The sequence below is a fragment of the Netta rufina genome (assembly GCF_964035555.1).
Source record: "Netta rufina genome assembly, chromosome: Z".
NCBI lineage: Eukaryota > Metazoa > Chordata > Aves > Anseriformes > Anatidae > Netta > Netta rufina.
In genome coordinates, this window is record NC_140126.1 from 53,194,967 (window position 1) to 53,260,072 (window position 65,106).

The following is a 65,106-nucleotide window of genomic DNA, read 5'->3' on the forward strand; positions in this document are numbered from 1 at the left end:
TCCTTCACTCAGAAGGTTGTGAGGCACAGGAACAGATTGCCCAGAGAGGTTGTGAACGCTCCATCCCTGGAGGCATTCAAGACCAGGCTAGATGGGGTCCTGAGCAACCTGATCTAGCGGGTGGCATCCCCTGCCTATGGCAGGGGGATGGGAACTAGATGATCTTTGAGGTCCCTTTCTACCTGAGTCATTCTATTATTCTATGATAATTCAGAAGATGGTAATCCTAGTTCTGTTTGTTAAATGACTTAATGGACACCTTTATTCTTCAATGTGTTCTGACAGTTTACTCTTTTTCAGTGTCAAAGATGAGTATCTCAGTCCCATCTCTCTAGAATGAAAACGTATCTGAATGATTTTGTCATATACTTAGGTGCCTGGTGTAGCCATAAGTATTTCCTTTAAAAAGAAAAAATGCTTATTTAAGTATTTTAAAGGACCCCATTTATAGCAAACTTGCCTGAATGCGAGGACAGTTGCAAATTGTAGGGACAAAAACCAAAAGAATTGGGAGGAATTTGTCCTCAAGCAGTGCAAATCTTGGTAACATAGTCTGTGGTGTTTGGAAGGGGGATAGGGAGAGGTGTATTGTTTTGTTTTGCTTTTTTTAACCACTAGGACTGATCTCATGATTTCCTGGTATATGGTTTTGAAGGGGGAAGACATGTAGCAGTAGTACTAAGCATGTTATTGGTCCTGCCTTAGTGCAGCATAGCTGACACAAAGATAGAACAATTTCCATATACGTAACAGGACCTCACTGCTCTGTTAGCCTGAGCAGATCCTGGTTCCTTAGTCATTAAAAAAAAAAAAAAAACAGTGAAAATACATCACCATTTCTTTTCAAATTGTTTCAGGAAGTTTATGCTGAATAAAGCTTGTAATCTGGTGCATGATTCAGCCATGCAATCTATTACCTAAGCATATGAAGAAGTTACTGAAGCTCTGCTACTATTTTAGAAAGTAGGTCTATACTCACAGCTGTGAGCTGCCAACCATAATATCTGTAACCTATAGACTTTTAACCCGAGTAATGCAATAATTACTTTTTAGATGGCAGTGGGATCTTTAAAATCCATAAAATATGATTATTGGTGCCATGTTCTAAGAAGTTATATGTTACTGGATATACATTATATATATAGCCACTATATACTCTTAAAATGTGATATGTACTGTTTCTGCAAAGAAGTTTATAGAGGAGTTCAGTAAAATTCTAAGTAGAAGCACAGTAATAAGTGTGTATTGAGACAGTCTAAATGGACTGTTTGGAGCAGAGCCAGCATCCTCCACTGCTGTCCTTCAGAGTTAGCTTCATTATGGCATTTCTGGTTTACTGCCATGATACAGAACACAAAGCAATTTACAGATCCATTCATTTGCTCAATTATATGTGGAATCTAGCTTCACTAGAGATTCTCCTATGTTTTAAACTAATGCTTCAGAATGTTATGATTAGGAGCTTAAAAATTTACTCAGCATGGTCATAAATCCAGCCCACCATAGACATCTGCATATCAAAAAAAAAAAAAAAAAAAAAAGCTTCAGTAGGTCAGTATTAACATTTCTCCCAACACACACTTTTTTATTTTAATTAAAAAGTCTTTGCATCATTTCAAGTTGACAAATGAAACCACTAACAAAAGGTTGTTTAGACTCTGCTTAAGTACTCGTATTTACTTAGCACAAGACGTTTCAGCACCAATTAATCTCAAGGGCAATTCAGAGTTTTTAATTCAGTGATTTATATGATCCCTTGATATAACTGACATGTCAGCTTGCTAGGTTTTGCAGCACTTTCAAGAGAGTCACTACCCATTAATGTAAGTTCAGTATCATCTTTATATATGTATTATTATTTCAGTAGGAATTATTTTAACAGACACTGTTGGTTGTGAAGCTCAGCACTTTTACTTCTTTGAAGCCCTCCAGAAGATCATATTAGAAGAGAGAAGCAGGACCACTGGTCTCCTGTTGAGGGGGAGGGAAGGGGAAGCTACCTACCTCTTAACATAAAAATAACATTCGTAGATCTTCATTATTCATCTACATTTTAGTACATTCATAGAGATAACCTTGCATCTCCCATCTAGCTAGACATTACACACTTCTGCTGCTGTTTGCAGCTAAACACAGAATTGCAATGTATCTGTAAACTCTGTTTCTGTAAAGTTATTGCACTTGCAAGTATACAAACCATACATCTTTTTTTTTTTTTTTTTACAATTAATTTATCTCTGTGTATTTAAGTTTTCAGCTTATTCAAATAGACATAGTTATTCTGTAGCATCATTCCTCAAAAATTTCTCCAGAAAATATATTTATTTCAGTATATAAACTATTCACAAGCCATTAGCTGTAAATGTTAATTCTTTATCAGTTTTGACTGAACATGAAAATCTCATAATAAGACTTTACTTATTAGAGAGATCCAAAAGCAAGTGTGGCACAGCTTTTCCTCCCACAACAGATATGCAACGGCTGCTGCTACTGTTAAATGAAGAGTGGAAGTTCAGGTTCTTTTGACATTCTAATCTTTTACTAAATGAAATTTACTAAAAATTTAGTTGCAATTATTTAAGAATTAATGAGGGAATTTTGTCTCCATGCACACTTTGAGCTAATATCACATTAATATTGCTGGAGATATTCCTGGATTACTAATGGCTAATGAGCATGTAAGGCCTCTTAAACTCTCATGCCAAAGTACACTCTCGTGACAAAAAAAAAAAAAAAAAAAAAAGAGAGAGAGAGAAATGCTGTTATTTGCCCTCTAAATTTCAGCACACTTCACATTTGTGTGGGACTACTCTCAAAGTAACAAATTTTCTCTAAAATGTACATTTTTCCCAGTGAATAGACACTAGCTACAAATTCCAGTTTTACAATTGCAAAGGGAACAAACAAAAATCCCAAAGACAAAAAGGGTAGTCTAGTCCAATTAATGCAAACTTTTTAAAATAGCATCTGAAACCCACTTTAAATTAAAAAATCATTTTTCGGATATTAGCACCTCAGGTAACAGCCTGGATCTTCCCAGAACACCAACACATCAGAGGAAAATGGCCAGACTTTTATCAGATTTTTGTTTAATTATAATTTAATTATATTATAATAGTACAAGGTACATCTTGACATAGCACGTAAGTCAGAGGCCAGGGGCACCCTGCTCCATTTGCACCTTCCAAGTCATAAATAAAGAAGCAATAACACTCCAAAACTCTCAGTTTGCCCTGATATCAGGGTATCCTGTTTCGTAATATCCTGTTCCATCTAGCGGCTGAAATTCTCAAAATCATCAAATCATCACAGAGACAACGTATACAGACAAAAGCTGATTGCCAAGATGCAGTTATATATATATATTAACATACGTACTCTCATATATTCACCTAGTCCGCAACAACCCCAAGCAGAGCTACAGGCTGGGAGATGAGTGGTTGGAAAGCTGACTGTCAGAGAAGGACCTGGGAGTGATGGTTGATAGTCGGCTGAATATGAGCCAGCAGTGTGCTCAGGTGGCCAAGAAGGCCAACAGCATCCTGGCTTGTATAAGAAGCAGTGTGACCAGCAGGTGTACGGAAGTGATTGTCCCCCTGTACACAGTTCTGGTGAGGCCGCACCTCGAGTACTTTGTTCAGTTTTGGGCCCCTTGCTACAAGAAGGACATCGAGGTGCTTGAGAGAGTCCAGAGAAAGGCAACCAAGCTGGTGAGGGGTCTGGAGAACAAGTCCTACAAGGAGCGGCTGAGGGAGCTGTGCTTATTCAGCCTGGAGAAAAGAACTGGGACCTCCCCCGATAGCCAGGACTGTTGATAAATGATGGTAAGCGGCTTGGCCAGCTCCTCTGCCAGTTCTCTCAGTACCCTCAGGTGGATCCCATCCGGCCCAATCAACTTGTGCACATCCAAGTGCCGTACCAGGTCACCAAACAGTTCTTCGTGGATAGTGAGGGCCACATCCTGTTCCCCATTCCCTTCCACGAGCTCAGGGTACTGGGTATCCAGAGAACAACCGGTATTGGCACTAAAGACTGAGGCGAAGAAGGCATTAAGCATCTCCACCTTTTCCTCATCTCTTGTAACTAAGTTTCCCCTCGCATCCAGTAAAGGATGGAGATTCTCCTTAGTCCTCCTTTTTGTGTTGATGTATTTATAAAAACATTTTTTGTTATCTTTAATGGCAGTAGGCAGAATGAGCTCCAGATGAGCTTTGGCCTTTCTAATTTTGTCCCTGCACAGCCTCACTACATCCTTATAGTCCTTCCTAGTGGCCTGTCCACTTTTCCAAAGATTATAAACCCTCTTTTTTCTCCTAAGCTCAAGCCACAATTCTCTGTTCAGCCAGGCTGGTCTTCTTCCCCGCCAGCTTGTCTTTGGGCACATGGAGACAGACCATTCCTGCGCCCCTAAGATTTCCCTCTTAAAGAGCGCCCAGCCTTCCTGGACTCCTCTGCCCTTCAGAACCGCCTCCCAAAGGACTCTACCAACCAGTGTCCTCAGCAGCACAAAGTTAGCCCTCCGGAAGTCCAATACAGCGGTTTTACTGGTCCCCTTCCTGGCCTCACCAAGAATAGAGAACTCCACCATTTTGTGGTCACTCTGCTCAAGACAGCTCCCGACAATCACATCCTCCACCAGTTCTTCTCTGTTTGTGAAGAGAAGGTCTAGTGGGGCACCACCCCTGGTAGACTCACTAACCAGCTGCGTCAGGAAGCTATCTTCCGTGCTCTCCAGAAACCTCCTAGACTGCTTTCTTTGGGCTGTGTTGTGCTTCCAGGATATGTCAGGGAAGTTGAAGTCCCCCACGAGTACAAGCGCTGAAGATTTCGCAACTTCTGTCAGCTGCCTGTAGAACTCCTTATCCGTCTCCTCATCCTGGTTCGGTGGTCTATAACAGACCCTGACCAAGACACTAGCCTTGTTGTCCCTGCCGATCCTAACCCAAAGGGACTCGACCTTGTCATTCCCAGCCTCAAGTTCTACAACATCGAAAGACTCTCTAATATAGAGAGCCACACCACCACCCCTTCTGTGCTGCCTATCCCTTCTGAAGAGCTTATAGACAGTCACTGCAGCACGCCAGTCATGAGACTGGTCCCACCACATCTCCGTGATGGCAACCAAGTCATAGCCTGCCTGCCGCACGATGGCTTCCAGCTCCTCCTGTTTGTTACCCATGCTGTGTGCATTGGTGTAGATGCACTTCAGCTGGGCCATTGCCTTATCCCCTGACCTTGCTATTGTTCCCCCTGGCACAGCTCCAACGATCCTTGCTTCAGCCCCATCCCCCTTCTTACCTAGTTTAAAGCCCTCTCAATGAGACCTGTCAGCTCCTGGCCCAGGATCCTTTTTCCCCTAAAAGATAGGGACCCGTATGCAGCCATCAGGCCGGGTGCCGAGTAAAGTGCCCCATGGACCTTGTCGCTCTCTACCTTAAAGGAGGCTGTAGCAAGGTGGGGGTTGGTCTGTTCTCCCATGTACCTGGTGACAGGACGAGGGGGAATGGGCTTAAGTTGCGCCAGGGGAGTTTTAGGTTGGATCTGAGCAAGAACTTCTTTACTGAGAGGGTTGTTAGGCATTGGAATGGGCTGCCCAGGGAAGTGGTTGAGTCACCATCCCTGGAGGTCTTTAAAAGACGTTTAGATGTAGAGCTTAGTGATATGGTTTAGTGGAGGACTTGTTAGTGTTAGGTCAGAGGTTGGACTCGATGATCTAGAGGTCTCTTCCAACCTAGAAATTCTGTGATTCTGTGATTCTGTGATATACACACAGAAAAGGTGAAAATTATCAAATATTAGGAACTTTGTATGAAGAAGTAACATTCTGCATTATTAACTTTTCCCTAAAATATTATTTATTGCTTCTCATACAACATACCCTGTGTTCTTGCTGCACTCCATTCTCAGCATCAGGCCGGTGAAAAAATATTCAATTCCAGTGTGTTAATCACAATCACAAACCTCCCTACCAAAATAAATAAATAAATAAATAAATAAATTGTTTTTATTTCACTATTTTATTGCCAAATCTTGGAAATCATTCCACAAAATACCACTGATAGTAACGTGCATATGTTGGGAGGTTTGAGTTTCAAAGTGCTCAGCACTGTACAAAACACTTCTATTAACTTCATGGACAAAATATAAAAAGACAAGCTTCAAGCACATATTCACAATGTATTTGAACTTTTATTGCAGAAAATGAAAAAATATAGGTCAGCACAACCCAGGGTATCACAACCTGAGCTTACATTGAGTAGACAACTGATGTATTTCACAGAAGTATTTTTGTCAGTATCATTTTAGTGTGTATTTAGTAAATTTCACTATACATGTCCAAATTAGGCACTATCTCTGTTGAATAAACTACACTGTTTTACTTCGTTAAAGTGGTTTTTGAGAAGTAACTGTCCTTCCTGGGTTTTGCATTGTGGTTTTACAGTATTATTTCCAGGAGTGATGTATATTCAACAAAACACATGAAACTAGTCAAGTTTTTAAACTGTGCAAAATATTAAATGTAATATAAACATAACAGATAAAAGTAATTCTAAGCAACTAACATTAAAACCAGATTTGAACAAAAACACAAACAATAACTAATTTTAGATGCTTCTTCTAAAGGTCTGCTGTCCTTCATGGATGTGCCTTCTTTCAGCCATATTTTGGTTAACAGCACAACTAATTATGACATTCCACAGAAAAATCAAGTTCCTATTTGGCTTTTTCTAGATTTTGCTTTGCTACTTGAACACTAGGTAGGCCAGGCATAATGTGTTCAAATTCAACCCCAAATAGCAAAGTATTTCTTCACAAGCTAGATGCTTTCAAAGCAGCTGTAAAGCAGAAGACCAGACTGAACAGTTCTATAATGTGAAGCAACTGTGTTCCATTTGATATATGTTATAGTAAAAGAAAAGTAATTAGTTTCACCTTACCCCCTTACCAGTGAAAACATAAGAGTTTTTAAAACTTCCATTCTTACATCTTTACACATCAAGCTAAGCATAGATCTTCCACTACAATATCATCTTTTGCCATATTTGGGTTGTCAAAGACCACTAGCTTGTTGGGTTCCCTATGAAAATGAAGTCAGAAGAATGCCAGGGACAACATTTTAAAAATTAATATGGAAAATCTGAAATAAGTTTGTAATTTCTAGGGCCAGTATATAGAAATGTTAATTATATTAGAAGTACTCATTCAAGTGGAAAGATTCCAAAGTAGATTCAATAACAACTCTAAGACTTAGGACTTTTCTGATGTTAGGTGCATTAATTAAGTTCAGATAATACAAAAATTTCATAATCATTCATCTAGAACTTATTTGTATGTTGAACGTAAAGTTGAATGTAAAGAAAAATAAAAAATAAAAAATAAATGTTTTCATATACGTAAAGTTTGTATATCCCAGAGATATCATAGATGCTGTACAATCTGAATAAGCAACAATCACACTACTTAAATTATGACAGTTACTTATAATCACCATCCTTGTGCCCATGGTATCCCCAAGCATAATGTGAAAGATAGAAGTAGTTTTTACACAATGTTTCTTCCTTGATTAAAAAGAATGGATTCCAAGCTTCTCTCAATAAAATAAAATAAAATAAAATAAAATAAAATAAAATAAAATAAAATAAAATAAAATAAAATAAAATAAAATAAAATAAAATAAAATAAAATAAAATAAAATAAAAAATTTTTGAGTACTGAGTCCTTTTAAATTAGAAAAAAACTCCTTTTGTTACTTTCTTTGTTGATATTTTAATGGTATCAAATGTAAAGGTAAGTCTGGGCAATGACACACACAAAACATTTTAAGGAAAAAAACACAAACATTTCAGAAGACATTAAAATACATTCAGCTTGTAATAGCAAAATTCTTAACACTAGGCACTTACTAAGAAATAATCTCCTCTGGAGTTAATGGTCCTACATGCAGTTGAGGACCATTAACTCCTCCCAGCTGGTCATTAAATGGCAAAAGAACAAGAATTCGATTGTGATTAAGAATCATTCATTTAGTTCTTTGGGTATTAAGACACCTACTTCACACTGATACATTAAAATGCATGGAATTTAGCTTTTCTGTTTCTTCAGTTAACATAGAGCTGAAAGAAGATAAATCACCATCCACAAAGAATCATTGTAATTAGGCTGTCAATGTTTGCAGTTCACTAAAATAAATTTCCTGCATGATATATCCAGAACACATGTACCTTGTCTGAATATCCAACCAGGAACTATCACAGGGGATTAAAGGAGAGTTAAAACATTATTTCTAAAGGTTAAGTTCAGATCATTTACTAAGGAAAAATGGGCAGGCTGCATAGAGACTACCTCCCACTGAATTGAGAGAGACATGATTTCTCTAGCAAATTGGGGGGAGGGAGGGGTTGGAATTTATCACATCCATATTATTTACCACATCATGAAGATGTGACTTCAGATCATTGCTTTGAAAGGACTTCCAGAGGTCTTCTAGTACAACGTTCCATTCCAAATGCTCATTCAAATGCTAGACCAATTTGCTCAAAGCCTAGTTCAGTCACGTTTTGAAAATCTTCAAGGATTCAGATCCTCTCCAGGAAATCTGCTCAGAGTCATTGCATCACTGCAAAGCTCTTTTTATATCTTATTATGTATCTTTCAGTTGCCCCCTTATAGAATAACAACATAAAAGCCACTTTCATCTGCTTCTATTCCTGTTTTGGTAGAAGGCTTTTTAAAAGTAAATGAACTGTCATGCTAAATAAGACTAGGAAATTTTAAATGATAGTTGAACAAGCTTGAATCTTTATTCAGTGATATAAAGCATGCTTTTGCTTAATGCTTCACCAGGCTTCCCATCCTCCATGGCAGGGTGAATATTTTTCCACCACTGTGTAATGAGCTTACTCTAATTCTCCCAAATTGGTACCCTTAGAAGGAGATTGTCCCTTCAGCATCCTCCTCAGTCAACCCCACCACCACTATCTTTGCTTGTCCCTGCAATGACCTCTTCTTTTTGTCAGCATAACATTTTGCTCAAAAAATCAAATCACAGAAGTGGACATTTAAAAAATGCTTGCGTAGGGGATAGGTTAAATTCTGGGCAATGTGACAACGCAAGCACAAAAGGTGCTGTAACCTGAGTGGGGATGTCTCCGTGCTATTTCAGTAAAATAAACGTAATATCATATCATGTTTTAAAACTATCATGTAGATTTACTTTTAATATGACAACGACCACTTCTAAATATTTTCATTATTTCCAAGGAGCACTTGGAAAGAGATACTAGGCTGTATTTCTGAGATTTTAGTCATTCTCTGCACCATAAAATAAATAGATAGATAGATAGATAGATAGATAGATAGATAGATAGATAGATAAAATCAGGCTGATTTTCAACAGGAATAGACCAAAAGCTAGTACAAGTACTGAAGTTTAAGGTGTCTGTGCAAAGAGGTCCTTATTCTTTCAGTCCTGAAGGGCAGAGGGATCCAGGAAGTCTGGATGATCCTCCAGAAGAAAACCTTAAAGGCACAGGAACAGGCTGTCGCCATGTGCCACAAGTTAAGTTGGTGGGGAAGAAGACCAGCATGGCTGAACAGGGAAATTTTGCTGAGTCTCTGGGAGAAAACAAGAGTTTGTGTCCAGTGGAAGAAGGAACAAACCACTCAGGGAGGGTACAAGGAAGTTGCCAGCATATGCAGAGAAAATCAGGACGGCTAAAGCACAGCGTGAGGTCAACCTGGCCAGTATAATAAAGGATAATAAAAATGTTTTTATAAATTTATTAATTTCAAGAGGAGGGACAAGGAGAATCTCTATCCTTTACTGGACACGGGGGGGAACATGACTACTGAGAATAAGGAAAAGGCTGAGGTTCTGAATGCCTTCTTTACATCTGTCTTTAATAGTCAGCCCACTTGTCCTTGGAGTACTCAGCCCCCCAATCTGGTAGTCTGGGACAGGCAGCAGAAGAAACCCCCCAGAGTTCAGGTGGAAACAGTTAGAGACCTGCTGCTCCACCAGGACTGTCACAAGTACATGGGGCCAGATGGGATCTACCCAAGGGTGCTGAGGGAGTCTGTGGATGTGATTGCTGGACTGTTTTCCATCATCTATCAGCAGTCATGATTATCTGGAGAGATCCCAAATGACTGGAGACTTGCTAACGTGATGCCCATCTATAAGCAGGGTCGTAAGGAGGACCTGGGGAACTACAGGCCTGTCAGCCTGACCTCAGTGCCAAGAAAGGTGATGGAACAGGTCATCTCGAATGTAATCATGTAGCATATGCGGGACAATGGAGGGATCAGGCCCAGTCAGCATGGGTTCATGAAAGGCAAGTCCTGCCTGACCAACCACCTCCTTCTGTGACCAAGTAACCTGACTGCTGGATGAGGGAAAGGCTGTTGATGTAGTCAACCTAGACTTCAGCAAGGCCTTTGACACAGTCTCACACAGCAGTCTCCTGGAGAAGCTGGCAGCCCAAGCTTGGACAGGTACGCTCTTTGCTGGGTTAAAAACTGGCTGGGTCTGGAGACTGGTCACCAATAGTGTTCCTCAGGGGTCAGTGTTGGGGCCGATCCTCTTTAATATCTTTATTGATGATTTGGATGAGGGTATTGAGTGCACGCTCAGTAAGTCTGCAGATGACACCAAGTTGAGGGGAAATGTTGGCCTGACAGAGGGTAGGAAGGTCCTTCAGAGGGCCCTGGACAGGATGGGTCAATGGACCAAGGCCAATGGGACGAGGTTTAACATGGCTAAGAGCTGGGTCCTGCACTTTGGCCACAACAACCCCATGCAGCACTACATGTATGTGGGAGAAAGGCTGTAAAGCTGTGCAGAGGAAATGATCTGGGGGTTCTGAATGATGCTCACCTGAGCATGAGCCCTCAGTGTGCCTGTCTGGCCAAGAAGGTCAATGGCATCCTGGCTTGTATCAAGAATAGTGTAGCCAGAAGGACCAGGGAGATGATCATCCCCTTGTACTCTGCTCTGGTGAGGCCAAACCTCAAGTACTGTGTTCATTTTTGGGCCCCTCAATACAAGAAGGACATTGAGGCCCTGGAGCATGTCCAGAGAAAGGCAATGAAGCTGGTGAAGGGCCTGGAGCACAAGCCTTATGAGGAGCTGTGAGAGAGCTGGGGTTATTTAGTCTGGACAAGAGGAGGCCCGGGGGAAACCTTACTGCTCTCTACAACTACCTGAAAGGAAGGTGTGTGGAGCTGGGGGTTGGCCTCTTCTCACAGATAACTAGTGATAGGATTAGAGGGAGTGCCCTCAAGTTGCACCAGGAGAGGTTTAGGTTGGAAATTAGGAGACATTTCTTCTCAGAAAGAGTAGTCGGGTATTGAAATGGGTTGCCCAGGGAGGTGGTGGAGTCACTGTCCCTGGGGGTGTTCAAGGAAAGGTTGGATGTGGTGCTTAGGGACATGGTTTAGTGGGTAATATTGGTGGCAGAGTGATGGCTGGACCAGATGATCTTGGAGGTCTTTTCCAACCTTAATGATTCTGTGATTCTATGATTCTATATACAGTCTCCAAACCACTTTGTTGTGTTTACAATTCTGATCAAATGATTTTGAAAAAAAAATAACTCTATCACTTGCACATGGTGCAAGTTTCTTTCCTGCCCTCTGAGAAAGAACTGTTTATTTCAATGTCCAAATCTAGCTTACAGTAATATATGCTGCCAATGTCTTAGAGCCAAAACGACTGGAGAAAAGAAAGATATTTAATTTGCAAAATCCATCAACAGGATTGGCAGTGAAATTCTGACTCCAGACTGTTTATATTAGTGATGATATAGGAAGTGGAATGAACACAGCTTGAATTTCACATAAATCACTGGGCATGCTGTGTGGGCTCTTAGGAAAATCTTGCTTTCTTATTAACTGAGTTCATCTGATCTGGAAGCTTCAACAGAAAATAAATAAAGAGCACCAAGATGTAGTTTTCACAGAAACATTTATCCAACCATGCTTTACATGACTGTTTTACAGACAAGTTGTTTCTTCTTTTCATAGTATGTTCTGTTGTATGTTATTGTATATATAGTATTTTCTCTTAAACATAAAGATGTTTCTCCATTTATGGAACAATACGGGGGGTGGGAGGGGTGGGGAGAGAGAAGGAAGCTTTCACCAGATATAGGATAGGATATTTAGCCTTTCCTGTTCAGCATATTCCCTTTTGTACCGCACTATTTACTAGTTGCTACTGAGAGACTGGAGGTAACATGACCATAGATAAATAAATTATCTGCTCAGTGTAAGATGAGACAATCTTGTTAATATGTTGCTGGGCTTGAGCTACAGTCTTTTCTTTCAGCAGGTCTTATTAGCTCAAGTTTAGCACCAAATAAAATAAAGCCACATGTCTTTTTGTCAAATTAGAACAGGAGCAGGACTAGTTCCCAGCTGTTTGCAACATTCCATGACAATATTTTCATTAAAGCCTTCATTAGAACAATTAGCTGGAAAGTAGAATATATGCATTCCAGCTCCAATTAGCACAGAAATATAATTAGTTGAAATACAATTATTAAGACAAACCTACATGCTCATCTTCAAGCACATGGAGAAGTTTGTAAAACAGAAGCTGAGGAATCTATACGACAATTATAGCTATTATGGCAATAGAGAAAGAACTCCCACATTTTTATTGCTTCTCCTAAATTCACTAGGAAGTATTTCCTTCAATAAATCTAGTTGTTGGTGCAACATGCACAACAACTAGAAAGCAGGACAATTAAGCATGACCCAGTAAAAAGACAGACTGATGGATGCTCCCAGTGATGTTGAAAGTCTGTGCAGTATTTGCTCAAATGGAGATAGAGATAGTGGGGAAGCTGCTCTGAGGAATGAAGGAAGGAATCCCAAATCTGAAACCACACATCTCCTCTCTAACCTCACCTTGTATTGTGGGAGCACAGCGTGATTTACTGAAGAATGCAGATACTAAGTACTGGTCTACATTCAAAGGTAAAAAATAACCCTCAGTTTCAGGTACTTGTGGCTTAAATCAACAACAAATTAAGTTAGACATTAATGAGCCTGGTTAGAAAGATCACATTATAAAAAAGACCGTACATAGCATATTTCTCTAACACAGTTCTGCAATCACACTGTTTCACAATAAAGCCCAACACCAAAGAGAAATATACTTCCATCGGACCCAGAGGTCATTCAATTATCTAATGATTACATTTGCAGTACAGTCTGCTCCTGAAGATAAAATCTGAGGATTATGAAAGAAATAAGAGGGAGGAACCGAGTAAGAAAACAAAAACAAAACCAAAAACAAACAAAAAAGAAAAACGCTATGCATATAAATGGTAAATTGGCTCATCTAGCTTTTTGTGAGCATGGCACCAGCTACAGATTTGTACTTGTCACCTAACAGCCTGTTATTATCACCTCAGCAATCATTTTAATGGGATACAACTCTGAAAACAGAAAGGTGTACTACCCTCTAAAACCCTACCCTGTTTGTTGCCTGTCACCAGCAGATTTATTTGCACTTTTAGCATACAATTCTAGTGCACAAAATCACATTTTTCAAGAGCTTTAATTCAAGAGACTATGTTTTCTATCTGTTGTCCCAAGACCTCTTATAGGCTAATTAGGTTCCTGTTATTCTGAAAGTTTTAATATTTCCTCTATAAGTAAATTCTACATTATGTAAAAAATATGTTAGGGGAAAAAAAAAAAAAAAAAGTATAGCATACAAGTTGTAATTGTTAGATTTCCAAACTGACAGGCCCTTGAAAAATTCAGCCTCACAGCTTCCACTGCTAGTGCAGCAACCCAAACCTTCTAAATGCCAGTGAAACATGTGGCACTGGTGTGTGTCACCTTCCACAGCTTGTAAGGAGCCATTCAGGCCCTATATCCACACTATGCCCAACAGAGGCTCACCTCTATGCTGGGTCAGTGGGCACAGGTACTGCATGGAGCAGGCATCTGTCCTGCTTTTTGGTGCTGAGTGAATGAACCTTTATGATAACATTTTATCAAGGGCAAGGAAGAAGAAGGGCAGAAAACATTTCTAACATGCTGACACTGACACTGCATGTTTCAGATTTAGTCCATTTTAGTTTGGGGAAAAACAAAACAAAACAAAACAAAAAACTAAGCTTGTGAGAAGCTTTACAGGGCTAGAATACTCCATGAAAAATAGCAGGCAAATTTAAACCCAAGATTCTGAGGCTAATGCTCTAGAAGGGAAAAGGTATTTTGTTAGGCACATAATTCTTTCAGAAAAAGGCTCTGCAACAGGGTTGAAATGAAAGTCATAAAAAAAAATCATCATCATCATCCCTTTCCCTCTGCAGAGAGAACAATAAGATTTAATGGTTACTGGTGTATTGCTCTGCATCAGATGCTGACAGTTACAATTTTACTTTCATTTTAATTTTCTGCTACCAATATGCTGATTTCAGCAAGTGAAGTTGCTGCTTGAAGAAGTAAACTCCCATTAGGATCATAATTTTAAGAGACCAGCAACTGCTTATACTTGTATTGTTAGATTATGTAGCCACTACAGTGTAGTTAATAATTTAGAAGCACTTGGGGAAGGGAGGGAAGGAGTCCCCAGTGCCCAATTTTATCACAATTACTCTTACTCTCCTAATATCCTTTTTGAAAAGAAATTACTCACCCAAAAAGAACAAGACATTGGTCCCTGTGAGAACAACAAATAAACACTTTAAATACCAGATAGAAGAATCAGAGAAGGCTTTGCTTTTTAATGAAAATTGAAGTTTAGGATCCTCTGAGGATGTCTGCTTTGAAGAATGCTGTTCACCTAAAGATACCTGAAGCAGCATAAAAGCTGAAACATTGGATAAATTAGCCCATGCACAGCTTCTACCTTGAGTATTTAAAATGAAGCTCAGGTACCTCTAAATTTTACTGCAGTTAGACATATAGATGATCAATTTAGGTATCTCATTTAATTGGCCTGATTTTTCGAACTGATGAGGACTCAAGACTTCCAGCAGAGCTTCCCTTGGGCATTCTAAAGGATGTCAACAATGAAACACTTGACTCTTTCTAACAAGGCTCACATTAAAATATATACTATGCTGGCCTGCTAAATAATATTCTCTTACCAGCTGCAAGTGATGTTATGCAATATGCTGAAACAACATTACTGTTCAGGCAAATACTAATAAACCTGATCAGCATATCTTTGCAATGTGTTGTCCTTGCTTTACTTCTTCACATCAAAAAGTAATGAATGCTACCCATTGCTAATTCCATACTGAATGTGATGGATATTGTCATGTGCAAATCAAATTTAAAAATGGAAATGAAAGGAAAATATTTTGTCTGCCATAGACAATGTGAAGAAGTTACAAGATAAAATTAGAAACTATCACTTTCTGCTTTATTCATTGAAATATGTTAGTGAAGGACAAAGAGATATATAATGAATGCATCAATCAATCCATGCAAACTGCTACTGGGTTCGCAGAAATACCAATCAAAGTAACCCTGAAGTTTTGCAAAGAACACAGTCTTAAAATGAGACACTTAAAATGAGCCCATTCACTGTGAGTCTAAAAAGATTTTGGACTTTTTACACAGAACACGTAGTGACAGTATTGAGCCCTATAGGTAAGCTGTATGATTTCAAAAACACAGTATTTGTGTGTATATATATATATATATGTAATTTATATATAATTTATATATATATATAAATATATATAGTGTGTGTACAAATATATACACACAAAACTATACAATCCAACAAATGGAATAATTCAACTAACTATATCACCACTGTCAGTCTGGTTTATTATTCCTCAGAAAGATGCAAACTTCATCATTGTGCTCATACCAACTTTAGTACAACTGTTTATATACACACAGGGTATCAGGTTCATGTTGATCCTATTTCAGGATCAAATGTCACCAAAAGACAATGAACAAAACACAAAGTTCCGCCAAACACTAAAACTGAAGACTAAGTTCCAAAAAGCACATTAATATGCAATATACATATTTAATATATATTAAAAAGATACTGCATAGTATGTCCACTCTACTGATTGCACATTTTTTTCCAGAATTATGCCTCTATTTCTTCCTGAGAATTGACTACATGGTATAATAATTTTCATTAATAATTTTCATTAACCAACAGCATATAATAATGTGTTTCTGCTGAATAGGAAATACTATTGGTACAAAGCTAGTTGAATATAAAAACACCTAAATAAAATGTGTGTGAGTTTATTACCTCTGTATTCAATTGTATCATCTTAGGAATGTACCTCCTGATCTGCTCGCATTCTGTTTTTGAATAAAATCTATTTTCAGGGCTGCTAGGTACTCTAAGTAATAATGTGCTAAAACTTACCTATAAACTTCTGACTTGCCATTATTTTTATATCATTTTTATGCCAGACCATTGACACAAGCATCCCTTACTTCTAACTCTTAGGACAGATGTTCTACCATATCAACTTCTATCCAGCCCACACCAATTTTCATCATGTTTTATTATAAACAAACTGTTGATCTATAGCTTAAGGGACTTGGAATGGTATATATCAAATCATCCCGTTACATGATAAACTTTCTTGCCCAGCAGTGTTATAGCCATAAACATTTAAAGGAGTGATCACAGCACATGCTCATTATTATTTTTGAGCTTTACAGATATTTTAGGCAGAATTCCCCATCCCCGAAGTAATTTTGTTTCTTAATTAAAAGCAAGAAGGACAAAAACAGACTTTATTTCTCAAGTAAATTACGAAGTCTTCAGCAGCAGCTATATTACCTGCTGCAGTAAAGAGAGAGAGAGAGAGAATAAGAGAAAGAGGGAGAAAAAAGAAAGACTGAAGAGGAGCGGGAAGTAAGGAGGGAAGGAGGAAGGCAGGAAGGAAAGAAGGAAGGAAGGAGAAAACCAACCACACAACTGCATAGTAAAGAATACAAAGGAATGCAAAGTTCAATCGAGTTAGTAAATAGAACATTATTTAATAACATTGTGCATTCCACATATCTGTATCGTTGGAAAAGCAGCCATTATAGAAATTCTTTGAAAACAGCCTGATTCTGAATTGATTTACAAAAACCTTAAAATTACTTTAAATCTAGTACGTCTTTAGCACAGCACACAAAACTGTAAAAGTTTAAAGGGAAAAAAAATATTAATTATTACTATCTACTAATGTTTGGCTAAATTATTGCCCATCATACCTTTTCAGTCTCCTGTTACTTTATTGTTGAATTCTGTTTTTTTTTTTACACAATTGTTTGCTTTATACATGTAATCTCAACTTTTTTGTTTGTTTGTTTGTTTAATTATTATTTTATTCTTCACTTTGCATGCTTTGAAGTGAGCCAAAGTAACAAGATGATACATAACACAGGAAAACTATTGCATTAGCCAATATCCCTCTAGTCATTTTGAGAACTGTTCACTGGCAGCTGTGGAAAGCACTTAAAGCATGTGTGTTGGGTCTGTCAGAGCTGGAGTCACCTTTTCCCTGCAGCAGCCCACACAGTGCTGTACTCTGCACTCGTAGCTGGAACAGCACTGATATCACTCCAGTGTTGTGTCTATTGCTGTGTAGTGCTAGCACAGCACCAGGACTCCTTCCAAGCCCCCCAGAGCCAGCAGGCTGGGGGTGGGCAAGTGATGGGGAGGGGACATTGCCGGGGCAGCTGACCTAAACCAACCAAAGGGATATTCCATAACACCTGATGTCACACTCAGCAATAAAAGGGGGGGCTCTCGTGGGGGAGGGGGCAGTTCCTCCTGAACAACCACTACACGTTTGAGGCCCTGCTTCCCAGGACATGGCCGAACACCGCTTGTTGATGGGAAGTAGAGGATAATTTTTTTCTCTCTCTCTGTGCTTCCGCACAGACTGATTGTTTCTTTTGTTTCTTTTTTCCTCCCCATTCCCTTTCCCTTTAATTAAACCTTTCTCATCTCAAACCTCCAGTTCTCTGTGTTGTATTTTCTCCCCCTTCCTCTTTGAGGAGAGGGGGAGTGAGAGAGCGGCTGTGGTGGAGCTCGGTTGCCCACCTGAGTAAAACCACCACAGCATGGGAGACCAAATAACAATATTCAAAAAAACCTCCTGACTATCTTCTTAGACTGACTGGAACAGGACATTAAATCCTCTTTCATGCCTTGACCCCTGACTCTTGCTATTATACAGGAGGAAAACTTCATTAGGTGAGTAATTTTTAAACTTAACAAAGCTGAGGCACTTGGTAGCTTTTTCACCTTCATACATGTAGCCTCAAATTTCTGAAAAATGAAGAAAAGGTAAGCAGAATACTTGTTTAATCATTCATGGGCTTCAGTAGTCAAAAACTTCCAGCACACATCAGTTTATTAGCACAGGAGGCAAGACAGTTTTTTCTCGATATAGCAGTAAAAAAAAAAAAAATCTAACTCCAAAAGATTCAGAAGCAGACTTCCCATATCAGTTCAAGTATTCAGGAAAACAAAAATGCCTCAAAAGGTCATAATAAATCCTACTGACAGATGCAGGAAGATCTATAAATTGCTTATTTTCCACACCAGCATTGTTTTCAATTTCATCTCTTCCAGTAGTTCTTGCTAAAAGACTCATTTACACCGGAACTGAATTAATAACATCTAATTGTTTTTGCAATTGTTTTAATAGCTTCGTCTCTTTCCTTTGGGCTTCATGATTTAAATGATAGCATATGTTTGTCTAAAGGCGTGAGCATGATGAGAAAACTGTTTCAGGGTAGATGTCACTGTCTCAGAAGCTCACAGAATTATTTTTATCTTTTTCCTTAAAAACATTTATGCATCTGCTCTCTTTGAAATCTACAAATACTTTTAGGGAGCTGCAGACACAACTGAAGTTAAGGATTTCCACACAGATTGATAGGATCAAAATATCGGTAAAAATCTTTTCCACCTATTCCACAGAACAGGGTGTGGGGAAGACAGTTCAACAGTAAGTGGTAAATAATGACAAAACTGGTGCCTGTGTGAAGACAAAGAGTTGTCTGCATTAAACAAAGTGAATTTTAAATTTGTCTAATCTTGAAGATTTTTAAATATAATAATAGGTGCCCAATTACTCTCAGTAAAGTTTAAAGTTTAAAGTTTAAACTAGAAAACTTCATTCTGCCCTCCAGATCTTAGGGAAACATTTTGAAAGAATAAAGTTGTATTTTAAAGTGTTCTTTAATTCTTTTTCTGGGGGGAAAAAAAAAAAAAGTCAGAGTAAGACAAGAGCAGAGAGGTCACACAAGAAAATAAACAAAAATGGTATGAAGCTGAAGCTGAAAGGAAAACAAACAGAAATGAACAGCAGAAATATTAAAAACAAGCCGGTTTTGTTATGGGCTTGTCATACACCTGCAGCACCACTCCCAGAACTGCCCCACTGGGCACCTACGAGCAGCAATCACTCCTTCAGATCTATATGTAACTGTCTGGCTGACCTCTAGCTTTTAGAAAAGATAGATGGCTGAGTTGCAACTTTCTTTAGTGGATGGCAGCCAGCAATCAGTTCTGATGCTGTCTGATGAACATTTCTAGAAGTTTCACATATTTGTGTCTTCTGTTTCTGTTAAATTTGGTACAGATTCATTCACATCCACAAAAATTCCCAAGAAAGACATGGAGGCAATCTTAAAGAAGTAGGGAACTGACAGAATAGGTCAAATTTTTCTTGTTTTTTTAGCAGATCAATCTTAGAAGAATTCTTATTGCAGTGTTTTTTTTTTTGTTTGTTTGTTTTTTTGTTTTGTTTTGTTTTGTTTTGTTTTGCTTTGCTTTTTCTTAATGATAGGACAACCAAAGAAAAGAGGCATGCTCAGGAGAAAGTCATGAAAAAGCAAACCCAGTTAACTGAAAAGAAAATATCAGCACATTACCTGGTAAACAAAATCCACAAAAATTAGATTAGCATATGTACATGAAAAACATAGCCTTAGAGTTTTTACAGCATTAGAAAGTTAAATTTAATTTCATATACTGCATCTTACTTCTTCTACCTATCCTACCATATATCATAATATGCCCACAGTATCAGGTTGTTTTTTTCTGCAGTTTGTTTCCAGGAGGCTATGCTCCTATGCAATCAACTACTGTACATCCTTCTGCTCCTTTGAGTACAAATTACTGATTTACAAAGCATTTCAAATGAAGGTCGTTCACTTTGACTAGAACAAAATATAACAGGAATGTAATCTTCTTCATCTCCTGTATGAATTTCCTTCCATGTGTCTCATTTTCAGCCCTCATTACTTTTGTCTCATTTCATATCTCCAATTATAGCTGTTTTTGTGTGTTTATTTGCCAATATATTGCTGGAACTGCTTCAGTTCACTTATTGTAGGTAATTACCTTGGTGTTTTGGAGCCTTCATTATCTCTAGTCTGACAGTTTGCCATTCAAAGGAATGACAACAGATGCCTGAGAAGCAGGAAGCACAAAGGTGGGGATGTGGATTTGCATTAATTGGTGGTCTTTTCCCAATCTACAAAGCCAAAGCCTTCATTCAGCTGCCTAAAACAAAAGAATTGAAACATCTTTAGAAGGTGATTAGGTAGGAGAAAAACCTCATGAAAAGCATTTCTCTCTGCCCAGTCTGCACTTCTGTCATTGCTCAGTCATATCTTACTAGGTTTATAGGTTATCAAATACTTTCAATGTAGTTACACCAACTTCTGCTAAGTATAACAAATACTAAACTGTTGTCATGTAATTTGTCTAAATACCTTGATACTCATTAAGTAAATAGCAAAACCTTCACTTTTCTTCAAACCAACTGCTGCTGCTTTATGGTTCTGTTTTTATTTCCAAACAAGTTAAATTTCTCATCATTTTAATCCTTCAAATAAAATATCATAGTAAAATGGGGGTGGGAAGGGGTGAAAACATGCCTCCAGGTAGCCTAGCCATTGTTAGGAATTCTTGAATAATTTTGAGGGAATAACAATCTCCATGATCAGCCTGGATTTTATTTTCCTGGTTTATATTTCACCTCTTCTCAAGGTGAGGTTTCGAGTCATACTAAGAACACACATGTTCAATATGAAAGCTGATTAATAATAATCAGAAAAGCTTTATGTGATTCCCTGGACTTCCATTTACTAAGGTATTCAGGGGCTGTGGAGGTGTAATTGTCTAACCAGTTATCAACACTCATATTACAGATTTGAAATGCATACACTGCATGGAGCTGAAGGAAGCTCTAATTTGTAAGAGTCTTAAGTAAAGCAGCAGACTCACTCTTTCTGTGTATATATGCTATGGGGGATGCACACATATAATGTATTTCAGCTTTTTTCATCTTTACTACTGAGATACAAAATTCATTGTCTCTCTCTGTATTTTTGCAAAGCTTCTCCAAACTAAAACTGATCCTTGTTGCCTGAGGATACTTTGTCTTTGGGGAAAAAGACATAAAAGAACCCATATAAAAATACAGTTGCATAGAGTGCTACACAAATGTGTCAGGGAAAAAAAAAATCATAAACAAGCATATTCATATATTTACCACAACAAGAAATCCACACAAGAAATCACACAGACAAAAGAGAGCAGCCATGCTTCCATTAGCAGAATATTTCTGCAAAAGCTGCATATTTTCTTCCCTGCACTCCAAAAATGACTTTTGTTAACAGAAACAGAGCCATCTACTGGCAAAAAAATAATAAATAAATAAATAAATAAATAAATAAATAAACAAAAGGAGGGGAAGTTAAAAATTTTGTTTTCCTTCTATAACAAAAGATAATAGAAGTATTTCACATACATTCATTCCAAAACTGAAATACTACTCAATCCACAACCCTTTTGAAGACTTTCAGAGCTGAAAGATATATTTTCAGTAATTTTTCAGTAAAATTCAGTAATTTTCTTAAATACATTTACACCTGATCTAATTTTAACATGTTTTAGACCAGGAAGCACTATAACGCCAGCTCTTACCAACTCAGTAGTGGTCAACAACTAAACATCAGGTATGTAAAAATATCTAGCAAGCTGCACCATTCCTAAGCTTCCCATCTTTCAGTCCATGAATTACGGAGAAACACTAGGGTGTACTCTGCTTACATCTTGCCATTCCAGGTCATCTTTTTTAAGTATATATAGTCATGTGCAAAGAGACACTGCAAGCAAGGTGAGTATACAAATGAATTTATACATTCAGTTTTAAGTAATGTTACCTACGATGGTCACATGCAAAATAAAATTCAGATTTTCCCCTTTCTCGGTGTTAATGAAGCTGGGAGGAATGTCACGTGTCACTGCAATGAACTTCAGAGTTAAGCTATACATACTTTCTGTAGAAGTACTCAAATACAAAGAATTAACTTAGCTTAACAGAGTTCCAGCTTCAGCTCTCCAAATACAGCTTGAAATTCTCTTATCATAGTCCTTCCTTTGCAGAACAGTCTTGATTTTCAGATAAAAGGAAACATAAGAGCTAAGTTTGAATCAGAGGTTTAGCCTCAAGCTACTGTCACTCCCTGGTAAATCTCGTGGGAAAATAAAAAAAATAAAAAAGGAAGCAGCAACATTTAAATTTTAAAGGTAAGACAATCTATAGCTAAGTAATTTGCAGTACTGGCAGTCCCAGTGTTGTTTTTTTGTTTTGTTTTGTTTTGGTTTGGTTTGGTTTGTTTGTTTGTTTTTCAGTTTATTCAACCATACAGCATGTCACAAAATCTCACTGTCTTCTATGATATTTCAGAGAATGGATCAGTAGGACATGCTGTAAACCTGCCCTTTTTAGCCAAAATAGAGAATGAATATATCAATTTTCTAGAGTTTTGGATGCTCTTGATTTCTCACCTCTTGAGCAGAAAAGCTGTTGATGCTGAGGAAAGTGGGGGAAAAGAAAAAAAAAAAAAAAAAAAAGGCATGTTTGTTAATGTATGGAAATGCAAAAGTGACTCTTGAGGAACAAACCGTCTGCTAGAGGTAATGGCAAAACACAAAAATAAAGGTCAAAAAAATGTTAAAATGTTTCAGTTAAACATTAATTTTTAAAAGAACAAAGATCCTGATACACTAAGGTCAACAAATGACTCTTGTATAGCTGCTTTCCATCTTAAGAGCTTCACAGAACCACAGAATCACAGAATGGCCGAGGCTGGAAGGGACATCTGAAGATCATCCAGTCCAACACCCCTGCAGAGCAGGATCACCTAGAGCACTTTGTGCAGGATGGCATCCAGGCAGGTTTTGAATATCCCCACAGAAGGAGACTTCACAACTTATGTGGGCAACCTGTTCCAGTGCTCTGTCACCCTCACAGTAAAGCAGTGCCCCCTCATATTCAGCTGGAACCTCCTGTGCTTCAGTTTTTGCCCACTGCCTCTCGTCCTGTCACTGGGCACAACTGAAAAGAGAGTGGCTCCACCCCCTCAATACACTCCCCTCGGGTATTTACATGTATACACATTGATGAGTTCTCCCCTCAGTCTTCCCTTTTCCAAGCTAAACAGGCCCAGCTCTCTCAGCTTGTACTCATACAACAGGTGTTCCAGTCCTCTAATCATATTAGTAGCCCTCCTCTGCACTTGATTTAGTAGTTCCATGTCCCTCTTGTACTGGGTAGCCCAGAACTGGACACAGTACTCCAGGTGTGGCTTCACCAGGGCTGAGTAGTTCATCACCATTTCCAAGTAAAAAAGAAAGGAAGAAAGCTTTAAATAAACATTTTTAGTTGGGAGTATCTATCACTAGGGCTACTTCACTGTAGCCTTAGTATACTCAGGGAGAGAACAAGATTTGCAGATAGCAGAAATAGTTTTAAGATCAGTTCACATACCTTGAACATTAAAATTTGTTTTCAGGAACACAAGGCCTTTTCTCAAGTGAGAAACAGCTAAATTTGACTTCAAAGATAAATACCTTGAGAATAACTCTCAGGAGTCTTTTCTGACACATGTTCCTGGCAAGATCATGGAGCAGATCCTTCTGGAAACTACGTGAAGGCACATAAGGAGGTGACTGGTGACAGCCAACATAGCTTCACTAAGGGCACATCATGACTGACAAATATGGTGGCCTTCTATGGTGGGGTTACAGCATTGGAGAATAGGGGAAGAGCAATTGACATCATCTACCTGGACTTGTACAAAGCATTTGACCCTGTCCTGCAAAACATCTTTGTCTCTAAATTGGAGAAATATGGATTTGACAGATGGACCATTTAGTGGGTAAGCAATTGGCTGGGTAGCTACACGCAGACAGCTGCAGTTGACGGCTCAATGTCCAGGCTGAGACCAGTGGTAAGTGGTGCTCCTCAGGGGTCAGTACTGGGATCGGTGCTGTTTAATACCTTTGTCAGTGACATGGCAGTGGGATCTGGTGCACCATCAGCAAGCTGACAAATGACACCAAGCTCTGTGGTGAGGGTGACACTCAGAGGGAGCTGGACAGGCTTGAGGCACATGTGAATCTCATGAATTTCAGCAAGGCCAAGTGAACTTGAATAGCTGAATACATGTGTTTATGATCAAAAAAAAAAAAAAAAAAAAAAAAAGTGTCCTAACGCTGCCCTTAAATCTGCCATAACGTGTGTGGGTATCGCTTAATGTTAAGAAATCATTTGCTAAGAAATATTCATCTCACCTTTTTCAGTTACAAAGAACATTGCTGTTGTTATAGTAAAGAAGGTGTAATCCTGGAAGATACAAATACTCTTCTGAATTCAGAGGTAGGTTGTCAGCTAGGTAAATGCACATTTGAAGTCAATACTCAAAAATTATACTTGTTTGTTTGTTTGTTTTTTCATTCTTCGTATTCTGCAAGTACTTGTTTAACCTATTGGTGGAGCTCTATCCTGCAAACCATACAAGCAGCACATTAAAATCTAAAAAGAAACAAAACACCTTGAAATTTACTATTACTTTAGAACTTTAGATATCAAAAAGTTACAGCAAAAACAAAACTAGCTAATGTGAGTAAGTAAACTATACTTCAAAAACGTTTTAGAAACTTATAAAATAAAATACTAGCCAAGAAAGCAACAGAAATTTACCAAGCTGAGGCTCCAGTAGGACTCTGGAGACCTTATTTGAGCTGGAAATGCAAGGCAATATACTCAGTTAAAAGCTTCCTTCTGCTTCAGAGATTAAGACATTTTATCATCTACAGTGTCGGATTGCATTTATTTGCACTAGGAATAGTTTTTAAAAATAGTCATGCTAGTTAGAATATGCAACATTCAAAAACTTTTAAATCATCTTTATTTTGGATAATACTCAGGATTGTACAAGCACATTAAATAGGAGTTCACAGAGCATATATAAATCACAGAAGACTGTCAACTGTTGTTTGAAATGTTTTGTTGATCAGGAGTGTTAGCATGAATGGAAATATTACAACCTAGCAATATACACACACCGAGTGTTAGATTCTGAACATAGTTTAATTTGATGTACATGTACAAGCTGATATATACATATGCTAGAAAACAAAACAAAACAACAACAACAACAACAAAAAAAAAAAAAAAAAAAAAAAAAAAAAAAAACAACTGTGCAATAACAAGTAGGTCTTCCCTTGCTAGAATCCATACAGAAGTTAAAGAACTAACACATCATATACAATGGGGAACAAAGACCACAATAACTATTTCAGAAAATCACTGAAGCAAGTAAGTTGCAAGGGGCCTCGTGAGATCATCTAGTCCAACTCCCCTGACTGAGAAAGGTCAGCTAGCATAGGTTATCCAGGATCAGGTCAAACTGGGTTCTAAATACCTCCATGAATGGAGACTTCACAACATCTGAGCACCCTGTTCCAGTGTTTCACTGCCCTCCTAGTAAAAAAAAAAAAAAAAAAATGCTCCTGTGTGGGCTCCTTTCCACAAGCTGCAGCTCCAGCCCAGGGCCTGCTCCTGCAGGGGCTCTCCATGGGCCGCAGCCTCCTCCAGGCCACATCCACCTGCTCCACCAGGGGCTCCTCCACCCATGGGTGGGGCTGCAGCGTGGAGATCTGCTCCATGTGGGACCCATGGGCTGCAGGGGGACAGCCTGCTCAACCAGGAGCCTCCCCACAGGCCACAGGGGAATTGCTGCTGCCTGCCTGAAGCACCTCCTGCTGCACTGACCTGGGGGACTAGAGGACTATTTCTCATTCCTCTCTCCCAGCTGCTATTGTACAGTGTTTTTTTATTTTTTTTTCATTTGTTTGTTTTTGTTTTTTTTTTTTTTCCCCTTTGTTAAATCTGCTCTCACAGAGGCCCAAACAACACCCCTTTTTGACTTGGCTCTGGGCAGTGGCAGGTCCCTTTGGAGCCAGCTGAAACTGGCCCTCATTTAACATGGAGCAGCTGCTGGAATCTTCTCAGAGAGTTCAACCCTGCAGCCTCCTGTTACCAAAATCCTGTCATGTAATCCCTCTACAGTTCCAGTGGAACTTCATGTGTTTGTGACCATTTCTTCTTGTCCGGTCAGTTGGGCACTACTGAGATAAGTTCAGCTTCCTTCTTTTCATTCTTGCCATCAGATAGATATTTACATGTTGGTAAGATCCCCCTGAGCGTTCTCTTCTCCATGCCAAGAGCAGCCCCAGCTCTCTCAGCCTGCCTATATGAAAGATGCTACAGATCTTTAGCCATCTTTGTAGCCCTGCAGCACACTTGTTGCAGCAATTGTGCAACTTTCCTGGGCTGAGGAACCCACAACTAAAGAGCACTGCAGCCTCACCAGTGTTGAGCAGATTTTAAAATGCTAGCAGTGCTCTGCCTAGTGGAGCCTATGACCTTTTTTTTTTTCTGAAAGTACATACTGCTGCCTCTTCATCACCTTTCCTACCATAGGCTTTCACTGCAGAGCTGTTTTCCAGGTGGTCGGCCTGTATTGTATGTACAAGTATACATACACTTGAAACTGTTCCTCCCTCAGTGCAGGATTTTACCTTCCCTTCATTTAACTTAATGTTTCTGTATATTCATTTCTCCAGCTTGTCATAATACCTCTGGATGGCCCTTCATACTTCTGTAGTATCTGTGATGTTGCTGAGAGTACACTCTAATCCCATTATCTGGGACAGTTTTTTCAATCCCAACACCAATCCAATCAACACCAATCCAATCAACACCATCTAAATACCAAGACAGACCTTGTCAGCTCATCTGTGACATTTACCTCTATTTAGTAAAACCTTTAACATGCTATCTGCCACTTTGTCTATTTATTTGGAGAGAGAATTGAATGTTTTTATAATGCAAGGTAAATGAGTAAAATGAGTAAATCTACCCAGCTCTATGCATTTTATCTCCCTTCTATCTATTGTGTTGGTCTTCCTAACTAGCCCATGTTATCTTTAGCAAGTCAAAAGTTAAATTCTAAGTTGCAACAGCCTTTAACCTTAACTGTAACTTTACACCACAGCAATACTTCCTTCCTTATCCACCCAAATAGCCACCCCAATAGGGACTAAGAGCAACTAAGAGCGTTAATAACTTCCTCAGAAGAGGAAGGTCCTGTTGCTCTGCCTGAAAAATTTTGTAATACACCCAAACATGATAACCAGTATAAACTAAACTATGATCTCACGTCTCAAGTCAGACCAAGAGAAGAAAGTTTGCCAGCTTAGCTACCATACTACACATCTTTACTACTAAGTGATTTCCTATACCTCACATGGAGAAACTCAGCAGGAAAACAAATTCAAAGTTTTAGGCCATATTCCCAAACTTTGAAGATCACTAGATCTTTCAAGGGAAGTTAGCCACCTCACTGTAAGTCCATTCATAAGGCAGCTGTGTTATCAGGAGTTTTTCAACAAGAGAAAGCCTAACTTCAATTGTTTTGAATTGTCTTCCACCACTTTTCTCCTCTGTCTTAAAAACATGAAGTCTTGTGCTTTAGGGTTGTATAGTCTTCTTCTGCTCAAACCTCCTCTCCCCCTCTCCCTTTGAACAGCTCTGTCTGAATAACTCTGCAGGATTCTCTTGAGCTGTCTACTTACATCTGCCTAATTTAAGCACTACATTTGGAGACTCAAATGAAATGACTCATTTGTTACAAAACTTCATTCTAGTACTTGTTTGAAGTTTTGATAGTCAATAAGAAGTTATGTAAACACAGAAGATGGGTACACATCACTACATAAAACTGGCATGCACTACCAGTGTACAAGATAATTGGTTTACATTAACTAAAACAAGTGCAGAGAATATCTTGCTTATTAAAACAACCCAGTCAATATTGAATGATATTTCAGTAGAAGGCAATGCAGTTCAATACCCAGTAAGAGTGGCTAAGTCACATCTGTCATGTGAAACAGAAACAGCTTCAGTACACAAGTCAACAGGATAATTAAAGCCATGTTTTATTGCTTCTAATGTTGGTATGCTTATTTGTTTTCCAGCTTTTTGTTTCTTTGACTCCTAGGCTTCTTAACTCACTCACATACAAATGACACAGCATACAGAGAAGTTTAAGAAAATAGGTTTTATTTTCAAAATTTATAGAAAAAGTGTTGACATTCCCTAAAGAAAGAAGCTTGACAGCAACTTTCTGTATATATTATATATTTCAAATAGAAACTAATGCATTTAAGTTAACAAACACTATGCTGTCAAATGCAGCTACCTATAACTATTTACAGTTTTCTACAAATACTAAGAAGTGAATTAATGCCATTAGGATAACATGTAAAAATATTTAAAACATGTCCATACTTGCAAACTCCCAAGTGTATCTACAGTCAGAATCCATACTTGAAGTAAAGGCCCAGGCAATGTGCACATATAAATAATCCCCATTTTAAACATTGACAGTTCCCTTTAACATACTAAGTTCCACATTTGCTCCCACTAGAGTTCCTCCCTTAGGTATTACTGTATAGGCAGGGAAAATGTGACTCACAGTCAGTCCCATTCAGCTCATTTTTGCCATTTTTTATTGGAATATTCTACTTTGTTTCACTTCAACATTCAAAATTAAACTAGAAACATATGGACTTTTTTGGATATACAGAATGTAATACTAAATATCACATTCAGCAAATTAAAGAATGTGATACACATTCATAAATAGTTTAAAGTTCAAGAATTAAATATTATCTTTTATATTTTATGTTGTACAAGAACTTTGGTATAAGTGTCTTAACAGTGCTTACTCTTATTGGCTTCTTTTGAAACTCCCTGATTTGCTCACAATTTATGTGCATATAGCAGTCACCATTTCTGAATCCTTTTGTGACAGGGCTGGACTTGTTTGTGGAGGCTTATACAAAAGTACTGCCATGATCACAAAGATGATTGTGATGATTTTGCAAGCAGCACCTGAATGCAAAGAACAGAAGAGTCCTTCAGTGTTGAGACAAAACCATTTCACCTATTCATAAAGTTTCACACTGCAAGATTTCAACTGCATTTTTAATTGATACTACAAATTTCAATGTGTTTTAGATGAGCAAAGGGCAGGTATAGTCAGCATTTCAACTGACTTTAGACCTCTCATCTGCCTGTTGGTTCTTGCTTGCAGCAGTTGCTATTGCCATTACTTCAGTTCTATATTTCTTCACCCCATTCTAGCCTAAAGTGCAAGTCTTCCTTATTTCTTGCTTCACTGGTCTTTGTTGCATCAGTATTCTATTTTCCTCAAGCTAGAACTGCCCATGTACAACAGGCCTGGTAAGTATTCTTCCTCAGCTATCTTAAGAAGTTATTCATTTCAATTTCAATAACATTTCATAAGTTATTCATATTCAACACCAGTGGTGCTGACTGGTGTTTTGACCAACTATGGGTGGGATTACATTCTATCACTGAAATATGCCTGAGAGATACTGAAACCTGAAGTTGAGACTTTTTATTTTTTAGTTTAAAGATTAGATGCTAGTAGTTCAGTTTACACACTTTAAGTGCCTCAATTACCAGAAGATATGACAACTGCATTTATCACGATTGTACACTTAGCCTGTATTCCCTCCCCCAGACATAAACTTGAAAGGAGCAGCTTGTTAGACAAGTTGGGAAAAAAATTCTCTACTGTTCAGAGATATTTTCATATTGTTAATTGAATAAAAAGAAGTTAAATATGACAAGAGTGAGTTCCTCTTATACCTTAATTTGTAAACAGACCAAAATAGTTAAGACTGAAATGTGTGCACTAAAAGCCCTTAAATTCAGTAAAGTGTGACAATAAAAAAAAAAAAAAGGACTTGAAAAGTAAAACAATTCTGTATTATGGTTAAATTTTTGTATAGGCTTCCCCCAATATTTTGCTTTTTCTGTTTAGGAAAAACAAAAGTTTGTTGCTGATGCTTTTTTCTTTAAAGACCACTACTAGGACAACAAAAGCTGAATGTTGTTTTAAAACAATTCCTTCTAGCAGTCAAGGTCAGCATATTATCCTGTACATGTATTTAATATAAAGAAGTCACTTACTTATGCCCATCAGCAGATATGCCATTCTTTCATTGTCATACACCCAACAGGCTCCTTTAGTTTTACATTCATCAATATCCCACAGAGTACAGCTGTTATCTATTGCAACACCAAACAAAATTGGTCCAGGGATAGTGCCTAAGAAAACAGGGTAACATGTTGAAATGTTTGGAATGATCTTACCCAATCTTAATGCATAGTGTGAAATGTCAAGCTGGTGGGGAAGATAAAGTGGGAGAGCCACACGCTAAAGGTACATGTAAGTAAGCCCCATGACTTCAGTTAAAATACTTGTATTAGTTACATAGCAAACACCTCTTCAACTGACCTCAGTGAATAAGTAGGATGCACAGAATTTGTTATATATACAGCTCAAAGCAATTTTCAAAGACTTCGCTTTTCATAATTTTCATTGGAAAAATGTAATTAGAATTAGGGGATAGAACAGGTAATTACTGAAGTAGGATTTTAACTGAAGGAAAAGAAAGTCCCTTTGTGTAACACACTAACTTGTTCCAAGTGCAGAGGAACAAAACAATATATAATCAAACACATTAATATAACATTTTCCCATTACTCTGATGTAGCCAAGCTTCTAGGAAAAAATTAATGTAGAATGAATATCATTTAATATTATTCCTGCTTAGAATTCACTATATTTGTGTTATTTTTATCACAACAATGCTTTATAAATCACAAGTGGTTTGCATCCAGTTTTATTATACACTTGAGGTACATCACTGCATGTCTACCTAACCTGCTCAAGGACTAAGCTGTTCTTGAGGAAACATGCAGTTATGTCATCACTACAAATCCTCTCTCTAGGGTCCCTGCATGATCCATTAAGTCTATAGCATAAATATCAGTAGTAATGTTGTTAGGTGCTGCCTTCTTTAACTACAGTCGCTGCAGGCAGTTCAAGTTCTTAGTAAAATTTCCATCAACCTTTAGAGTGTGCTTCCTTTTGGAGAAAGTGACAGAAGGTGCCTTTTGCTGAAAGAATGACACTTACTGACATTTTGTTCTTACATATATATATATATATATATATAAAATAACAAGAAAGGCTAAAATGAACAAGCATACCTATTTAAAACAAATTTGAATTCTGATAGCATTTGCCTTCTAATAAGTGCATTTTCTAAGCCAACAAAAGGCTGCTACACACCCCTCTGAAAGCTTCTTAATACATCATGTTGAAGTCTAGAAAAATGTCAAAAGGAGATTGAGAAACAGGAGTTTCAAGTCATACCTAGTAGTCGTAGAAATACTGACTGTACTCCAAGAGCAAATGAACGCTGTTTATCTGGCACACATCTGTAAACAAGATGCAATTTAATACAGAAAACAAGTTTTAACTGTTTCATTTCAGCTATATTCCTCAGTGAATATCTTTTAGCTTAATATATTCTTTTACCAGGGTTTTTAGAAATCCTGTGTGCAGAACAAATAACTAAAGGACTTCAAGAGATTCTTTGACCAATGAATATTATATATATAAATATAAAAGCGATTCCTACAAAAGGTTAAAGGAACTGAAATTAAACTAGCTTAACAAAACAAACTAATCAAAAATCTAGCTTACTAACAGCACCCTGATACACTGTTGAACATCTTTTCAATAGAACAACCAAGGATTTGAGGATTTAAGGCCCGTGCCAGAGAGTTAATCCTGAGCTACTGTACCTGAAGAAGCAATACATAATTGAGTCTAGGCTACAGCACAACACCCTTATAACATTTACATAGGCCAGAAGTGATTAATTATAAGGTTGGGTGACTATCTTATAGAAGTCAATATCATTTCTAATATAAAACTAGTAGATTTTACCTCCTACCCATTTCTTTCAGATATTTCCTTAGCAGCAAACATTTTATCCTGGTAATGTCTTAAAGAAACTACACAAAGATTAACACAACTTGATCTACATCTTTTATACAACTTCTTTTATACAACTAAGCTTCTGCAGCATTTTGTTTACTCAGAGTGTAGGATGTATATTGAAGTACTTCATCTAAAATGAGCAGTTAGCACCTGCCACTGTTAGGATTCCCTTACCATAAAGGCAAACACAGGTAAGAGAATGAGCGGTCTTACATAGTGTGGATGTTTAGTTCTAGCACTTGAATATGTCAGAAACACCTAGATTTACACTTCAGCGCATACAGAATAAGCTTGCTGAAGAGATAGAATATGCTATAGTCATTTAACTCACATTTAGCTATTTAAATTTTTTCAAAATTTAAACTGCTTTACAGTCCTCTCATCAGAAACTGTTTCATTGTTTCAGTTTATATAAAGATTCCAAATTACTAATGTTACTGCTTAGAATTAACAGAATAAAATTGTCAGCTCAATTCTGAAGATCATGTAAAATTTCTGTAGCCAGACTAACAGGATAAATTCTTAAGCTCAGGTTTACACCAACCCTAAACAGGAGATTACTACAAAGTACAGTTGCAGAATATCATTCCTCATCCCACCCCAAAACTTGACAAGAAAATAACAGCTTCCCCTCACCCAAGCATCATGTGACGAGTATACATGTCTATTCATCATGAATATTTTCTCTCCACAAATATTGGAGGTGTAAGTCACATTTCAACATAAAGTGAAACAGCTCCACTTCCACTAAAAAAGTGTATCTAGCTTTCAAGCATATGAATGTTAGAGTGTTAGGGATCTGAAAAGCAGCCAAGCCAGCAGTTAAACACATACATGCTGTCAGGTTTTATATTAGTGACTGTCATTGAATCCCCCTATTACAACATTAATGATAGGTAGTCTACAGTTCCTGTCAGAGTACAATTTTACACATCAGAACCCAATTAGAGAGTCAATTTAGAATTAAGTACCTATTGACTTTTATTAAGTTATTGGTAAAATTTGAAAAACTGGAACTACATACACACGGTAGTTGAATACTTTCTTCATCCAAGCATGTGGCACATTTACTGTGTTCTTTTCAACAAAGCAGCCAAAAGTGTGGTCTCATGAAAATGGGAGCTTTTAACTTTTGCTAAAAGTTGGAAAACGTTATTTTTATGGATTCAAACAGTATCTGCTAAGCAAATGTAACTATAGAGATAGGAAACAATGACATGATTATACTCTGCTTCAAATACTGCCTGCTTTATCCACAAAATACTACAACAGGAAATTCCCTTGCACATTGGTTTGAATCTGTACTCAAAAATGAAATGATTTAGATTTCACTGATCAGAGTTTTCACTAAAATGCTTTTTTCCTGAGCCCAAAAACTTACCTGAGAATGGCCACAGTTGTTGGAGTAACAGCCATAAATGTAAAAACAACAGCAAAAAAGAAGAAGATCAGAAATAAAGGTAAAACTGTGCATTGTGTTGGACATTTTCCAGGTATAGCTTCATAGAGAATGTCTTCTGAACCATTTTCTATTTTCAGCTTCCCAATACAGGAACAGTTGTAGTAAGCCTATAAATAATTTGTAAAACAAAATTTAGCTTTAAGAACGAAGAGTGGCAGTAACATTGTAGATGTTCAGTATGTCTGCATCCCATGGAATACAAGGAAAATAAACTTATTTCACAGTATGGGAAACAGTCTGCTTTCTCATGATCAGATAAAAGGTAACCCTCATTTTTAAAACCAGTTCAGCACAACTTGACTGATCCAGCTCACGTGAGCAGCAACTATTTGTGTTTTTTTTTTTTTGATATAAAAACAGTGACAGTTTTTTGAGTAACAAGTTTTGAGACAAAACACAAAAGGCATAAAACTAAAGGAGATCCTGCAGCTAGAGCCACAGTCATATGTAATACATGACATTATGCAAGACCAGCAAAATAAAACTTGAAAAGCTAGCTTTCACACTCAAATCTTACTATCCATCAGTGAAGGGAATCAGCAGCAAACATTGTTTATAATTAGGAAAGGGCAAGCTTCAGAGTCTCCAAACCTAGTTTTATTTTTGCATATAATTGTGAAAATGACTTTCAAACAAAATCTCCTCACAGATATTATAAACACTATGTACAGTGTCACAGGTTAGTGTCCCTTTTTTCTTTCCCCAGGTGAAATGTTTCATTTGCAGTGTTTCACTTCTAAATAAAGTATTGTCAAAATCTGCAGTTCCCTTACAACAAACTATCTCTAACATGGTTTTCAAAAACTTTTTCCAGTACTGACATTAGCTGTTGTTAACTGTTACCTTATTTATTAAACAAAGCTGCTGATTATTTCTATACAATTGAAAAATTTTACTCCAAGCAACTTTAACTACAAAAACTTGTTACACTAAAACAGTGTTCACTCTTTAGATTTAAATCTACTTATGCCACTATTTCCTCAAGCCTCACTCTTCAGGCTTAGTAAAAATTATCCAGTTACAGTGGGAGAACAAACTAAAAACTGCAACAGTCCTCATTCTTCTGAGTTTTTAGAAAGTCTCAGATCATCTGTCTCTATAGTCTTGGTTATAAACAAGCTGGTTTTCACAGCAGGCTGTACTTGACAAGAAAAGAGAAGATATCTACTCAAAAACTTAAGTGGTAAAGAACAGAAGTAATGAGTTGCTTTTGTAAGGATGTGAACAAATGGGATAGTTTCAGGTTCTCCATTTAAATCCACTCTGTTTGTTTTAAAACAAAGTATAATTCAAAGTGTTCAGTTATTTGCCAGAAAGTAGTCACCCACCATCATCCTTTTCTTGCCTACGTTTTAAAGACTTATCTGCCTACAATGCTGCTAAAGAGTTTCTTGTGCTAGTAGAGACAAGCGCAAAAGAGACAAGCACAAAAGACTCAATTCTGGGAAGTCTAGATAATAACCACGACTTTCATGGCTTTGGCTTACCACATTCATGGCATACCACCAGAGCAAACTGACATTCAGGGATGCAGACACACACAGAAACAGATTGCCATGCATACAATAGACGTTATATTATGCTTAAGATCCCGGTAAGTACTGCTGCTTAATGTCAAAGCAGTAGCTGATTTCTATTTTTCTGATTGCCAATTTTATTCAAAGTAAATTCAGGTTTGATGTGTTTTCAGAATAGAAAGTTTAGTAGCAGTGACACTGCACAAGTAAGAAGCATATCAACATTCATCCTACTGACAAATATTTGCTTCCAATGCACATTAACTTTTCCTGTAGTAATTACCACTTAGTTTCAGAAATACTGTGATTTACCAGCATACTAGGGGAAGAACACTTTCCACATTTAATACTTTTTGTATGAAACAAAAACAGACCAGGTCAGCTACCTGCATAAGATAAAGTACCTTTTTCATGTTGGTAAGAAGAGATGATGTACATCCTGCATAACATGGGGAAAAGTACTGGACTTTATCTCTGCCACAAACTGGGTAGTACGTAGAACGCAAGCATTTGCAGTTAGCATTACATGGTGCTGTTAAGTTATGTAGCATGCCTGTTCTGGAAGGTAAATAGGCTTTTTAATAAAAAATAGCAGTTATGTAAATAAGCAATACAGTATTTATAGGATAATGAATCACAAAATATTTAGTTCAGATTATTTATGCACATAATTGTTCAAAAACAAACCAATATTCCTAGTAGCTACATACAGCTATAGGGGAAATTCCTATTTATTCTGCATGTAGCTGTTTTGTGCTATTATTACTTTCATAGGTTATTTCTCCAAAATACATTCACAAAACAGATGAAAACTCCATGTCTCAACCGAGTTTTTCTACTGTCTCCACTATCCCACATACATATTAAAATTGAATAAATTGAGTTGTAAGGTCTTAAAAATGCAGCAAGATTAAACCCAGTATTTGGTGATGTTTATTCTATTAATTAAATTTCAAGTTTTGTTGTTGTTTTGGATTCAAGTCGAGTTGCAAACCCATTGCATTTCTACAACCTTTAACCCTGTTGTGCAGGCATCTACATCATTCCAGAACCCAGATGACTGCACACAGTAAATACAGAACCGTTCTTGATTTATGTATTTTGTTTTCAGTACAACCATACTATGTCCTATATTTGAAGCGGTCCCAATATATTGTCAATATATCGTTAATATAAAGTCAACTTGAGATGTGGGAAGACATTATGTCTTAAGGCATAATTGCAGAAAATAAAAACACTTGATTTTCTAATAGTGGTGCACATAATAAGCACAAAAGCTTCATGGGCTAGAATTTCAGTCAGCTGAAAACAGTCAACTGAAAACAGGATTCTGAGAGTCAGTAGCTGAAATATTGTTCTGTAATCTGAATGTTTCAGATTCATTGCCTCAAAGTTAGGATACTTTGAGAGAATTTAACATGGTAATAAAAACTAAGAGCAGAAATATTTTTTCCAGGAATTAAGCTGATTAGTTACACTGCATTCAAACTGCATATGGAGTATTAGGGACATCATATCTACTTATGTACTCAGTTTTATAACAGCACAGTTGAGCCCTACCATTGTCACATTAGATCATTCTTCAGATAGGGAAGAATCAAGAGCCAGTTTGCTCTGGTTTAAAGCGTCCCAGTACACCATAAGTAAATTCACAAGTAACTTACTAATCACTGGTTTCTCCATACAGTGCCTTATCAGTCAAGCCTAGAAATACTTGATCAATTGAATGACAACATATGACCTCTGTCCACATGTGCAGAGGTCTCAATTCTCTGACATAAAGAGGAGACTGAAACTTGAAGTACTCTCAGAGAAAAATTAGAATACAGAAGAAGTAGTTTCATGTACCTAGGTTCTTATGAAATGGAAATTCTTGTTCTTTTTTTTTTTCCCCCCTGGAGAAACACAGCACTATAAGGAAGTAAAAGTCTTTAAAAGCTCTACAGATTGTGTGTTCTGTAATAGAAAAAAAAAACAAAGTCCCACAGATGTGTGGGAATGAACAGAAATAAGTTTCTGTTCTTTCACGTTTGAGGAAATACTAGATAAACAAGTGTGGCAAAAACACTTCCTTGAAGCACATACTAGATTAAACCATACGTGTTCATTCTGCTTAGTCTAATTTAATAGCACAACTTATCACAGTTAACACTGAGGGCTATTAAAAGCAATACACTTTGTTCATTAACATTGGAGCTCAGAAATAATCCAACATTCATGTGCTTCCGCTACTAAACATAAAAATGCTCCCTCATTACCACCACCAAGCTATTTTTCAATAGAAATGGAATGTTTGCCATAAAGGATTTCTTCAAAGTCTCCACAAAAGTTCATCTACATCAATTGCCAAGCCAACTCTCAAACACCCTCAAAATTTATTCTTTCAGAATCATTTGTTCAGTAACATATGTTATTTAATATAAGCTATTTATATGTAAACTATTGTATGAACTTGGCTATTGTTCCACAAGCTTTTAATTTTTTTTATTTTTTATTTTTAACTACTACTACATACTTCAGCTGCTTATTCCTTCATGGAAAGGAAGTTCAGAACTAGCACTATATTAGTGCTACTCAATCTGATGGAGGTCTTGTCTCAAAAGAACTAAAATTAAGTGTAACAGTGAATTAGATAAAACTGAGTAATTGTTGATAATAGATACTGAGTGGATAGTTATTTCAGGATTGGTTAATGCTAAATTGTTGTAAAAGGTCTACAACAAGACAGTTGCAACTACATAACTGCTAAGGTTACGCAAAACTTAAACCAAATTAACTGCACTTAACTTAAGATGAAAATCAATTCAGCTGTACCTTTTGCTAGTTGATCATTAACAGTGGACATACAATATGATTATGTATTGTTCACAGTATATATGTATTAGTCACAATATGAATAGTTTCATATTCTATTTCCTGGACAACCTCTTCAATGATCAGCAATATATTGATTATTTTGATTATTTTGCTCAATATGTAACTATAAAAACTTTCCGCAAGTTTACATCCTAGTTTTCACAGATCTGAAGTGTCTACAACAACCTTCCTGCTAGCATTTTTTCATACCCTAAATCAATGCCATGTTTTAAGTGTCAGCGTATTCAAAGGCCTGTGATGACATTTGTTATAGCAAGTTGTAAGGATATAATCTAAATGAGTAATAACTTAGGCTTTCAATGTGTATTTTTTTCCCCTCCAGTCACCAGTGTGAAGTTTATTTTATTCAGTCTGCCATCTAGATCAAGTATAAAGGAGTGATGAAGTATAGTTTCTTCATCTTTCTATAAAGATGAAGCATAAAGGTAATAGCACTAAATTTCTACTCTGTCATCAAAGTTTTACCTGACTTCCCTGGGACCAATCCTTTAAAAAGCTTAAAAAGTTTGCAGAAACAAGGGATACACTTTAAGATGCCTTTTAAGATATTTTTGCCATATACACATACAGAAGGTTTTACTCATCAGGACAGTGCGTAACTCTGGTAAAGGCATGATCAACATATAGCATGCCATGATGGCTTAAGGAACATGCTGTGCAGAGTTTAAGCAAAATGTATCCTCTTAAGAAATACAAAAGCAACTGTTGCAAAATCAGAAGCCTGACATTCAATCACTACTGCCTTCAAGGCCTCTGAATTTCTGACCTGTTAACCTAAAGTTATGAGTTAAAGTTTTCATATCTACCTAAAAGAGAAACATTAAAAATACCTGGTCAGTCTTTCACATCACTCTTTGCTATTATGTGGGGAAAAAAAAAAAAAAAAAAAAGAAAGAAATATCCCTGTTATGTTTATGTGACCTAAGAATACTGGTAACTTTTATATCCTATAAAATGTGTACTTAATTGCCTCTGAGTAAGATCTGATTCTTCTGTACTATTCTATTGTTATATGCTCATTTATAATTAGTTAATAAAAAGCCTGGTAATATCAAGTGAAGAAACCATATAAGCCTAACTGTTGATTAGAAGTTTGCCATTTTTTGCTAGAATTATTACCCACATGCATTTGTTTTAGACACATCAAAACCAATTCCACTGTCTATCCCCTATTCTTCTACATCTTTATGGTGCATTTTATAGTATTGCACCTGAAAGATAGAAAGATCCTCTTCCCCCATTCCACTTGGGTGAAAACGCTTTTGGACTTTCTGGAACAGAGCAGTTTCTACCTTTGTAGAAGTTCTATGGTGACCTAACCTTTTTCTAAAATGGGGGATTTGGGTAGACAATATTTAAATATTGAGAAGTTGCACAGCACACTACTCATGCTCTGCTATTGGAGCCATCTTGGAAATATTTTGCACATCTTCTGGCTCTTTGGCATATACTCAAGCAATTGGAGTTGCCTCTGTGTTATGAATTCAGGGAGTAGCTGACCACTTGTCAGTTTTGACACAGCTAGCCCTCTTCTTCCTGTGTTTAAGTATTGCTCATTTTACAGAAGTGTTAAGACTATAAGAGAATTTAAACCTTACAATTTTACAGTTAATTCCTTAATAGGGCATGATAATACATTTTATATAATATACTGTCTATGCTGGTGATAGCATCATGTGCATTTGATGCTGAAGGATTATTAGAATTGCATTCTCTTAAAACATACTTCTGAGGAAAATTATTTTTAATCTTGCTTCATTTTTTACTCACTTTTTCTACTGCCACACTTGTTTCCAGAGTAAGCTTTATTCACAGGAACAGGAAGAACATTCATCCTAGAGTTCTGCTATTATAATTTGTATAAAGATCTAGAAACAAGTGATTAACTGTGTTCTCATTACTGATGAGAAATGTATTCTTCAGGGGATAGAGAAGTATATATATTTTTAAAGAGTCCTCCTTATACATGCTAATCAAATATTTTGAGTCATTTCTCTTAACCATGTTATTCTACCCATTTCATTATTCTGCTTCAGTCACCAAGCTATATTGCCTTTGCATAACATGTCTGCCTCTCACTTCAAATATTAGATATTACAATAACTTTGTTTTCCTAGGGAAGAGCTTGCAAACTGAATATTATTTAAGTTGTAGTGCCCCTCACTTCTCACTCATGAAGCTGCTGCAGACAGATTCCTTTCAGAAAAGAGCTGCCTAGATTGTAAAAGTTGAGTAATAAAACAATACACAAAAGACTTATTACTGTTTTAAAGAAACAGAAAACTAGTTCTAATTTATACCATTTCTACTACAAGTAGACTCACTACAGAAGCGGGTACCCATCCCTTCACCCTTCCTGTTCCACAAGGACCAGGAATGCTTAGAACATTTTAAGTGCAATGTATCCTTACATTCTCTTAGTCATCTATTTCATGCTAAGTCCAAGAACGAGGTTTTAGAGTTTTTGTTGTTTGTTTGTTTGTTTTAATAAAACTTCCATTTTCCTACATCAAGGCAAAGTGATATGACATTTTAGAGGTTTTGTATTCTGTGACATAACTTACTTATTTTAAGCATTAACACTAACCCCAAGAGTGCATTAAAATATATTTACCCATCATATGTTTCAGAGACACCTGCGAAAGGTTCATTCCCACACTTAGCAAATAAAAACACTGTGTTTAACAGTAGAGCCACTGAACAAGTGCCTATCATGAACTTGATTATGTTTTTGCAATCCATTTTGCATTTGGATACCAAGATGCCACTTATGACTTGGCCTAGTGCTGCTGCTGGAACTAATACAAGCCCTAGAGAAAAACAAGACACCAGCAATTACACAAGAATGCAAGACATAATTAGTGAAGTACTTCAGAAAGCAGTTTCATGTTAAGTAAAAAAAAAAAAAAAAATCACAATACTTACCTGCCTCTTAAGATGCAGCCCATATGATGTCATTTTCAAACCATCCTACCAGAACCTCTCAGCATGAGTAATTTAATAGTTTCACTGAAAGTCATTTCTTCTACCCTTACATTACTTTTAGTCTTTGCAGAAGTTCAGCTTGACAGTGTAATTTATAGATGTACAAAATCAAAGTTCTACACAGCAAATCTAGATTACTTAACTGTAATGCATTCTGTGCAGAAATCTCTGAACACCAGTAGGCTGCTTTATGAAAATAGAAAATTCTAATTCATGGCTTCTTAGTATTTTTCACATCCATTTTTGTTACACATTTGTGCTATAAACTTTTTATAATAAGAATTATGTTCTGTTATTACAACAGACAGCACAAGACAATGAAGTCTTAAGTTTCTACAGAAACTTGATTTAAGTTCAAGACCTAGGTGGGCCAGTTTTGCTGAATTAATCGATATGTACAAAAAAACAATTCATCAATGTAATTTGCACTGAGCTGAGATCACTAGTTTTACAGACACTTCTGTTACAGTTGGAGAACTGAGTCACATAGTCAAAAGAGTTTAAGTAGTTAATAGTCATTTAACTAACTAGTCTGTATGTTATCAACATTAGTTCAGGTGCAGCTGGCTTTCAACATTAGCACAGGCATTTCTTTAAAACTGTACATTGGATTAATACTATCAGTATTTAATTAAAATAAATTAAAACAAGGTCTAAAGGAAAAACTGAACATTGTTTCTCACAGCACTGCTAATGATGTTTAACAGTTGAGCATGCATTCCAATTTATTTTTATGTAAAACTTGCAGATACTTTGTTCTGAATCAATGACCAAGTAGCAATAGTACTAATTATCTAGTACTATCCAGAGAAGGAGTAAGTCAAAGTCTCTCCTAAACACATTGTTGTTGGACAAAGCAGTTCAACTACCATGTTTTTAAATTGCAGCACTCTACAGCTGAAGTAATGTAGCAAGATGTTCCAGAACTAAGAAGTCTGACACATTGCAAGTATTCATTTGCCTTTCTGCCTTGATCTTGTTGCTGTCCTTTAGAAATAACTGTATCATTTACTCATGTGACCCCACCTAATACCTCTTTCATGTTATTGCATTTATTTCTGCAATGATCAGCTTTTCATAGCCTTCCATTTTCTACCTATTTAAATATTATGATAAAGCAGTTAAGGAAAACAAAAAAAAAAGCAAACAAGAAAACCCACAACACATTACCTCCAAGAGTTGCTGAAAAACTTGATGTCTTTCCAAACTGATTTTCTATGAACTTTGGTAGAAATGTGGCAAAGCCAGTGGCAACTAATGCTTCTGAAGAACTAGCTATTATTAGACTCATAAGTACTGGATTCTTCAACAGAATCTATGTAGGAAGCATGGAGAAAGATTAGCAAAACACTCAGGAAATTTCATTGTCATACCCCGTAAACTAAATGCCACTTTAAAGCAGATACTTTCATGAACTTCACTAATATGCTTTTCAAGCTTTAACAATCTCATGCATCAACAAAATGAAGTAATATGTAGTTCTCAGCAGCACTGGAGACTTCGCTGTTGCATGAAGAAGCAGTTGCCTTTATAAAGACTTACATAAAGTCTGAAAAAGAGTCTCATTCTCCAAACACTATCAGTTTTAGTAAATTCCAGATTTTCTTACCAAAAGAGCAACAGGAAAGTCTTTAAAATTCTTTCCAATATTCTTGGTTTCAACAAGTGCCTCACTTCCATCATTGTGGGTTTCAGAGATTTTTTCAGCCTGTATTTTTGCTGTTCCTACAAAAGTGCATATTTATTGACAAAGAAATTCTAAATAACAATGTTCATAGGCTTAAAATCAGAAAAAAACATTACAATATTACAAAATTTCCATGGGAAAGACAGCTTGGACACCTCAAGACTTCTGGAATATTGTATTGGTACTGATCTATAAAAAGATCAATGCATTATTGCTGTGGGGAAAAAAAAGAATGGCTGTAGGAATCGTACTTCCATTTGAGAGCCTTAGCTGTATTAAGAGATTATCAGGGTATCCGAAGAGTTTCAGACTGCCCTGAAGGCCGTTCAATATTTTATCCTCACATTCCCACTAGTTCCCTGTTTCACTGTTCCTTATCCTCCATCATTTCTCCTTCCACATAATGAGTAGTAAGTAAGTTGCTTTAGATGGATGCTTTTCCAAGAGACTCTGCCTGAACAGGAAATGTATTGAAAGTATTATTTTTAAACAGACTGCTCTGGGATATTTTGATTCATGTTTATTAATAATTCTACCCATAGCCATAACACAATAGCCAAGACTACAATGCAAGAGTTAAGTCTATAGGTGTTACCTGTGGTTCTTGGTGCTAACTCCATAGCTTTAAACACAGTCCTGGAAGTCTAGCTGCAAGCATCTTTCAAACTTTGACCATCAGTTTCCACACTCTACCTGTTTCCAGTCCTACTGTACATATTCCCCCTGCCCCATCAGTACTTTTCAGAGCCTCCCTCTAGCCAATTCCTCTCATTTTAAAAGGCCACATATTGGAAACTATATATATATATTATATATATATATATATATACATATAAAATCAGGTTTTAGCCAAAATATATAAAGAAAAGAATCAAAGAGGAATAAAAACAAAACTCAAAATGACACCAAATAAGCACATTATTTACCTGGCAAGTATTTCGGAAAGCATGAAAATGGTATTATCAGAAACCAAATTGCAAAAAAGCATGCAAGGAATGCTATCCACCATGCCCCAAGCCAGCGTGGGTCATCTTGGTCTATCTGTGTACTGGAAAAATAATTTGCAAAGAGCAGGCTTACAATTTGTGAACTCATGCCAGTAATTTCAAATGTCAGCGAGCTGGAATTATTTTTTTAATAGACATGACAAAAGTCTTTGAATGCTGTAATTTTCTTTTCTTCTAAATGTATTCAATTTCTTATTTGTTGAAAGAGTAGTAAGCATATTAATCAGCTCTGTTTTAACATTGCATTCTACCAAATACAGCTTTACAATTAATTGTTCAAACTCATTCTGATTTGAAGACCACTATTTGGTCTTGTTTTTAAGATCCTGTAGCATATTAAAGCATTGACAAAGGCTTTTAAGAGACAATCTTGACAATCACTAAGTTGTATGAGGGCCAATACAGAAAATACAGGATATGAAAGTATAAGTAATGCTTATTACTCATATAGTCCAGACGGTTTTACAATGCAAAGTGTTACTTCCTGAATAGGAGACTATTTGTCAACTGATATATTTTCTAGAAAACTATCCCCCCCGTATAGAAATAGCGGCACTCTCTCTTACATCAAGTTCATGAAAATGCAGCATCTTCCAAACAAAATCATTTCTCCTCATGTGAAGAAAATTCTTAAAATCTTCAACTAATTAGCAAATGAAAAAAAAAAAAAAGAAAAAAAGAATTCTCACCTTTCTGGGATCTGGATATCAATGTAAACATTAAGTAGTTGTCCTCCTAAGACATAGCCAATAGCAGGCCCCAGCAGTGACATGGCATAGCCAATTCCTAGAAGAGAAAAAAAACATTTACCATACATATTTAAAGCCTTCTTTTAAAGAAATCCCTAGATCTTACTGATCTTATTAATGTTTATAAATTCCTTAAGTGTAGGAGGCAGAGATCTTGCCAACCTCTTCTCAGTGGTTTGTGGAGACAGGACAAGGGGTAACGGCTACAAGATAGAGCACAGGAAGTTCTGCACCAACATGTGAAAGAACTTTCTCCACAGTGAGGGTGACAAAGCTGGACAGGCTGCCCAGGGAGGTTGTGGAATCTCCTTCTCTGGAAATATTCAAGGCCTATCTGGACACCTACCTGGAAAACCTGCTCTAGGGCTTCTGCTTTGGCAGGGGGTTTGGGCCTAATGTTATCTTGAGGTCCCTTCCAACCCCTACAATTCTGTGATTCTATGAATTCTGTGAAATCAACTTCAGACCAAATGCTTTCTAGAAATCAGCTTGTTCTTTCAGTGTCATTACTTAGGGTATAGTGTGCAGAAGACCGTTTGTACCTGTACATCAACATGAAAATTAGCAGCTCTCATTAAAAGCTGCAACTCTGAGATGCAGCATAGACACTTCACTGACATATTTGCACATTATTAGATTGCCTTTTGTAGATTAAATCATAGGCACGAAATATGGAAAACCTTTCTGAACTAAAACTGTTACAAGCATCAGTTGTCAGTAGTACATGCATGCAATCTTTAAGAGTCTACATATTTAGGTGTAGTTTGAGTGTTAAGAGTTTTTTTTGTTGGTGTTTGTTTTTTTTTGTTTTTTTTTTTTTTTTAAGATCTGCCAAGATGAGAACAACACTGTTGACAGAAGTAATATCTGCCACTTGAGTTTGCAGAGGACTCAATCATGTGCACTTCAATTTACTGATGTGAGCCTAAAAATATAAAATCAGAGCTCTTAACTGCTTTTAGAGAAGAAAAAAGTTGCAGCTGTAAGTACTTGCTACTGAAGAACACTCTTAGGCCTATACATTTTTCTGTTTTAGTACATGATTTTCTTTATGTCACAATAGTCTCTTTGGCTCAGATCTGTAGCATGTTAGTACTGATGGCAGGACTGTCTGCAGATAGATGCTTGCAAGTAGCAGTCAGCTAGAGCTATCTAAATAAATGGTAAGACTTTATTGCCTATATTTTATGCACTTCCCCAGGTTGAAGAACCTAGATTTTCCAGTTTTTTCCATAGTGCTAGTTTTAGGAATATTTAGCACTACTGCAGTCTATTTAGACAGCAGAAAGTAATAGCAGGTAAGGGTAGAAGAACACACTTGCACACCAGTAAGTCAGAATAAATATGGAGTTGATGTATCCCATTTTCTGTATTTTCAAAATAACGACATATTCACAGGACCACTCTGAATTTAAGTTCACATTCATCCTGCAGAATATCAGACTTCGATTAAAAGGCATTTATTTCCTCTTACAGACCATTCAGTTTAAATTATCATTTGAAACCACATAACTGTTCACCAGTTCTACATGTAAATGTCTCAGTTAAGCAAGCAGAAAACAGTCTTCATGAAGACAACCATTTTCAGAAGGCAATGAAAATAACAGTTCATGAATTGCAAAGTTTTAGTCAAAGATGCTATCAGCTATTTACAGTTACTAACAGAAACTTTTAGGGTTTTTTGTTTTGGCTTTTTGTGATGCAAGAAGGTTTGTGTAAGACAGCAACACAATATACTTTAAATCCTTGGTACATTGCATTAGAGTTAAAAAAGAATTACAGTCAAAGCATAGCTTTCCGTCCACTCCTCATCTATTTTTGATGCATCATCCAGAGTACACTGTTGTCCTAAATTCAGCATTTGTCCAAAGATTGTACAAGAATCAAATTATTGTATTACCTATTATGTTTTATTTCTCTATACTTAGCAAAGTCTTGACTTTTCAGGTCATTTCTTGATCCCCTAATCATTTAGACAGTTTTATTTTCTGTTTCATTTATTTCAAATATTTCAAGCTGAAAATTTCAATTTTGCCTCCTTAGATATCGATTTAGAGTCTGGAAAACAACCCAGACATCTAAGATGTTTTAAATTCCTCCTGGGAGTTTTCAGTACAGCTGATATACTTCTACCAGTTTATAAGTGAAATGGCGAAATTACTGACCATCTTCATATCCATTGAAAACACCCTAAAAATTCAACCAATTAGGCAGGGAAAATGCATATAACACAGAATGCTGATTGGAAGCATTAAAAACTATAAGTAATTAGTATTCCTTCATTTTCTAACAGCCCCACAGTAAGACATAAATCCATTTTCCATGTTTCTAGGCAATCCTTTAACTTTCCCTTGTACTTTCAGGTAGAGAAGCATACTTCCATTATTCCCTCCTTAAATGCCAATTTTTTTGTGACTAGAGGGCTGCATTGATCTCATGATGTACAGGAGTGTCCCTACAGACAGGGATGCCCATTGTTAGAAGACAACCAAATGAAGCATAAAGGAAGGTATGGCTATTGGGCTGATAAACAGTAGCTTTCATTACCTACAAGAACAGAATGCAAGTTTTACTCAAAATTCTTGTTGTTTGTAGCCAGGCTGTATTAACCACTTTGATTAATCACTTTCAGTTGCTGATAGGAAACATCAGGAGAGGTGCACAAAGTGACCTTATGGTATCTATGGTAACTATTGGTATCTAAAGTAACTACTGAAGAAATTTCACACTTACTAAATACTATCAGTTACGTATTACAGAACTATTTTATGCATATAAGCAAAAATTGAAAAAAGATTTGAGGAGTATATAGAAGAATTTGTAAGATAGTGTAGTCTATGATCTACACAGACAGCGTGTTATAAACAGCTTTTTAAAACTTACCTATATAAAGAGAAGACTTGTGCTTTGGGACACTATCATCAATAAAAGCTGTCCCCAAAGTATACAGTGGCGTTCCTCCAACTCCCAGCAGCAGCTGTCCCAGTATAAAGACATAAAGGTAGTTCGAAAGTGAAGACTTTGTGTTGGCACTGCAGGTGAAGTTTGTAGAGCTTGTTCCTGAAATTTGGCATGTATCTGAATGACAGAAACACAAAACCTTTAAAATTGTTACCCAACTGAAGATAGATATGTATGTGTTCTACATGTACATATCTACTAAATATTAACTAAAATATTCTGCACTATTAATGCTAGGCTCCCATTTTAGTTTTCACCCCTGCTAAAGAGTCCTATATGACACCACCAAAGACTTCTATGACATAGTGCCCTCTGGAAGAAATACAATTATGGCTTGGTTTTTGTTTCTATTCCTTGAAGAAAATATGGATGAAATAGCCTATTAAAATACTTCAGCTTTTTCAAACTATTATTGACCTTATGTATGCAAAAAATACCAAATGGTTATTCAAGAGTTACTTCATGAACATTCTTTGGAAACAGACATTTTTTTGTTCTTGTACTTCATAAAGGTTCTACGGAGCACTAACAGCAACCTCCATTTTGAAGTGACAGAGGAAATAGTGGCCTGAAAAACAGGAGGAAAGTTGGACTGTTGGAGAGGAAAAACAGCAGTGAGAATCATAAGTGAAAGTCTTCCCTTCTCATACCCTGTTTTTGAAAAAGGACTTCCCTGGAAAAAGCACACCCCACACAAACCACCACGCCTCTGTCTCTATATGCACATATACAGACAAAAGAGGGAATCAAAAGGCAGAACAGCCTAAGGTTGCATCCACTCCTGTAATGTTTGACTTTATGAGGAGAGAATCAAAAAAGGAAGAAATGAAGTCAGGGGGTATGTTTTCTCTTTCCCCCCTCCTTGCTATCACTGCACTTTTAGTAGCACATTTCTTTCCAAGCTGCTCTGAAGAACAGTGTACAACCCTGAGGAAGAAAGATAATATACCTGTCAGTTCAGTGAAACTGAAACAAGCCATCCTGAGGAACAAAAACTATCTCCAGATCAAGTAATTAGACCAATCAATGCTTTGGGTTCACAAAACAAAGATCAAGAAAAAGCTTGCCATGCAGTTTGCTTAACTAGAAGGCTACATGGGTGTTGTCATAAATGCATCCCTGGGGTTTATCATAACTTTCTCCAGAAAGAACAGCATCATAGTTTGATAAAACAAGAGGAAATGGCCTTAAATTGCACCACAGGAAGTTTAGGGTGGTATTAGAAAAAAAATTTATTCACTAAAAGGGTTGTGAAGTATTGGAACAGACCGCCCAAGGAAGCAGTTGAGTCACCATCCTTGGAGGTCTTCCAAAAGCATGTAGAAGTAGAGCTTAGTTACATGATTTAATGCTGGGCTTGGCCATGCTAGGTTAAACATTGAACTAGATCATAGAAGTCTTTTCTGACCTGAATGATTCTATAATAGTGATAGCAGAGTCATGTACCACACAATCAGTAAATCAGGGCTACTGTACAAAAAGTGGCCAACATAGAGTCATGGAATACCTCACTTCAAGAGGAGTCAATATTTTCCTTCCTTCTATTTAGGAAGGATCTTCATTTTAATGTTGAAGTCATATAAGGAACATTATGAAGTTTATGAAGTAATGTTCTCAAAACTTTAATTCTGGAGTAGATTTTCCATTTAGTGTCAATTCAGTTAACAAATTTTCTACAGAAAACAGCAATGCTGAAATCTTAAATCAAGTTCACTTTGTACTATTATTATGCACAGCATCTAAAATTAATTATCACAAGACACCACGTTCCACAATAGTTTGTTAACCATGTTCATGTGCAGCATATATAACCACAAACGTGTTCTATACATTTTAACCTTAAATGCCCATTAGGTCAGTCTAAAACAGCGCCTAACTACTTATTTAGCATCTTGTTATATATATATATGTATATATATATAAGCATCTTATTAATATACATATCTGAAAACAAGCAACTGTGCAAGGAAATGGCATGAATTTTATTAGGTGAAAAGAAAGATACAGCCCAGTTTGAGATCTAGGGACAGCCACATGAAATAAGCAGATTACACTCACTAATGGCAATCCAACTCTGACATTGGTTCAAGAATCACTATCTGCACACCCTGTGGATTTGTTCACATAAATCTAAAAGCCTGTGCCACTGTGCTGCTAACTGAGTATTGCTTCTCTTCAGCTCTTCAGTTTACATGCCATAGGATAACTTATCTTGTTGTCACAATAACTATCACACTAGTTTGTTTTCAGAACCATGCTATCCAGACTTTAACTACAAAATTAACAGAACCATCAATATATACTTTAATACAGTTATAATCCTTTATTTCCATCACTTAAAAAATATCAATAAATAAGTCTGATAATTCAGCAAGTATATATACGCATTTGCTGGGGATCATAGGGATCATGGACTCCATATTCCATTGCAAGAAACATTTTAGAAGCAAAGAGGATTTACCACGGAAGTTATGAGACTTTGAACTAGTGTAAGTCAAAATGGCCAAATGACAAATTACTGTCCCTACTTCAGACATTTGTGTCATCCAACCTTGTCGTTTCTTTACTAATACAAAGTTTCAAACAGTTAAACAGATTGGCACAGGTTAAACCTAACCTTGATTAGTTCCACAAGCCTGTTTGCTGCAGTCATAAGAACTATAAACAAAAAAGGCACTGACTTTTACATGATCATAGAAGTCTAACCTGAGATAAGCCAGGCTGTGGGAAAAGTCTAGATTGGTGGCTGACCACTTATTTACTTTTTCTCTATAAACCTGTTCTCACTTCTAAAAGTCACTGGATTTAACTGGTATTTTGAAGGGCAGAGCTGCTTTAATGGCAACACAAATACAGTTAGTCATTATAAACGTATTTCCATTCTTTCCTCTGACATAACTACCTGAATCCAAGCTATGTAAAGGCCGAAGTATTCCCAAAGACCTAATTCAACATAATAGCCAAGGAGGCAGAACCAATTGTGAGATGTTTTAGCAATTACGTTAATTAGAAACAAGACAGGTCAAGACTAGCTTTACTCACACCTTAAAAAGCAGCAAGTAGATGTGTTCATTTTCATTTGGTTTTGTATGTGTTCTTACTTTTGAATATTAAAAAAAAAAAAAAAAAAAAAAAACAAGATGTGAAGAATAAGAAAAAACAGCTTAGTTTCTGTTCCTTCTTAGAAGTTTGTCTCTCCTGTAGGTTTTGAAAGGGAAGGTCTTTCTGAAAGCATCAATAAATATTCTAAATAAAGACTATATTCTTAGCTTCTACAGACAGATGTTCTGTAATATCGTAAATGCTATAGAGAAACATACCAAGTAAAGAACAGCAGTGCTACCCATTATCTGACTAATCTCAGTCTTAGAGCAAAGCTAACAAAGCTAACAGAAACAGGCATGCCAACAGTGCAAGAGTAAACAGTCAAATTAGAAGCTGGCATCACAATGTCATCACCCCTCCTCATTTTAAAGATGTTCTCATCTATCACCAATAGTACCCAAATGCCACAGCCTGCTTTAGCCTTTAATTTGTCCTCAACATATTCTAAGAAAGTGGGTCAAGAACTGCCCTTCTGAGAAGATGCATTAATTCTCAGACCCTAGTAGACTAATTCAGAGTTTCCAGCAAAACAGGGAACTGAAGAAAGGTGCCCAAGTCATTCTAACTCATCACCTCATTAAATCACACCATATGCATTTCCACTCAAAAGGCTAACATCTGTTGTTATCCCAAACTGATATTTTCCTGAAGACACATTACTGAAGGGATTCATAGAATAATTCAGATTGCTAGAGATATCTGGAGGTCATTTAGTCACTGACCAAGTTGCTCAGAACTCCACAAGGTCTTGAAAAGCCCCAAAGACAAAGACCATGCAGTCTCTTTGGGTAACCTGTTCCAATGCTTGATGGTCCTCACAATGAAGTTATCCTCCTTCTGTGAAGTGAATACCTATGTTTCACATTTGCTGCAAAAGCCATCTCACACAAAGTCAATTGTTTCAACTGAGATGGAAGTTTAAAAGTCTGTTGATTATAACATCATTCCTACTGTGGTATTTACAGTACTCTGTACTGTCTCAAAGAATAGTTTCATTACAGAAAAAATCACTAGATGGAGCTCCTAACTCCGAATACGAGAACCAGCTCAGAACCTGAAGACCCTATGTAACGTTAATAAATCATAACAAACAGATGACTACATCTAGATTACACTTTTTAATCTGAAGAATTTTTGGAGATCAGACAAGATATAAGTGTTTGCTATCGCTACTTTTTTCCCATAAACAGGTAGTCCACTGGTCAGCTACTCATTCAATAAGAATGAAATTAAGCTATTCCTATAGAGTGATATAAGCATGTCCAATGCAGTAGTTTTATCATGTAGGGATATCATTTATCAGGGTATCGTGTGCACATACTCAGAATAAAAGCACACAAGCATTGCATGCTAAAATAACTTCCAGTTGTCCGCAAGCCTTATAATGGAGACTAGACATAGTTTAATAGTTTAAGTTCCATGTTAGATTTATTTATTCACCTGACAATCATATTAAATGTTGCACTGAACTATATTTCATAATTATACTTTAGGTGAAACTCACTAATTACATACAACTGATGAACAGAAATGATCAAGTAACCAACTAGTTAACTGTTCAACAATAGATGAGGTGGTACATTTTCATACAAAGCACCAAGAAACAAATAGACTGCAAAATTAGGATGTTACACTTCCAAATGGAGTTCACTCCCAATAAATTAAGTCTATAATAAAACAGCCATCCAAAAATAATAAGCAACAAGGAAGGCTGTGGGGTGGTGTTTGTGTTTGTTTTTTTTTTGTTTTTTTTTTTTTTTGTTGTTTTTTTTTTTGGGGGGGGGGGTGTGCTATTAAATTCTACAACTAAGTGCATAGCCTTTTCATATAGACATTTCATCAACATCAGAATTAGCTAAATCAGACATATAATAAAATCATGTACTGTGGTTAATTTCACTGTTAAAGGATGCTGCTGAATGGCACCTGTAGACTTATATTCAGTCTTCCATAGTCCACACATGCCCTGGACTTTGTAGTCATTTATCTTTGATAGCATTTGGTTTTAGTCAGCTTAGGACCTTAAATCTGCTCACTTCAGCAGTCACACCTTGGGCATCTGTATTACAACAGTCAAAGAAACAGCATGATGTTGATCAGCTTAAAGGGACATGAAAAAAAAGCACATGCTCCATTTGAAATTTTCTAGCTTTTAGATTTCAAGAAGTTAATATAGAACTTAAGGTATAGAATTCCTACAGCATCTTTAAAGGCAAATGAAATGGCAGACGTATTGATAAAACAGGAACAGACTGAGATTCCAAACAGAATTGGTACAAGGGGGAAGAGATTAGTTGCAATACTTTGCTGACTCCCTTCAAAACACCTGCTCAGTCAATATTTCATTTCAATAAAAAACAAAGCTAAAAACATGTCAGAACATTATTTAAATTAAGTTCAGCTTCTCTTACATACTAGTGGAGTAGGGAGGGTAATACTAAAACTGACATTGGGAAAAAGTTCTGTAGCATAGCCAGAAGCAACTAAGCTGTTGCTGTTCTACTATGGGTTTATATATAATCTCTTGTTTGTAGCCTCCAAACATTGAAAAATCTTGTTTTGATTTTCCTCCAATTTGCCCTTACTCCATTAAAACTTGAACTAACTTCTGACATCTATCTGTTGGATGGCAAACAACAGTTCACCTATAACCAAAGTTGTTTAATTAATGGTCAATATCTGGATAGCGCATGGAAGTGCAAGGCAAGATGTGATGAACACAAAAAAATGACCTGAGAATCAACAACTGGAATACTAAGAACCTTCCGTAAGATTGCTCAATAGCTACTGTTTTTTGTTGGTTTTTTTTAACTAGCACTCTAATACGCTTAGTTATTATAGACACATCTGGTTAAGCACTACAATAACAATTAAAACAATCAAAGATTAAGTCAACCTACTTTAAGGATATCTGGATGTTTCTTTATTAACTACAGGTGAGCCACTACATAGAGATACAAGTATATGGCATTAAATTTACAGGACTCAAAGTCATTTTATGAGGAAAGCTACCTAAGATCTCAGAGCAGACTACCACCATTTCAGTACCGTTTTGTTCTGTGCAGTTCAGTTTTGAGTGTTTCCTCTATATTTCAAACAAACCCACAAGTTTACATCATCATTTTAGATAAACCTAGTGAAACTTCTTAATGAATTATTCAGGATGATTTTACAGTAGACAATGGTTCAAAGCACAACAAAATTGCAATATGCAGTAGCCTTTTGACAGGAAGACAGTAAGCCTGACAGCTTTTGTTTAAGATTTATTCTACTTCTCTAACCTATCTTCATACTGGGTCTGGCTGGGATAGCGTTAACAGCTATGTTATGTTATGCAGCAGCCCATGTAGTGCTGTGCTGTGCACCTACAGCTAGAACAGCATTGGTATCACACCAGTGCGTAGTCTATTGCTGAGCAGTGCTGGCACTGCACCAAGACTGTCCAACACGCAGAAGACAGTAGGATGGCAAGAGGTGCGGAATGGCAACAGGGCAGCTGAGAAACCAACCAAGGGGATATTCCATGCCTTATGCAGTCACACTCAGCAATAAAAGGCATGGAAGGGAAAGGAGAGTGGTGCTCTCATTATGAAGACATCTGTCCTCCTAAACAACCACTATGTGTATTGAGGCCCTGCTTCCCAGGACACAGACAAACATTTCTCCTTGATGGGAAGTACAGAATAATTTTCTCTGTGCTTCTACAAGGCCTTTGTTTGGAGTTCAGCTGCCCAGCAAGGTAAAAATCACCACATACTTGTATTCTTATTCACAAAGAAAAAGTCAAATCATTTTTAATCAAGTTAGGTTTTCATTGCATTCATCAGTCCAAATAAAAAAGCGTTTTACTCTACCATTGCATGTAAGTACAGATCTGACTCAGACATCTTCTGAAAAAGCAAGTCCAGTGTAGAGACAGCTCTTGAACTCATGGATTTCACTTTCACTTCCATTGTTAGAGACAATGTTACCCCACTTTTAGGGCTTCAACAAAGATTAACTAAGGGTTACCGAATTAAAAGTTGCACTAGCTCACTATGGAGATTTCAGAAAAAAAAATAAACCAAAACATAAGAATAAGCTTACCTTCACGCTTAGCTCCAAATTGGTATTTTCCACTACTGAAATGTGGTAAGGAAAATATAAGTGAGCCCAATCCTAGCATAAATGCTGAGAAAGCCAGCCATCGTGGTTTGTGCCCTCTTTCTCCAAAGAAAGATACGAAAAGTGACAATATACAAAAAGCAATGTCATAGCTTGCAGAGATTAAGCCAGTGAGAGAACTGTTCAACTCATAACGCTTCTCAATTGTTGAAATACTAATGTTAATCAGGCCATTTACCACAATACCTGCAAGAGAACAAAAAAAACATACTTAGTCAAAAGTACTTAATTTGATGGGGTTGCAACAGTAAACTTACTATTGTGTAACAGAAGGGTTACAATGAATATACTTGCAAAGCCACGCTTTAAGGTATTTATTAACATTAAAATCTGAGCATATAGTGGATTAACACATTGCCAATTTAAACCAGCCAATCTGCACAGGAACTACTCCATTTTATTCTCTCCTGTGGGCATTAAAGATTTAACACTCAAGTATTCATCCAGCAAACTATCATGCCCCAAGCTCTGCTAATGTATTCCATTCAGATTCCAGATTCAGTTTGAAGCACAAACTTCAAAGTGACTATATTACGTTTTCAGAAGATACTGTACAAATTAAAATTAATTAGTCAAGGTAGTGACCTGCATTAGACTACAAACTAAGACTGAATCAAGTTATTTAACAATACATAGCCTTCAAATAATTGTATCAAACATATTTCCTCCCTATGATCACAAAGAAAAGATATAAGAAGGCTTTTGAACATGCATCTTCCACTACAATATTAAAAAAGTATAAAGCTATTTGAAAACACTGCAACTCCTTCAGGGCAACTGAGGTGATTTACTTTAACTGACAAAAATGTTTGCCCTCTGAATCTTTATTTTCTCTGAAGCTGAAGTATCAGACGACCTGGAAAAAATAGGCCTTGCAAGAACTGCCCTACTTAGGCAGAGGCAAAAAGCAAACTCCAAAAAACAACTGATCCAAAAGCAGAAGTTAAGCCAGTTGCAGTTTCCAGTGAATGCTTATGCACACCGTGCATTTTTACAAAAGATTTGGCTGCAGGTACTAATTTCTATCTGCCTCATGTTCTGTTTGCATTTGGGACAATGCAAAGTAGCTAAAGTTTATTTTTAACAGTCCCGAAAATATGATTCTGTTACAAATGAGATGAATATCTGTACTTTATAACATTGCTAAATAACTCCCTGATAGTCTAAATAAATTGTGCCTGTAATAAAATGTATACATTGGGAAAGTTAGGAGGTCTTGAAGTCACAGCTGCAAATAAGATTCAGAGTTCTGAAACCTCAGAGATGAGTGTTTAGCATCTCTTCAGACACAGGCCCTATAGTTATCCCTCTTATTCCTAAAAATTCGAACAAGATTCTCTACTATTGTTCCAAGAACAGCACAGGAAGACGGCTGGCTGGGGACGGCAATAGATTTAAGTTAGCTTTCAACAAGCATTGCACTGTCCAGAACTGCAACTACACAAAGCTGAATTTCAGAGCTGTCTAGAGTCCCCTACTTATTAAAAAAATTACTCTAGAACTGTGATCAACCAGCTGTTTTCCTATCACTGGAATCTTCCCCACAACTAAGCACTTCAGCTTTCTGTACCAAGAGCCACCTCCTTACAATCTTAATTTTCTGATACACCACTGTGGCCTTTTTATTAAGATAGTTTCACCTGTCAGTCTGGCCACCACACTTAAATTCATATAGGATTAACAGAAGTATTCAAGTGTGTCTCCATGCAATTATTTATTCCTTTGGAAACTTTCTTCTAAAGGAGCAGTGACCAAAGAACAATGCTAGCATGAAGGAATGAACAAACAAATTTTCCTATTTGAAAAGCACATTGAACATTTGCTAAAGCTTTAAAACATTCATGTGAAGTAAGTGACCTACTCAACGAGTTGATTACCAAATTAGAAGGCATTGTCTTTTGCTTGTTGTTTAGCTGTCTCCTTTGAATTTATAACCTAAAAGCTATAAAAAACCTTGCAATGCAACCTTGCAATGCAATCCAATTTTATTGGATAATTAGATTTCAACTGTAAAAATGCAGATGTGATAAATGGCAGCACAACTTCTCTGATGCCATCATCTAGTGGATAACCACTAAAGTCTCCTCAGGAAAAACATAACCTGTTTGATCTCAACACTTAAATAGTAGTATAGAGATTATGTTTTAACTGTCGACATCCAAAACATTACTGTCCTACCACATGCTTAAGTACACCATGCACTGATCCATAAAACACCGATTAATCATAAACCAAGTTCTTTTGCTCTAACAAAAAAAAAAAAGACCATATTTTATTCATCCATTTACCAAGGAGTACTCTACAGTTATTGTAACAGATTTAAAGCAGTAGTTTGCAGACACTCCATTAAAATAAGTGTCCTTCCAGTAACAAATCTAATCAGGATATAAAACATTAGTGTTACCTAGAATTTTCAGCTAGATTAGACTGGGCCAATCTCAAAGACTAGTTCTGTTGCTTTGTTTAACAGAAGTATTACTGACATCTAAAATAAATAGACTTTCTTGTGTTCAAAGTAGTGAGATAACTTTTACCTTGTGTGCTACTGTAACTATGAACTGCAGCATATCCAGTTACTGTATTGCAAGACGCAATCATACATTTATGCAATTCAAGTGCCATACAGAAATCAGGTATTAGTCATGTAACTGTGTTCTACGCAAATAAGTATTTTCTGTTCTGGAAATACAGGTTTCACCTGTACTTGAAACAAAAACAGACAAAAACAGAGTTAAGTTTCACCTGGAATCTACTAATTAGCTGAAATAGAGGAAATCAGCTGCTACTGATAACAACCACCTCTCTTCTAGGCCAGCTAGAAAGTAACCTGAGAAGCACATGACCTCAGTTACACACACACACTTCCTCATACACTGCAGATAACTACCTACCGTCTTCACTCAGTCTGTAAAGGGTCAACTGCAAAGACTTCTACACATCAGGAACATGTTAATGATTACTTCATTATTGTTCAGCACAGTAGGATAAAGTTTTCCTAGAGGTACGTTGTCAATACAAAATGTTTACATTTTATCTTCCTCAGTGATTATTGCTGCAATTTGGAGAGTAAATCAAATACTTAGAAACAAACCCAGAGTACAGCAGCAGTTTAGATGAAAACATGCACCACACAACTAGGATTTGGAAGTTACCTAAACCCTGGAACTGCAACACCTGAATATTTTTGCAGCATCACATACAGCACTGAATCTTGTCTGTAAACTGTTCTTGTTTTTTCTGCTTTTCAAAAAAGGGTGGCAGTTCTAGTCTTCACTGCCCAGTTTCCTCCCACAGGCTAGCCAAAGCAAAAGGTACTTGTTCAGAAAGTCCAGATAACAAATCTTTAAGTATGCCACAAAGTATACGGTAGCCAGGCCTACATCAGCTTTCAAAGAAACATCAGATGTTTCCATACACTAAGGCCCAAAATCTGAACTAGATTATAGATATCCCTCTGAGGTCTAGCATACATCTATGCATCTATGCTTATGGTAACAAGACCAAAGTCAGCATCTTAAGGAACACACATAGCATCTTAAGGGGACAGATATTCTGGAGATTTAAAAATTTTTTGCTGTTGAAAACCTACCCTTTTATTAAAAGGTAAAATTCAAGTGATATTATTCAGCCAAACAAGCACTCAACACAACCTAGATTTTAAGAAACATTGCTATAATAAGTTGAAGTGCTGGAAGTAGTCAAGATGCAGTTTAGTACAATATATTCTGAAATGTTTCGATGTCAGTTTTCGGTCATGTTCAGTTTCCTATCTCTAATAAGTCTTCGGCAACTCAGTTGTCAAAGAAGTCTGTTATGTAAGAAATTCTTCTGTTGTGTATCCAGAGAAGGGCTACGAAGCTGGTGAAGGGCCTGGAGCACAAGTCCTATTAGGAGTAGCTGAGGGACCTGTGGTTGTTTAGTCTGGAGAAGAGGAGGCTCAATTGAGACCTTATTGCTCTCTACAACTACCTGAAAGGAAGGTGTGGGGAGCTGGGGGTCGGCCTTTTCTCACAAGTGATAGGACTAGAGGGAATGGCCTCAAGTTGCACCAGGGAAGGTTTAGGTTGGAAATGAGGAGACATTTCTTCTCAGAAAGAGCAGTCACTGAAATGAGTTGCCTAGGGAGGTGGTGGCGTCTCTGTCCCTGGGAGTGTTCAAGGAAAGGTTGGCCATGGTGCTTAAGAACATGGGTTAGTGGGTGACACTGGTGGTAAGGGGATGGTTGGACCAGGTGATCTTGGAGGTTTTCTCTAATCTTTATGATTCTAAAATTGATTCTGACTGATTCTTTTTACTGTTAGAGACAGTGTGAGCTAAGGCAAGAAAACTTAACAGTAATCATCTCCTGCTCATAACAGCTGCAGCATGGCTTCTCAAATGCAGAGAAAGAACAACAGATACTACCCAAAACTCTAGACACTTTCCTAACCTAAAAGATGTATGTTAAGAAAAACAAGATTGAAAACAGGTTAAAATCAAAAAGAATTTGTGAAGACATGCTCTGAGAGACACTTGTTCTTCTACAAAATTTTCCCATGCAATGTGAGCAGCAGTCATATTTTTCTCGGTGTAAGAAGAGCCCCCAGCTCAGCTCTCCCAAGACCATCCCAATGATCTCAGTTTGGTTCCAGGCAGGTGTACAGCCATCCACACCCTGGTTGCCTTCAGCACAAGCAACTTGCTCTCTTAGCACAGGACCTGTGCACACTCTCCCCCAGCCACATTCTTTATGTGCAACACAGATCAGCTTTAAAGCCTCAGACTTTTTCAGGTGACACAACTTTCTTTTCTAGCTAGTCCTATGAAGTGCTAAACTGAAGGCTCTCTAAAGTCCTAACAAATCTCATCACCAACTACAGAAAATAAGGGTGAGAATACCTGAAGCTGAACAACAGAAATTTAGAGCAAGCTGAACTTCGCATTCCCCTAAAGTTAAGCTGTTAGTTAAGCATTAGACAGATACGTGCACTGTGATCCACAGAACAAGATTAGACTTTTGAAAGCCATCTTAATCACCCAGGGTTCCACCCAACCATGCCAAGCTTTTTTTTTTTTTTTTTTAAATTAGCAGTCAGGTAACAAAATGCACAGCAGCTCTGTGTACGCTTATAGCTCATGCTTTGTTTTCTGGCTTTTATGTTTTGTTGTGAGTGATGGGGAAGCAGTACCGACAGGAGCACAACGCTGGTAGGGCCAAAGCCTCGGCGGTGTTCAGAGGCAGGCAGAAAAAGAAAATAAAAAGAAGAATAGAGTTGAGTACGGAGAGCAGCATTGTGCAAGCAACTTCCCTCTCCAGCCCTGGGGTACTTTCTTCCCCTGGCGCAGCCGCTACCGCCACAGCTCAGCAATGGCACCGGGCTCGGGCAGCTCCGTGCTGGAACCAGCACCTCTGTGCCCTACCCTGCGGCCCGGTGTCGGCTGGCCCGGGGACAGACACACCGCCACCTGCCCAGGGCTGCAAGCCCGCGGTTACCTTGGAAGATGGCCAGCAGGCTGTAGGCAGCCAGGTAGCCCTCGGGGTTGTTGCAGAGCTGCAGAGCCTTGGGGGTGCACCGGCCCCAGCCGCACGGACCCTCCTCGGCTGCCTCCGCCACGCCTCGGGACGGGGCTGGGAACGGGGCTGGGGCTGGTGCCGGGGCTTCAGCATCGGCACCAGCACGGCTCGCGTGTCGCTGGCCGCTGAGGTCGGGGCTGGGGGGCTCAAAGGCCGGGTTCTCGATGCCGTCTCCCTTCATGCCGGTACCGGCTGCGAACAACGCCGGGGCGCGACGCTCTCCCTAAATACCGGCGGGGAGGGAGGGAAGGAGGGCGGGGCGGCACCGGGCCCGGCTCGGGCCCCGCAGGAGACAGGGGCAGGGGCAGGTGGCGGCGGCTTCCCCCTCCTCCCGAGGCCGAGCCCGGCCCCGCCACGCCACGCCCTGGCCGGGGCAAGGACGGCGGCGGCTGCCCCCGAGGAGCGCCCCGGGGCCGGGAGGGCAGGGCCGGGCCGTTAGGGCTGCCGCGGCCGTTGCCAAACACCTCGGAGCGCTCCTCGGGACGGCTGCGGAGAAGGGGGAGCCCAGCCCCGCCGCGGTGCTTTCCCGCTTTAGGCAAGCGAGCTGGCACGCTTCCCTCGGTGTGGAAACCCACTCACAATCCACCCCCCACCCCCCCAAAAAAAAAAAAAAAACACAACTGGCCTTTGCAAATGTCATCCTTACAAAATGCCATTCCCCGGCTGCAGCGTAGAAAGTTTCCACCCGCAGGAGCTTCCCGTCATCGAGCAAGTCACTCGGACACCGGCCGCGGTAACTTGTCGAGCACACAAGGAAGTGCGGGGTGGGAATTACTTCAGTCGTCTGTGCAAGATCGACCGGGAAGGAGACCAGGGATCACTTAGCTGCCACCACTAGCGTTAATCTAGGGTAGCACAGGTGTGTCTCGCAGAGTTTTTCACCTTTTCGAGAGTGCAGTGCTTTAGAGGTAAGTGGAATAAAGTGGAGATGCCATCAGTGGCTTTGGCTCAGGGTTGCACTGAAAGCTTGGGCATCCTCCTGAATTCCCTGCTGAATTCCCCTCCTGCAGTCCCAACCTCACTTCCCATGGTGTCACAGCTCGTCAGAGGGAAGTATGCACTTTCAAATATTTGTTAGCAGCTACATGGAGATAACCCTCTGAAAAACAAAGCAAAGCAATGACAAATAAAAATAAAAATAAAAATAAAAATTCTCCCTGCTGCTGCTGCTCTTTCTAGGGGCAATGGCAGGAGCTGGGACCTGCGGGGTTCCCTGGACCTTGGACCTTCCTCACCTGCCCCTGCCTCAGCTACCTCACAGTCCCCCTTGGGCTTTGCCCACACCCTACAGCCAGAGCCCACAGGTAGCTACTCCCCAGCAAATCATTCCTCGGCTAGTCAGTGATGGCCCCAGACCCTGAAATTAGCTTGTCATCACTTCGGTCTGTAGACAGGGATGTTTTTTCCTCATCTGGTTACCAAAATATATCCCTGTAGCTAGCCTCTTGGGAGGTCTAAGGATGTGCCTAAACTAGCTGGCAAGCTAATCTGTTTCAGGAATAGCATATCAGTAAGGTCATCTTTGCCTATGTGGATTTTTTTTTTTTTATTGTTTGTTTGCATTTTATTGTATTTTTTCTTTCATCTAATTAAAATAAAATATGACATATCATTAGAAGTAATATCCTGATCTTCACTAAAGCACTTATGTGCTAAAGTAGTAAGAATGATCCACTAAACTGCTAAATAATTGTACCGTCTTCCCTTGATCTGCTTGGTCTGTCAGGCTTTTTGTTATCTTCATCTACTGGGCCCCCTCCCAGATGATGGTTTTGGTTTTATCATCACAGGAAGGTTACGGAAAGGAAGGGAAAAAGAGAAGTGGAGCTCACTGTGAAAAATAGTCTGCCCAGCTGAAGTCAAGAACATTTTTTAAGAAAGTGTAGGAGTTGTAGTACTGTGGTGTCTGCTCTAGGCCCTTACAGAATGAACCAGAGAATTAAATAGGAATGAACTCTCAAGAGGGTTTATGCCACCTACTAGAATACAGATTTTAGGAGAAAGCCACAGGGAGGGGGAGACAAATAGAGAAATAAAATACGAGGTATATTTGCACTGGTTTTATTGCTTGAGTGATACTGTTGCTTCTTAACAGGCAATTTCTAGAGAAATGCAGCAGATCCTAACAATTTTTATAAAATGCTTTATTATGAGACATCATTTAAAACTATTATATAAGTTTAAATTCACAACATTCGAGACTAGATATACAACCCACCTGAAAATGTCAATCAACAACAGCTTTCTAGGAAGGTATCTAGACTGCAGAGTTAAAAACGATAATAGATGTTAAGGGGAATAATTTGATGGACTGGATGGAAATTGCTGCTGGAAAAGGTGAATGTGACCATACAATGTATGTGTATTTTTATTAGAACTAATTGTGGTGGTGTAGCAGTAGGTAGTCAAGCACCACCACACCTCTATCTCACTTCATCTCCTCATCAGGAGAGGAAGAGAAGATAGATGAAAAAAAAAAAAAAAAAGCACATGGGTTGAGATAAAAACTGGGAGATCATTCATCAATTACCATCATGGGCAAAACATACTCAGCATAGGGAGACTAATGCTATTTATTGCCTATTGATAGCAGACAAAAGCAGAGAGAAACTAAAAGCAAACTAAAATACCTTTCCCATGCATCGGCCACCCTATTCTACCTCCTCCCCTCAAACAGCGCAAGGGAACAGTGAATGGGGGCTTCAGTCAGGCCTAGACACTTCATTTCAGCTTCTCATTCACTCCTTAACAGCCTTCCTCTGCCCCTGCTCCATGTGGGGTCCCTGCCATGGGATACCGTCTTTCCCGAACTGATCTTGTGTGGGTTTTCCACAGGCAGCAGCTCTTCAAGAATCAATAAACTACCATAAGGAAAAGAAAGACAAAAAGAAAAATCTGAAACAAATGATCAAACCGACCATATTATTTTTTTATTCTAAGTTCAAAGGTGATTAATCTTTAAGGGGGGGAGAGTTTGGGAGCAAACTTCTAATAGATTTATTGAATTATAAAACTCTTTTGACGGAGCACAATCAATTTATGACTAGAATAAAGGCACAAGAATTGCTCATCTCTGATGTCTTTTTCTGATCCAAAGTTCCTGTGAAGTGGGAATGGGAAACTGCAATCTAGGATAAATAAAACTGATGTATCACACTGAAATACATTTTGGGGAGGCAAACTAGTATTTTAAAGAATAAATTTGCTATGTTGAAAAAAAATTGCTATATTTGGGGAACTATTTTAAATCCCTCTTCACAGTCTTGTATTTGTTCCCTTGCAGCTTCTGCAGATTCAGAAATCCTAGGAGTTCTCCTGTTGCTTGGTGTCATGGCATGCCATGTTGTTCATCAGACATAAATCCACCACAGGAATAAGACCTGTGGATTTGCTTAAGAAATAGAGATTAATTTTAAAATGTTTGAGAAATGTTATTCTCTGAATTTGGAAAGCAGTTGAGTTTTACATTCAGTAAGGTGAAAAGTACATATGTAAAACTTTTTTTCAAGCATCTCAAAACCTGTCAATGGGTAGCTGATAATGTAAACTGTTTGTAATAATAGGGTTCAGCTAAGAATAATGACGTATATAGAGAGAAAATAAATAAAATGTAACTACAGTGTCTTTCTTGTGAAGAATTTGGGGGGTAGGGTATGAAGGGAAAGACATGTCTGTAAAAAAAATTACGAAGCTTTGTGGATATTCTGTGTGACATTCTGCTCTCATTTAAAGGCCAAGTGGTATACAGCCCTACTTTCTCATTGTAAGAAGATTACGTCCCAAAAATATAGCACAACATTTTGTCAGTACAATACTTCCATTGACTCTACCAGATGTAAAATAAGATGCAAAGTGGATTGTGCTGGATTCTTATAATACGTTTTGAGTTAATTGATCTAGGTTGGATTTCATACAAAATAAATTGTTAAACAGTTTGATTTCTTCTATTGAAATATCTTCATTTCTATGAGTTTTTGTGTTTGTTTGTTTGTTTGTTTTCCAGTGAAGAAAAAGTTTGAATCTTGAATTTTTATCTATTTGTTGATATTCAAAAGGAAGAAATTAACATCTCTTCTAAGTATACTTCCCCATTTTGGTGGTTTAACACTATAGGTATCTCAGCACAACCACTACTCTCAACAGAAGAGGAGAAAACACATGAAAAAAAAAAAAAAAGAAGCACGTAGGTGGAGATAAGGATAAAGGGATCACTCAACAATTATCATCACAGGCAAAACAGTCAGCATAGGGAGATTAATATATTTGACGACCTATTACTGACAAGCTAGAGAAGCGAGAAACTAAAAACAAACTAAAAACACCTTCCCCCCATCCACCCTCCTCTATCTCCTCTCCCTGAGTAGCACAGGGGAACAGAAAATGGTGGCTGTGGTCAGTCCCTGATGCTTTGTCTCTGCCACTCCCTCACAGTCCCTCTCTTGCCCTGTTCCACGTGGGGTCTCTCAAATGGGATGCCGTCCTTCCTGATCTGAGCCTGCAGGGGCTGCCCACAGGCAGCAGCTCTTCAAGCACTGCTCCCACACAGCTCCATACCACGGCGTCCATCCATCCCCCAGGAGCAAACTGCTCCAGCACGGGTCCCCCAAAGGTGGGTGGCAGCTCCCCCCAGACCCCCTGCTCCTGCGTGGGCTCCTCTCCACGGGCTGCAGCTCTGGCCCGGGGTCTGCTCCTGCAGGGGCTCTCCATGGGCCGCAGCCTCCTCCAGGCCACATCCACCTGCTCCACCGGGGGCTCCTCCACCCATGGGGG

The 65,106-nt window shown here is 37.8% G+C and overlaps 1 protein-coding gene across 1 annotated transcript; it reads right to left on the minus strand.

Moving 5' to 3' along the window:
* Positions 1-29,151: 29,151 nt before the first annotated feature.
* Positions 29,152-60,517, minus strand: SLCO4C1 (solute carrier organic anion transporter family member 4C1; the record flags this gene model as incomplete). The annotated part of the gene is made up of 13 exons (XM_084304850.1): positions 29,152-29,276; positions 30,384-30,521; positions 31,636-31,700; positions 33,650-33,837; positions 35,652-35,805; positions 40,739-40,934; positions 42,280-42,424; positions 42,719-42,834; positions 43,723-43,844; positions 44,493-44,589; positions 47,436-47,630; positions 54,705-54,968; positions 60,256-60,517. The coding sequence occupies 13 exons, from the start codon at positions 60,515-60,517 to the stop codon at positions 29,152-29,154; spliced, it is 2,067 nt and encodes a 688-aa protein (XP_084160976.1).
* Positions 60,518-65,106: the final 4,589 nt, after the last annotated feature.